The sequence below is a fragment of the Vanellus vanellus genome, assembly GCF_965231255.1.
Source record: "Vanellus vanellus genome assembly, chromosome: 7".
Lineage (NCBI taxonomy): Eukaryota > Metazoa > Chordata > Aves > Charadriiformes > Charadriidae > Vanellus > Vanellus vanellus.
Genome location: NC_138912.1, coordinates 4865267 through 4937355, shown reverse-complemented (window position 1 = coordinate 4937355; position 72089 = coordinate 4865267). Strand labels below are relative to the sequence as shown.

The following is a 72089-nucleotide window of genomic DNA, read 5'->3' as shown; positions in this document are numbered from 1 at the left end:
ATGCACTCAATGAAATTAATAGAATCATAGAATGGTTTGTGTTGGAAGGGACCTTAAAGATCACCCAGTTCCACTGGGTGACATCTCCCCCCAGCCCAGGTTGCTCCCAGCCCCGTCCAACCTGGCCTTGACCACCTCCAGGGATGGGGCAGCCACAGCTTCTCGGGGCACCCTGCGCCAGGGGCTCACCACCCTCACAGCAAAGAATTTCTCCTAATATCTCATCTAAATCTCCCCTCTTCCAGTTTAAAACTGTTCCCCCTCGTCCTATGGCTCCCCTCCCCGATCAAGAGTCCCTCCCCAGCTTTCCTGTAGCCCCTTTAGGTACTGAAAGGGGCTCTAAGGTCTCTCTGGAACCTTCTATTCTCCAGGCTGAATCCCCCCAACTCTCTCAGCCTGTCCTCATAGGAGAATTCTCAGGCTTGCAACATGTTCCCTTTTGTCTCACTACCTGTCCAACCATGGGAGCTCTGCAGAGATGATAATGATGGAGGGGGAGGCCGTGAGCGCTGACATAACTTGTGTTGACTGATGCTTTGACGTGGTTTGGGAGAAAGGCTGTGATCTTGTCGAAACACATGGCATGAAGGTGTGAATATGTGAGGCAACTGCCAGCCTCCATCTCAATTAATGAATAAGTGTTAGGCAAAGTATTTTTCCCCCTCTGCCTCCATTTTCTTCTCTCCCATTCTCTGGTTAATATACTTTAACGATCAGGAGATTTTTCCAGTGGGTAAATTAAGGGGAAAATGGGTAAATCTCAGGTTCAGAAACAATGGAAGAAATCTTTGGGTGAGGATGTTGCAGCTGATTTTTCAGAGTGCTGTGTTTGAACTGCAATCTCCCGCTTTCTCTGGCAATGAAAATCATCTTCTTGGTACGCGATGGCAAAGGCTTAGTGAGACGCCGACTTCAATCTACTTTTATGCAAAGCATTTCTGCAAAAAAAAGCAATGAGCGTGCTTTGAATACAAATTGATGAAAGCAAATCCTTGCCTACTTAGACTTTTTGCCAGGTGAGAAGCTAAGAAACCTTCTCTAATTTTAGTGTCTTCAGTCTGGTAATTTTAGTGTCTTCAGTTCTTTAGCCCGGGCGGCCTGTCATCTCAATTGTTGTTGGTTTGGTTGTTTTTTTTTTTTTCAGAAATATCAAAGTAAAGTTCTTTTTGCCTGTCTGTACCTTATGTTCTAATAACAGTATTTTATTGGAACAATAAACTGGCAGAACTCTGCCTCTGGCCATAGCTCATGCAGCCCACAGGCACACAGTTGCCTTTACAGGCATTGAGCCAATCTTAAAAAAGGAGAGAAAACTGAAAATATTTTAATGGAAACATCCATTTTTAATACAATCACATCTTAATTGAAAAAAAGATTATGCAAGTGATCCTATTTTGAGCTAATCAGAGAGTATCTAAGACATCTTTAAAACTTATAGAATTTTGATAGAATTTTAAAAGGCTGATGTTCACTGGCTTTTTAAATTACTTTTTAAAAAATCTGTTGAAAATTATTATTATGTAATGAGAGGTTTTCTCCTTACTTTATCAAAAGAGTAAGCCAGGGGGTTGTCATGGATTGGCTATCACAGTCACCTTCCCTGAGAAATGTTTATTCAATATTTGGCTGCTTTTCATTCTTTGTCTGACTTTGGTCTCACAAAACCGAAACGCAGAGCTGAGGGATGTTGTCTGGGACCTGGACAAGAAAAATAAATGCAGGAGTGTTTTCTGACCGGCTCCAGTTAGAAATGAAATGGATTGTTCTCTATTTTTTTTTATTAGTGTGTCTGGACAATTTTGACTTTTTGGGAAAATACCAAGCCAGAAGTATTCAAAATGTTCCCAAGATACAACAGGGTAATTGAAGTTGAGTTGTCCTATTTACTGTTCTCTTGGAGGAGTTGGACTTTTCTGGACGATTTGTCTTTTCTCCTTTACCGTCACCCCTAAGTGGTAAAGGATGCTTCTGGAATGTCTACAGCAGGTCCCAAAGAGCATGTGAATTTAAATACTGGGAGGAGGGAGGGTTTAAAGGCAAAAATATCACAGCTCCCCTGGAAAATGTCACCGGCACATTTGTGACAGATACCTAGAGCTGTCAGAAAAGGTAGAAATGTTTTTCGTGCAAATATCACTGAATTCAAACACCGTTGGTGTGGATGCACCAACACAAGGAGTAAATAACGCCCCCAGGACAGACTCAAGAGAAGGACCATTAAAGGAAGCTTTTCTTTCTTTCTTTTCTTAACTCTGTTCATATTTTAGAAGGTAAAACCATGGTGGCTTCGTCACACAGTGTGTCCAAGGAAGGCAGAGATTTCTTAGGTTAGAAAAAGTATTTTGTTTACCCATCTATTCTCAGGGTAAGGATTACCCCAGCTCCCAGCTTATTGCACTTTCTGCTATACAGACCGGTCTCTTGTGACTTACTGGGGAACATGTTTTCTGAAACAAAAAGCTTTTTCTTTAAACAAATTGTGACATGACTTTCATCCAGCTTACAAAACAAAACAGCGAACATTTTCAGTAGTATTTAGGAGTGGGTTTGGGGGCTCCTGTTTACACGCAAGAATTACTCAAGGCAATGAATCAAGTTGCTGGCATCCAGTTTTGCCGGGACCCTACAATCTCTTTTTTGTTGTATAATAATATTTATTCTCAAAGCACTCCCTACTACAGCCTCAAATGTCAGTGCAATAGATAAATTTCCCGTACAAGTAACAACAGATACTTCCTTTTTTCCTGTACCACGAGGCTGTGGTTTCTGCTTCGGATTCCTTTCCTTAGTTCTCCTCCTACACTCATTTTTCTCCGGTGCAACTTCCATAAAGTTATTCTTCATATCTATCAACATGAACAAATGCACGCTTGGGGACAGAAGTATTATTAAACAATTTTTGCAAATCTCAAACCCAGCTTGTTTATTGTATTTAAATAAGAACAGATTTTTCAAAATTTGCAACCATGTCTTGGTAATAACCCGTGGTACATTAATAAAATATGTTTCGTTGCTTGCAAACACTGTATGCTGTCCAGGGATTGTTCCAGTAACAAAAGCACATCCAGATATGTTCTTTAAGTGAAGTAAAGAAAAACAAACAAGGTCAGCCCAGCAGACAGATTTCAGTGGCACTCCTCAATCTGTGCAGCTTTGAATCCTGATCGTTGTTGGTTCCCCTAGTCCAGCTGAGGAAATGCACTTTGTGTCTTCGTGAAGATTTCTTGAGAAGAGGTCAATGCGGTACCCCCAGGGCTCAGGCTTTGTGGAGCCAAGGTGATGACCTACCCCCAAGCCTTCCTCTGCTTGACCCCTGCACTCATCGCCCCGCGGTCCCCAGAAGGTGCCACTGTCTGTGGAGGAACAAGTCCATGGTGTTACTCAGCATCCTTTTCTCCTTGTGCTGGCGATAAGGATGTGGGTCACCGAGGACATGGGACCTGGGCCAGTTTGGTGGCCCACCTCTCAGGTTACCAGCTCCTCATGCCACAATTGTGCTCTGTGGTCCATGACATGGGTAACGTGTACAGAATTTGGTGGTGTTAGTGCTGCAGCCAGTGACACGTGCCCCATTGACTTCTCTTGGATAGGGCTTTCATTTGAAAAGAAGAAAAATTAATCCAATTTTATGATTAATGAAAAAAAAAAAAAGATGATTAACCTTAAATTCTAATCAAAATTTACAGAAACAAATGGTGCATTGAGTCCAGGCAAGCTAAGCAAAGTCATTGTGTTGCAACCAAGAAAATATATTCAATTTTATAAATGGTAGAACCTGTGTTGTTATTATTATTATTGTTATCACTGAAGGAAAGAGGGAACAAAACGAAGAAAAGATCCTATTATATTTCTCAATGTTCTAATGAGTCCTGAGTCACAGCTTTTTTCTTCTCAGGTTAGAGAATTACTAAGAAGGTAATTTTCTAGTTGGCTGTGTGTCAGGAATATAATCCTTATCCTACTTTTTAGAACAATTAACACTTACAAGACTGTGATTATGTTATGAGTTAATCCACAGTAACTATTGCAGGAATTACCAGAGGCAACATCCTCAAAACCCCAGTTTTATTTAACTAACTTAGAGTGATACGGCCAAGAAATCGTATACTCAAAACTCGGGCCACTGTGGGTACATTCCTTCTCCTGAACATTAAAAAACCTCAAGTACTCTATTTGTAGATATTTGCGATTTTGTGGTGATTTAAATAAACAGTTTCTCAGTTAAGCACTAAGTCTATAGCACTATCAGGCATTAAGCAGCATGAGATCAGATATGGAAAGTATTTCTCATTGGAAAAGAGATCTCAATTCAGATTTCAGCTCTGAATTTTCTTTTTTAAAAAAATAAATTATGTCAAACAGTCACTTATTGCTCAAGTAGTATCTATCTACAAAGCCAAAAATAAGTGTAATGTAATTGATTATGGAAACAAAAGATTGGGATAAATAAAGAAGAGTGGGAGGAAAGAAGAGAAGGGCAAGAGCGCAAAGAGCTGTATTATTTTCTGAAGATATGGGAACATCCCAAAGCCTTGATGTCTAGATGACATAAATCTGTGGTTGTACATTGATATCAGCTCAGCAATGTCAACATTGATAACTAAGTATTCCTCTCTCAGACTCTCAACAAGTGTCTCACTATCTCCACCATCCTTGGGGAAATTGTCTTAAGGGCCAGGGAATGGGTCGGTGACAGCAACATGGGGTGATAAAAGTTAAGGTTTGGGTTTTAATGACTTAAAGCTCCTTCATTTTGATAATCTAGGGTGTCGGAGAGTTATTTTAAGAGTCTGAGGAAAATCTAGCCTATCATTTCAGGGTAGCACGCTCCAGTCACCTTTGCAGCCCGGAGAAAACCTCATTGAGAGCCTCAACCACAACACAGGGAATTTTTCCTTAGTGACCTCAGCTGGCGTTGGCAAATATCCTACTCACACTGAGAGGGGTGAAGAGCTTGCATAATCTGGAGTGATATAAAATACAAAGAGACCAGCTGCAGGCTCTGGACCCATCCCGGGCTGCGTGGCAGACTCTGAGCAGCAGTAAAGTCGTTTGATTTGTGTATTTGTTCCACTTTTTCTATCAATGGTGTCCAACACAACATGATGGCAACTGGAATTGTGACAGCGTCTTCCCATACATTTCACTTCACCTCTACAACTAGCACTCAACTACTATTTTACAAAATTTGTACCTGTTTCCTTCTAAACTGTCAAGATTAGCCTCTTTTTGCTTCCATAAGATTAGAAGAAGTGAAAAAGCCCTTGGAATAATGAGCCAAAATAGTAACATTATGTAACTGGGCGATGGCTGGCTTTACAATAGAAACCATAATAAATATATTAAAAGAAAACATGTGGGGCTAATGGCTTCAAGACCTGCTTTATTTTCTTCTGTTGGCAATTCCTCCTTCTTTAGCTCAGCGTAGATTTGGTATTTCCTAAGAGTCTCAGGTGTTAGAGGGGAAAAAAACATTTTTATTTATATAATGTTTGTCACGGTAAAAGCATAGAAAGGCATTGTTTTAAGGTCAAAAATATAAACAGAATCTCCTGTGAAAATAGATGAATGCAAATACTTGACTCCTAAGGAACGCTACCTGTAGAGTAACCAACTCACCTGCAGCAATAATGAGGCAAATCCATGGACTTGTGTTCACTGCGTAGGCTTCCAACCTCTGCCTTGACCCTGGAAGAGGGCTGGAGGTCAACCAGCCACCAGAGACCAACGCACACCAAACACTCGAAGAACACCAAGAACATGAAGCCCACGAAGAGCAACATGACACACACCGTGCCACTGATGAAAGATTTTATTACAAGTCGCCTGGTAATGAATATTTTCTTTAAATGCCTGTCAGCTAAACTTATGTAATGTGTAAAAGTCTCAGCTTTCTTTCAAAAAGTTTATTTCTAGCCCACGTGACTGGGAAGGCAAACATGAAAATGAAATTGGAAACCCGTGGCTAAAGGGGGAAAAGCAAGCTTCAGTAAAAGCCCAAATGTTTTACTTTAATTAATCTCATATTTCGTGGGATTGGACTCATATTTTTTAATACATGGGATTAGCAACAGTGCACATTCAAGATATAATATTTTTCCTTTTAATTAAACCTGAATTAACTGAAAGTATAGGATTTCTTGTGTGGCCGAATGCTTTCTAGAGTTGTTCTCTTTCCTTGCAGCTACACTGCCGTCCAAGAGCGGAGATCTCCAACCTTGTCCAGGACTGCGCAGTAAAACTGACATTGTCAGAGGTCTGAAGCAGTAGTACCCTTACCCAAAGAGATGTCCTACTTATGCCTTGGCTGAAACACATCTTTTATAAAAGTTAAGATGCTTTTCTGGATTTTCACACACAAACCCAGAGGTGGTGTACGACAGTAAAGACCGTTCGGAGCTGACGATTAGTAAGAAACATTAGCCTTGTACTTGATAATGTCAGTAAAATCCAGTATTTTGGATGGATGAATAGAATCAGTCTAGTATTAGCCATCCCAAATCAAATTTCAAAGGCATTTTTTCACTTGGAAAAAATGTGCTGTCCACTGTGTGCTGTCCACTTAGAAGCAGCAAAATAATTCACATTTGCTTCATCTATCACAGAATCACAGAATTTTCAGAGTTGGAAGGGACCTCTAGAGATCATCTAGTCCAACTCCCCTGCCAAAGCAGGATTGCCCAGAGCACATTACTCAGGACTGCATCCAGGCGGGTCTTGAAAATCTCCAGAGAAGGGGACTCCACAACCTCCCTGGGCAGCCTGTTCCAGTGCTGTGAAATTAGTTAAAAATTCTAATTAAATTCTAATTAATTCTAAAAATTCTAATTAAATTAGTTAAAATTCTAGTTGGATTTTCTTCCACAAGCAATGGATTAAACTGGATTTCCTATCTATCACTTAGGACGGAGATACAGTGTGATAAATTGCCCTTGAAAATAAAAGCGCGAGTCTCTTATTAATGGTAATACTACCCCAAAAACATGAACAGGTGCAGAACTTGACTCTTTCTCAGCTGAAAAGGCACAGCATTCAGGAGATGAAAAACTGGATTATTAAAGGGCAAAGTTGAATGGATAAATATCAAGATGCAGAACATGTGAGGTTGTGGTGGAAGGGCTCTCCTCTTTCCCTCTCAGAAGACCCAGAAGTTGGCACGGTGCTTTCAGGTAGGTGGACGCAGGTGATTTGCAGAACTATTGCTGTTGCAGTTTGACATCTGAAAAATACATGTTTGGCATAACAGTATGTACAACTCCTCCTGTTGATGGCTACTACGTCGAGGATGCGAGGCTCAATTATAATGATGAAAATGGTATTTGGAAATAGTATCAAACAGTACCCGATCACGGTTAAGCTGAAAACATGGTGGGTCTCAAACAACCTAAGGAGATTTCAGAGTTGAATAGAAACAAGAGCAAACCTAAATGAGGCAATACTGACCTGGAAAAAGGTGCTTCCTTAGAAATGGAAAATTAAAAGCTGTTTATAATGCTTATGAAGACAGAAACAGTGCTAAATTTCTCCAAACGGTGAGATTTCAATAGAAAATTATCCCTTGGCTTGAAAGTCTTCCCCGTTTCATAAACCAACGGTCCATTTTTAGTTTTAGTACAATAGTTTGTATAGCAGTTAGTTATAGTAGCTAGTTAGTATAACAGTTCGAAGCCAAAAAAAGAACTTCTCACAAACAGACTGAGAAATGTAGTTTAAATTTACTAGACGAAATGCCAGAAATAAGCAGAGAGGAACTGACGGAAAACGAACTTTCAGTGTGACTGAAACAAATATTGGCTTCAAACACTTAACCGGCAAGGCGGCAAATTCAGTGAAATGGTTGGAAAACATTTGGATGCTCATTCTCTCAAACAGACATTTCTGATACCTTAAGAAAGGGAATTTAGTGGTTGAAAACGTAGCTCAGTATTTAAGGCCGTGGTATGAGGTTTAGTAGAGAAGAGGAACCGTTATAATGACCTTGCCATTAAAATTATGCTGTTTAATATTGCCCTTAAATGAAGGAGATACTAGATATGTTGGTATACCATGCTCTATTATCCAGAAGTTTACAAGGGAAGATCTCCCACACAACAGTGCTTCAATTCAATTATTTTTAATCTACCATTCGAAATTGGCATACGGCCCGCTGCCAGGCAAGGTATCCCACCGCCCGTCTTGGATTTCCAGGCTCCTCACAGAGGTGACACAGAAGGGTGCGATGGCTCAGGCTCAAGCGCTGAACCTAGAAGGTTCCACTCACAGAGCCATCGACCCCAGAAGGATCCACGCCGAGCCTGTCAATGCCGTTCATCACAGTTCCCCAAGCGCAGAGGCAAGCAGGACGCGCGCCTTTGGCAGCCTCCCTCCGTTTTAGAGAGGGCTTTTGTAAGGGGGGGGAGGTCAATTTTTAGCAGATGGTTGTATTTATTTACATCTCAGCAGCCAGTTCTTGGCTTGATTGGTATTTATTGCGGGGGTTCTGGTTGTGGTTCAGGGATTGCACCGGAGGTGTGGTGGTGCATTATAATCAGCGCTGACCGTTCGGCTTGTTGAACAAATAACAACTGGCAGCCTTTGCCGTGTTTCCATTTGGTGAGCACTTACTGCTGTGTCTCTCCGTGATGAAACACATGTCGGCTCCCAGCAGCGTAGGACCACCTGGAGCACATTAGCATCAGAGCGATTTAACAACCTGATCAGGACTTTTTCAAACGATGAGTGGCATTTGGAGGAAGCGGGACATGGAAACCTCACCCAGCCTTTCCAAGCAAGCACGCTTCCAGACATTTCTCGGATTTTCAGCACTCCATAACTTCCAGGTTCACTCAGTAGCCGCGTGGAGTGCAGTATATCAGAGCCTCTGAAAATCGCCGGGAATTGCAATATTGCTGCCAGAAGAGCGATTGTACCCGTTAAATACTATGAGAGCTGAGGGGAGCAGCCTCTCACAGGTAGATGCTAGAATTGGGTTAGCCAGAGCAGTCGAGGATCTTGTTTTACAGAAGGAAGACATTGCCTTCCAGAACTTGCAGTGATCTTTTGAGCAGGTTCTTTACAGAACTGCCTGCCAAGGAAAACATGGCTATGTGATACCGGAACCATACTGAAACAGCACTGTGATTAAAAACTCTCAGAAATTAGGAAATGCCAGCATCATTCCATGTGTGTGTTTGTGTGTGTGAGAGCGTGTGTGTAGAGGCTGTGGGACACCCTCTGCTGGGGCTGCCTCCACCACCCCGTGTTAGCACAAGCAGCACTGCGGGGCGTTACTCCTCCCCTGGCTACGAATAATAGCAATACACAACGGAGAAAGCAATTTGAATGATTACAAGGGTATTCGGGAAGGATGGAAAGGATTGCATAGGAATTAACTCAGTGTTTTAAAGACCCTAGAGTACTTCAGCAATACCAGCCCAAAGATCGCTTATTCTTTCCTTAAAGACTCGGAACATATTTTGTAGTTTTGGAAAATGGCTTTTTGTACGGCTGGACAAAATGGCAAAAATAGTAAATTTTGCTTTGTTTTGTTTTTCATGTAAAGGAAAAGCACGTTATTTTCACTCACCCCTCATAGGGAGGTGGATGGTATATACAAAGAAACCAAACCTTCTGTTAGCATAACGGCATTATGACTGATTATAATCTTTTCTTTACTATATGAGAGCTTCCTCGTGGCAATTAAAAACAGCCCTAGAACAACAAATGTTTCTTTCACTGGTTTTCTTTAATGAGAAGCTGGAAGGGACAGCTTGGGTCATCAAGTTCCAGCCCATGTAATGCAAAGTAGCCATATAAATGGATATTTAATTCAGAAGGGTCCCTAAAACCCCATCTGAAGTGACCTACACCCCACAGACCACACCACCTACCCCAGCAACACATCCAGGACCTCTAATCAAAGGTCGTGTTTTAGAGCACTCCAGGGAGAGAGAGGGAACAATGTAGGAAATTCCCAGTTACTCTAGTTCCCTGCAAGACCAACAGTTGGATAAAACTCCCAAACATGTATATAAGTTTCCATATATTTTAAGTAAATTCCTCTGGTTTTCTTTCTTTCTTTACTTTTGTCCCTGGACGAGCGATTTGTGTTATTGCAGTCTTTTCTCATTTATGCATCTGGAAATGCCTTTGTTTATAAAGCACCAAGATCCCAAGGCCATATAAAATTTTGATGAGACATGTTCTCCTGGGGGGTGAGAAGATTCAACGTTTCACCTGAAGGCGCCTCTTCGATTAAAACTAGGCCACTTCAGCCTATCGACTCACATGGCCGAGGCAGCAACCCACGCATTCTGTTTGGATGAGCTGGCTGGTAAAAACAAGTTTCTGCTGTGAGAAATGCCCTTCCAGCAGCAGCCAAGCGCCTTCCCACTCACCAGACGGCTCCCGGCAGATGTGTAGGATGCACATCTGTTTGCTCAGGACCTGCTGAGCTGTGACCTTCCTTTGGCGCGTGGTGGGACCACCGTTGGGGAAACATCTCCCACAGCTGGGACGTTCTGCTCCTGCAAAGCGCCAGGTCCCCGCAGAGCGAGGGAGCGGGCTTCGTGCCATCCCACCCTCGCACATCAGTAGAGAAGAAAGAAAGAAAGTCTCTTTTCACCAAAAGAAATACCCAGAGGAGGCCCAGGTCAGAGCTTTGGAGAGCTTCCCAGGAGCTTCTGTTGTTATCTCCACAGATGACTTTGGCACTGCCCCACCTTCTCCTGCTGTCCCTGTGCAGCCACCCCGCATGCCCCGTGGTGCGCATCTGGGGTTTATCTCCAGGAGGGGTGTCCACGCTGATGAGAAGGAATGCAGCGGCACCATCTCTCACCCAGCACGGGACGGGACTTGTGCGTGTACAACAGCCAGGCCAACAACCACAGAAGGGCACTGCCACTCCTGCTCCTAGTCCTTGGAAACCCGCCCTCTGGTTCCGCCTGCCGGCTTTTACCGACCTGTGCTCAGAAGGGGCAGAGGAGGATTTTATTCCTTTCACTGGATTGCCAGTAAAATTATTTCCTGAGCAATAATTACAGGGCCGAGGAGATACATCGCCACAAAGCCCATCCCATCGCACATAACTGTATCGGGGGCAGAAACCCACCCTGCAGATGCTGGCACGTCACTACCGCTGGTGTCTGTAGGGGTGGCATACAGAGGAATCTTCTTTTTCCTTGTTTCGTTGCGACTGCAGTACATCTTTTCGTTTCTTGGCGCAAAGTCTGCAATATTGTTTTGTGTGGCCTTTATTGTCAGGATGGAACCTCGAGTGGTCGCTGTTGAAATACTGTCTTGTGATTTTGACTGATTTTTTGTTTAATCCTTAGCCAGTAAGAAAACCTCTGAAGCAGCAGAACTATGCTTCTCCACAGGTGATCCGGACACACAATAATTAGAGGCAGACAGCGGCAGGAGGTACCAGAGCAGAAGTCACAGGTTTGCTGTCAGGTCCCTCTCCGCTTCAGACACTCTGCTGTAGTTTTGCTTGCTTCCCCCCTTGCTCCAAACACAGAAGTAACAGGGAGAGGACCTTGCTCCATTAAGTCCCCGCTAATACTGACCTCAGACCAAGCAACACAATCCTTACTACGAGGGATGCCAACCAGCTGAGTCCATGTTTTGTCTGCACAGAGCCCTTCTCCAAAGCATTTCCACAGCTCACCGCTGTGGGAGACCTTCCTGCTACTCTCCTCCTCCCCAGCGGAGCTCCAGGCGGGGACCACCAGAGCAAGAACCGGCTCACATTTAGGCTGGGGAGGTGATGGTTGATGTGGAGCCCCTGTAGGGTCCGTGGGCACCCAACTCAATGTGCCCAGGTCCCATTTCTCTCCCTGTCGGCGGGGGTGGTGGGTGGCAAGCGTTTAACTGGAGCAGCATGTGCAAATGGAGAGGAAAAAAATCAGCTCGAGGTGCTTAACCCTCTGTGGCTGTGGCTGCACAAGGCAGCTAACGAGGTTATCATCCGAGATGGGATCGACCGGTGATGCGCTCTGGGTCTGCTGCCTCTTGTGAGAGTGCCTCGAAAGCCAACCGCCCCTTACACAAGTGCCATAAAGCCTGCAAATGCCAAAGCACGGCAAATAGCCGGCGCTTTGAGGACGTGACGCCAACCAAATGGATTTTCCCTTCGCTGAGGAAAAAAATAACTCGCAGCAACGGGACTGTTTGGATTAGAGGAGCGACCTGAAAGTAATGCCTCTTGTTCCCGTCCCTCGCCGAGGGACGGTGCCCATCGCACGAGAGGGTGCGACGCGGTTTTGGAGAAGGCGAAGATGTGCCGTATGCAAACCGGGTGGCTGCAACACGGAGAGGAGGGCAGAGCTTCAGCTCAGCTGTGCAGGGAGGGGGCTCACCTCCTTGTCATGCTGGCACAACCTGAAAACAATCCTTTTGCCAAATATCTCCAATAAATCACAAAACCAAGGTAGCAGATGCTGGAAATAAGCATTGCTGCCCCTTACGGTCCTGTTCAAATTGACTTTAAGCATGTGAAATGATTTTTAAACTGCAATGAACGTAACTACAGGTACTTTTTAAGCATTGAAGTTTCCTATTGTGACTCACTCAGAGATGTTTTTCTTGGGTACTATCCTCTGGGCTTGCATCTCAACGTAGGCATTTCCCATATCCTAAACATGGAATGACTTTGAAAGACAGTAATTCAGGGAAAAAATATTTGTACTTTCATATTCTTCCTTATGTGTTACGGAGTGCAGGAAAAGGCTTTGGCATCCAAACGTACTGCGAGGTAGCAGCTCCAGGTCTCCATCCAGGCGTCCAGCTTGGCTCTCTTGCAGCCTTGCGGGAACTGTTGGGAGTGTTCACATTCACCTTTGGGCTCAGTAGTCCTGGGTTTGCGTTTCAAGACAATTTACGCTCTTTTTTAAGGGGTATTGATTATACCGAAGATTTCTTCGAGCGACATCTTGAAGAACGGCATGGTGGAAGCATTTGCACCAGCCTAATCTGCAAACCTGAGCCCATGTTATTTGTGTTACGTCTGCTCCTCAAAACTGGGCTAGTGTGAAAACGCTTCAAGGATCACCAGGAACCAGCTCAGCTTATTCTGGGGACTTGTGTAAGCTGCGGAGCAGAAAATCTGCTGCGTGTGTCTAGAAATCAGTCGCTCTGGGGAAAAGTAGGACAAACGCGTCAGGAAAACCAGGCCTGAACGGGGCTAAATAAAAACGTGGTATTTCTTCATGGTAAGACTGGCAATATGCTATAAAATCCTCTAGTAAATCGGGAGTTTTTTCTTCTTAAGCACATGGTAGATATCGCAACATCATGTCAGTCAGAAGGCCTCCCAAAAGACTGCATAAGGTAATGCTGAAAACTCCTTAATCTCTGGTAATGCAAAAATGTCACAGAGGAAACCTGAGGTGCCGCACTGGTACCTGTTGCTGTTAATCACAGCACTAACTATGCTGCCTAAAAGCCTGGAACTTGGTATTGGCGGTGGAAATGGAAACTGTTCCAGAGGTTTGTGTAAGTTACAGATTTCTGGTCTTCTGAACTATTAATACAGAAAATTCCCCTCTTTTTTTTTTTTTTTTTTTTTTTTTTTTTTCCATAGCCACAGCGAGACAGCAGGCACCTATTTTGGAAATGCAGCGAGGATCTACTTTAACTGTTTATCAGGAAAAAGAGGAGAGGGGATGTCTATAGAGTAGAAGCAGCAAGATTACACTTCCTGAACAATGTGTATGTTTCCAAGTATAGAAAACAATAAAAAACCCCAATATTGTTTGGTTCTTGGCTTTAGGGACAACCAGGTTTTGGCTACCTCCACAAAGCTTTGTGAAACGCTCCATGTATTAAAAAATATCGGGATATCGTTCAAGCAACATATCCTAATACCTCATATTCCCTTTTGCCTTGTCCTTTTGAAGCAATCAGCCAAGCAAATACCGGTCCGGCTCCTCGCAGCAGAATTTCTCCCCATGCCCGTACGCAAGCGCTGCCAACCTCTCCAAGACGGTCCTTCAATCTTCCCACCAGTAGCTACGTGTGGTCTCCTGCCCATCCGCAGGCTGGGTTTCCTAAGTAGCCTTCTATTTTTCTTCCAGTGCCAGGTTACCTCATGAGACGAGGAACTTTTGGGGTTCTTTTCCTCTCAGGGGGAATATTAGGTTAGGCGTAACACCAAGCCACCGTGGCTGGTTTGCCTCCTGATGTTTGCCAGGCGAGCTGAGCCCAGGTGTGTCCTGTTAGAGGCTTCCTCAAGGTCCCACGGGGGTGTGGGGATGACTTGCTCTTTAAAACCTTCTGACTGCCAAGGAAGGGCATTAGCTGCAAGATCATCTTCCTTTTCTTTAGGTTTGATGACTACAGCCATGAGCTGGGTGTTCTATTCTCTGGGGCAAATCCTTGATGCAGCATCCTTGAAAGGAAAGAAAATGCAAACCGTGAAGGACATGCAAACTCGGAAGGACATGCAACTCTTCAAAAAGGTAGTCCTAAGAGCAGCAACAGTTTTTTAAACACCCACAGCTGAGGGCTCTTCAAATTTTAAAGATTTACAGTCTAAAATTTCTTAGACACCTGCCAAGGCACCGTGAATAGCGAACACTTCTCGCTGGTTCATTCCTTTTACAATTGGAAGACCAAATTGCTCTGGCAGAAGCCACAGCTTCTCTGAAATACAGCAACTTACCCCCACCCCCCCACCTCGGGCTGTGCTTGGAGCCTTTCATCTCTCTTGCCCCGAGTTCTCCAGTTCTCCAGCACTTCAGTTCCTGAACTTCAGTGTTAAAATTCCCAATTTCCTGGCTCTGCCAGCAGTTAACTTCAGCAGATCCTGCCTCCCGCGGTGCTGGGCACCTACAGCTTCTGCCTCCTGAGGTTTTATCATACTCGTGCCGAGTACACTTACGCTAGTCCAAGTGCTTTGAACCTTCTGGCTTCAGAAGCTCTGGATTTTGATTGCTTGCGGAATTGTTCTGTTTCAAATACCTGTCTTAGCTCCTGCTGTGCTGCCTTCAGCCCCTCAGCCTTTAATTGCACAGCGACGCGTACCTACCGGGACGTTCATTAAGTGATATACACTTCTGTAGCATATATAAAAGAAAGGAAAACTATTGAAAATCAGCTTGATGTAAATGTATAAATTCAGTTCTTCTCAAATACAGTAGTACAAAAGCACAGCCCCAGCTGGAAGGACAGGACTGCTCGGCAGCACCACCTGCTGAAATGAAATAAACTTTGTAATCCAGTTTCAGAAAGCCATATATTAACTGTTGAATCAGGCCAGACATCGTGCACACACGGCTTTGGGTTGGGAACAAGTGTTCCAGGAGTCACCCTGGGCTGTATGACACACTGCAGTCAAGGATTGACTCACATGTGCCTGTTGGGAAGGTGTTATTTAAATGTAGATGGGGTTTTTTTTCAGTCTAAGAAACCTTTTTTGTGTGTATTTTGATAGTACTACTGAAGCAAAAGATGTTTCAACACCACTCAGTTTGGTAATATCACCGTGAGGCAATACAGCACTTAACAAATGCTGTTTAATGATTCGATAAATACTGAACTGACTGCTCAGCGTGCAACTGTCACAGAAGGATTTTTCAGTGGGGATGAATTGTTCATTTGCCCTTTTCCTGACATACCGTGCTACAGGATAACTAAATAATGCACTGAAATAATACACTCATAGAAGCTGAGTTTATGTTTGCCAGTCACAATAAGGAAGTGGGATTTTTATTTGGTACCTTCAAAATCCATATTAGTTGCGTTGAAGTTTGAGAAAGTATTTGTATTCGGCAGCACGAAAGAGTGAGTTGGAAGGTGTGGGGCTTCCCCAGTCCTGGTAGGTTCATGCAGGAGAGAGAAGGGGTATCGTGATGCCAATGTCTCTATAAGAATAGCGCCAGTGCCATACTGTGTGTAAATTGTACTGCTGGGCATGTTTCGGTCCTAATTCTCCCAGTGCTTTTTGTGTTATGTTGAGTTATGTGTGAGTTATGTTGAATTATGTTCAACAGGGGGAATGGCTTCAAACTGGGAGAGGGGAGATTTAGGTGAGATATGAGGAAGAAATTCTCTCCTGTGGGGGCGGTGAGCCCCTGGCGCAGGGTGCCCCGAGAAGCTGTGGCTGCCCCATCCCTGGAGGTGTTCAAGGCCAGGTTGGACGGGGCTGGGAGCAACCTGGGCTGGGGGGAGGTGTCCCTGCCCAGGGCGGGGGGGGTGGAACTGGGTGATCTTTAAGGTCCCTTCCAACCCAAACCATTCCGTGATTCTATGTGGAGTTACATGCGAGTTATATTGAGTTATGTTGAGTTGTGTATGCATTTGTCTTATGTACTGTGAGAACCGCTTTCCCTCCATCACTCGGTGCGATTCTGAGGAAATCTCTGATAAAAGCTTTTTGTGAGCGGACCTCTCGTAGGCTGGGAGCCGGGGTAGCAGGCTCTGCTCACCCTGCTGTAGCCACCATCAGGTCCCCCTTTCCCCCAAGTTTATTTTACCTCCTCCCGGGTGTCCTTTGCTGTGGCTGCGCTGGACCAAGGTCTGGCCATCGCACACCGGCCTTTCCAGCTGCAGCTGAATTTCCAGATATGCCCTGCCCTCTTGTGGTCTCCTGCTGACCTAATCACGCCTTATTTCGTGCTGGTTTTACTTACACCGGTGGAAAATAAATGCCTGGTGACCCCTCAAAGCTGCAGCTGGAGGGGATGGGGTGGCAATGTGCTGCGCCCCACCTCTGCTCCTGCCCCACACGGCCTCCGGCAGCGGCATCACGCCCCACCACCTAAAATCACCAGCGTGTTTTCCCACAGAGCCTAATATAAAAGGCATATTAGATTTTTGCCATCTGTTATACACCCTCTGGACTGGACTCCTGCCCTTGGATGGGTCCTGCCATCCGGAGCCTGCCGGCAGGGATGGAAGATGCCTGAGAAATCTCCAAATGCGCCAGCAGGGATGGAAGATGCCTGAGAAATCTCCAAATGCCGACCCTTTTCTCTTTTTAGCTGTAAATACAGCATTTAGCCACTCTTTCAGACTCTTCATCTAGACAAGTAGCTCCTGATCTTGTTTTAGCCCTTCTGCCTCAATAATTTTCCTATTCCCTTTAACAAAGCTTACTCCTTCCCAAACCTAAATGAAGCGTTGGAGTCTGTTGTATGAGATGGGCAGAGGGAGGTGAGGAACCCTCATTTCTGCGGATCCTGGCCCCGTCCCTCCTGACGCTGAGGTTAGACCTCCCAGTGCAACGCACAACAAAAGTCAAGTCTGTGGTGGGCTCAGCCGATACCTTTCCAGTCAAGCTGACATAGTTTCCCCAGGTTATATCACTATTTTCCTTTCCTAAGCCTTTTCAGATGGTATAAACAAATCCATTTCTTTTTTTTCTTTTCATCTGACAGTGGTACATCTCCTTCTGCTTATTTTTTTGTCTGATTTATTTTTTTTGCTTCAGTACACTTTTGCCCGATCGATTTGCCTCACTGCTCCAGGATTCCATTTGACTTAACTGCAGGATTTCTTTCTTATTTTCCCCCTTCCTCCACCCCTTCCTGTAGCTCCTGTACCTCAGCCTTTCCCTCCTCCCCCTGCTGTAGGGCCATGCTGCCCTGGGTGCCCTGCTTGCATCAAGAGACAGCAGTTTTCATTGTCTTCTATCTCTGATTTCACATACTGGAGGAGGAGTTAACATGGACCTGTTGGAGCGGGGCCAGAGGAGGGTCACAAAGATGGTCAGAGGGCTGGAGCACCTCTGCTATGAGGACAGGCTGAGAGAGTTGGGGTTGTTCGGCCTGGAGAAGAGAAGGCTCCGGGGAGACCTTAGAGCCCCTTCCAGTACATAAAGGGGCTACAGGAAAGCTGGGGAGGGACTTCTTGCAAGGGCATCTAGTGATAGGACGAGGGGGAATGGCTTCAGACTGGAAGAGGGGAGATTTAGATTAGATATCAGGAAGAAATTCTCTCCTGTGAAGGTGGTGAGCCCCCGGCGCAGGTTGACCCGAGAAGCTGTGGCTGCTCCATCCCTGGAGGTGTTCAAGGCCAGGCTGGACGGGGCTGGGACCAACCTGGGCTGGGGGGAGGTGTCCCTGCCCAGGGCAGGGGGTGGAACTGGGTGATCTTTAAGGTCCCTTCCAACCCAAACCATTCTGATTCTATGTGTAGACTCAATTAACCACCCAGGTAATTGGGACCACGTGGGCAGAACAGCACAGAGGACAACCCTGGGCTTCTGCCAGGCTTAGGGTATCTTGGCTGGAGGTATCCAGCCAAGTGTATCCGAGCGTATATCTGCTTTAATGCCTATTTAACGGTAGCGTGACTGTTCCCCAAGTGGGGAGTTGGTAATGGCTCTTCTCATAGAAGACCTGAGAAAGCAACAGTCACATAAATGAAGTCAGTTCAGGCCTGGGGTAATACATATAAATAAATATACACACACCATGTGTCACCACGGGGGCTGAACTGCAAAGACAGAAAAGCTGGGAGTGATCTAAATTATATCGTGCACTTATCTGACTTGCAGATGTGTTCAACAAGTCCATAAACCAAGAAAAATAAACACTGAAGTTTTAAACTTTTTTTTTTTCCACAATCCCTTTTTTCAAAATGTCAAAAACTGGGGAAAAAGACCCAGTTTGGTTGGCTGAACTGTGAGCAGCCACTGATGAATGACATGGTGCTACATGTGTGATGCAGACAGCCCCAAATCTTTGGTCTCTGGGAAACCCAAAATGTTCCACGGTCAGGATGAACTTGTCATCAAAAGCTAGACCCCATGTTATTTGCAAGTCATCTGTGATTTAGGCCTCTGTAGCCTAAAATAAATAAAATTTTGGGAGCTGCTCTGAGTCGGGTTTGTTCTTCGACTGCAATGCTGTGAACACCAACACAACCCTTCCTTTGTTCATCCCCATTCATTAGTAGAGGAAGGGATCGTTCTGTAATGTGCGAGACATATCCAGACTGAGGCAAGAATTATTCTGCCCCCCCCCCCGTTTTGATATTAAATGACAGTGTTTGCCCGTGTTTTCCTTGGGGAAGATGTCCTGTGCAGCAGCTCTGCAGTGCCACTGCTTCCACGCAGTAAGATGCTACCGCAGCAACTGCTACTTCAGTAACTAAACAGCAATTTTAATACTCTTAGAGTTGTATTCTCAGCATTTTTGTATTCAAAATATTGTATTTTTCCTCTAGCTCTCCCATGTATGTGACCCATAGCCGAAAGGAGTGCAAGCGGGTGAGGAGGCAGGGAAAGGGGAATCATAGAATGGTTTGGGTTGGAAAGGACCTTGAAGATCAGCAACTTCCAACCCCCCTGCCATGGCCAGGGACACCTCCCCCCAGCCCAGGTTGCTCCAAGCCCCGTCCAACCTGACTTTGAACACCTCCAGGGATGGGGCACTGCAGTGTGAAGAATCCAGGTTGGGGATTCAGACTGAAGATGAAGGGCATGACTCTTCTGGAGGTAGGGAGGCAGCCACCAGCTGCACTCTGAGGTCACTAGAGGTGATGAACTAGTGACACCATGGGCTTGGGAGTTCTCACCCCTGCAAGCATCAGAGGAGTCAAAACAACAGCCATCGTGATACAGATGTGCACACGAATCTTACCCCCGCTTGCCACAGCCTTAGACATCACTGGAGAAAAAGGCATTTGGTGGGTGATACCAGGAGAAGGAAGATGGACACTGAGGGTGCCCAGCTCCCCCAGTGCCCCCCTGCCCTGGCATGCCGGGGGGTGCAAGCAGCCCCTGCCCCTGCCAGCCCAGCTGTGGAGGCACCAACACACCTGCGCCTGCTCCAAGGGGCGGCTTTTTCACCGAGCAAACGGATGCTCCAAACTGATGAGAGTGAGGGATGGAAAGTGTGTCTTTCCTCTGAAATGTGATGTGTTGATTACTATTTGTGTCTCTCTCAAACCTTATTTTCTGCTAATTGTGGCTTAATACGTACACAGCAGGCCTCTAATTTTCAACGGGAGCGTTCAGCCTGGCAGTCCATTAAGCCCCTGCCACGCTGGCAATCACTTTAAGGGCCTTTCTATTGATTGAGGCAGCGCAGAGAGCCTGCAGAGTTTTCACAGGAGCTGCGACTTAAAAGCAGGGGTCCCCAGCAGGACACAGCTGAAACCGGCGGAGGTGAGCATCTCCCCGGCCTCATCCGCTGATGACATCCTTCCCCTGACACAGACGGAGAGCTGGTACGGACAGAAGTGTGGAAGCCCTTGGCAGCACCTCTGCAAACTGGGATTCCCAGGCCACAGTTTGGCAGCCGCTCTGAGCTGATGACTTATTAATAACTAGAATTACCGCTACAATAACATGACCCAACAAATTCCCTCAGCGCAGAGGGACGTGCTGCACGATGGTCTGCACCGGTGCTGGGAAATCCCCTTGGGGAGGCTGCAGTGCTCGCAGGACCCCATGACAGCTCCCCAGGAGGGACCAGAGGGACGTGGGTGTAGTGAGGTGGAGGGTCGGTCTCTTCTCCCAAGTAACAGGCAATAGTACAAGAGGAAACAGCCTCAAGTTGCGCCAGGGGAGGTTTAGATTGGCTATCGGGAAAAATTTCTTCACCGAAAGAGTTGTCAAGCATTGGCACAGGCTGCCCAGGGCAGTGGTGGAGTCACCATCCCTGGAGGTATTTAAAAGATGGGTAGATGTAGCGCTAAAGGACATGGGTTAGTGGTGGACTTGGCAGTTAATGGTTGCACCGGATGTTCCTAACGGTCTTTTCCAACCTAAACAATTCTATGAGCCAATGATGCTGGGGCTGTGCAGAGCCAGCGCTTCTCCGCAGGGTCCCCAACCCCTGGGCTGCACTGGAAATTATATTCCTGTGAGCATCTGAAAAGAAGTGGAAATTTTTTTTTTTTTTTTTTTTTTTGCACTTGCCTTCTCTTTTTTCAACGTAGAAAAAAAAATACAGGCATGTCCACGGCACAAAGTATTGCCCGTGTTGGCCACAAGATGGTACTGCAACACAGGCGGTTTGGTTGGAAAACTCTCGCTGCTCACGAAATGCCTCATTTAACACGTCTGCGGTAGCGGGATCGAGCAAGAGCAACTGTCCCGCCTTGCCTTTAATAAAAGAGCGTTTGGCTTAGTTGGAGGACGGATTAATTTCTTGGCAGAAAGATATACGGAGAACTGTGACAACTTCACTGTTTATCTTCAGTTTATTAAGCTGAAGCGTACACGCCTGCGCACTGCACTCAACAGATAACAACATACCGTTTCCCGTGTAAACCAGTGCCTTGTTTTTCTTAGCAGGAGACCCTTTGTTTTTACTGTGCTTCTTCCAGCCAGCCAAGATGCTTGGCCCGAACACGCAAGGTCTTACAGAAAACACATTTCACATTCTTCTGCAGTAGCAGCGAGAACATTCGGACACGACCCTTTGCTCGGTGCCTTTGCGCTCAGGGAAGCTGCATCTTTCCCTGATTACTTTTGTTCGGCGGAGATAAGAGGAAACACAGTACGAGACACACATTTTCTGAGGTCTTTGCAGAGAGCCACTGCTATACGCTTTGGCAAACGTGAAAGTATATTGTCTTGATAGTACGTCCAATTTCTTAGCAAATTACTGTTCCGGGGATGTAGGTCAGCTCAGTGCTACGGTGAATAATAACAAGAATATTGAGTTCTTTCACAGCTAGAATTGTCAACAGAAAGGTAAAGGGAACTGGAAGAACTTGGGATGAGCTTTTTATCCTACGCGGAGATTTGCTGTGAGGCTGGAGGGAAGCCACTGCATGGCAGTGGTACACTGTCTGCTCTGGGGCTGAGGAGGAGGGGTCTGACACCCAGCACCATCATGTCACTCAAGAAAATCAAATGCTGTTTTATTTCATTCTGAATCACCAGATCAATGGTACTTTTCCAGTCTGGACTGGAGAGCAACATCTTTACCTCCAAGATGCCCTCTTGACAGCTAAATTGCTACTTTTCAATATTTAGTTGTGCCACCACACAACAGTATACGGTTGTAATGCATTACATCAAGAGATCATATTTTGGAGCTCATGAAAGAGCTAAAAGCAGCCTCATTGCAGACTTCACTTTTGGAAGGACCACCGGCTCCTAACAGATCATCTATAGCTATAGCCCCTTCCCCATGTGCTACGCACAACGTGATGACATTCAGGGCACCACCTGCCCTCTGTTGAGCGTATCCACATTTGGGCACATGTGGTCCCCACTGTCCACCTTTGTATGGGGAACCTTCAACTTTCTCCTACCTCTGAGTCAGAACGAGGCAAGACCTTGATTTAGTGGGGTGATGGGTATGATTCAGTCTAAAGCAGAAATTTTGACCATGAAGCGTGTTTTGATTTAGATTATATACATAGGCAAAGGACAGAGGGAGTCTCCCCCACCACTGGTGGGCTGCGTGAGTCTGCTGGCAGAAATTAGAGTTCAGCACCATACATCAGTGTGGCACAAAATAGTGCGTGTGATTTGTTCATGGAATTAATGCTCACGCGAAAAGATAAGGCAGATACACTCACGAACTTTTAGGGCTGGTAAGATAACATCATCAGATCGTGGTGGTAGCTGACAACTAAATGGAAATATTTGACCACGGCCGATCGGGTTCGCAAACATTCTGTACAGAGTTATCCTGACCACACAGTATTGACTCTAATTCAGAGCACTGCTGGCAGAAATCCTTAGTGTAAATACACTGTTGACTGAAAATTTTATATTTGCAAGCAGTGGTGAATTCTTTCTGATTTTCTGATTCATGCCGCCATGGTACTTTTTTTTTTTTTTGTACTGGTAAAATAGTCCGTTCTCAGTTCTCTGACTATTTTTGGTCTGTAAGTATTTCTGAACTAGAACTAATCTGTTCTGGTTGTCTAGAACTGCTTCCCTAAATTATGTGCTTTAGGCTTCCCAAACACCAGACTGAATCCTTTTTAAACAGCACATTACCAGTTGGCAAAGGACTTAGAAACAGACTTCCATTACAAAAAAAAAAAAATCTCACATTATCAATCATATTCACTTGTGAAATGTTCAGGATTCATGACGTTTTCAGCATTAACTCTCAATTTAGAAGCACAGGAGGTGAATAACATGTCCCTATGGAGGAGAATGGTGAATAGTTACCCTTAATATCCGTAAACGTTTTTGTGAATCTGTCAGCACGCTGTATTGTGGGCTCCAACACAAAAGTCAAAAGGGCACCTGCAGCCAACTAGAGACGATTCTTTGAGCTTTTGATACCTGCTAGCTGAATACGAGCTTCATTTGACCCGCTCAACATGCATTCAGGGAAGAAACAATCAGTTTAGCCCTTGAAAGGAAATGATCAAGAGGAAGCATTTTCATTTGTCTCTTGAAGTCCCTAGCTTAGGTAGACCATGCTGGCCAGTTCCACCTGCAGGAAGACTGCAGACTGTAGCTGACAGTGACCCTAACCAGGTGTGTTTGAAATCAAGTTTGAGTTACTGCACATTTTTATATAAAAACTTGTCCATTTGAGATAGTCTAAAGTTTCTCCATAGCTTTCAAATTGTTTTTTCTCAAGTCTATATCTCACCTTTTTAAACTAGATATAGGTATCTTTCATGAAGACAGAAACTCATAATGTGCAATTAATAAATATTTCTATGTGGATACAAGCTACTGTGCATCCTATCCATTTATGCATTTAATAACAAGATTTCATAATGATTTTAAAATGCCTCTTTGCAATGGAGAAGAGTAATTGTGTAGGACCTAAGAGAAAACTCCATAAAATCTCTCCATGGCCAGCAACGGACTTTACATCAAGCCCATTAGTAGTTTCCTTAGAAAATGTGCGACTGATATGAATGGATGATATGTATCTGTATGTACATGAACGAAATATGGAAGACAATGTATTTGTTATGCTAAACACTGAACGTAGCCTGTTGTTTAGATTCTTACCTGGAATATAAAATTTTCTTTTACAAGAACTGTGGCTAGGAAAGTCCATTTACCTTGAAGATACAGATAAGACTTGAAAATGTATTTAAATGCAATTATCCTTTATCTTTGTTTCAGAATTAAGGAAACAAAAACCTTAGTGTGAGTGAAGACCACTTATGAACATGCTGACAAAAAGAAACAAAATATTAGGTTGAATTCAATTAAAAATTTTAATGACTAAATGACATTGATAGTTTGAAAAAATGAATGAATAACATATACTGAAAATGGGATTATATGCGTAGTTGTAGGAAACTGATGCGAATTCTGTGTTGCAGCATCTTAGAGAAGGTTAAACTTCAACATCCCCGTGGAGAGCGTAAGACATCATCTTTGTACCAATGCTTTTCCACTCTACTCTTTTGCCGGGGTAAAAGAAGTTGCAATAAACTGATAAGCAAGATGCTTTACATTCTCACAAGGAAAATGTGGTATAACTGTGGTGAAGTGTGCTGACTGAAGGTGAGAGTCTCAGCTCATCAATCGGCTTCTCTTTGGAATGGGAAAAATGTAAATATCCACGCACAAAAATAGAATTTAAAAAAATAAAAACTCCTTTAAGCACTGTATTTGTGGCACTAAATTTACATATTATGTCCTCTTCCATAAAAAAGCATCATCAAAAAGAACTTGTGCCAGTTTTGTATTAAAAGGCCTGTAGAAATCTCTTAAAATTGCCTTTGTCGTTGGTAGCATAGGTCCCAGACTTCTGTCTTCAGGCCGTCTAGTGTTAGAAGCAGGACTCTTTGTAATCAAAGCTTCTTGTTTCTCACTTAGAGGTCCTGTGGACAAATAGAATATTATCTTCAAACATTTCACCAAAAACGCCCATGCTAAAGAAGACAAATGACTAAATCGGAAGGTTTGCCAAGGGAAAACAAACGGAATTTGTGTTAGCAGTGATGATTTTTCAGAATATTGAATACAGGCTTAGATTAGTAAAATAAATCAATCACCGTTAGTAAATATGGAAATAATATGTTTTCCTTGCACATTAATTCATCATTTCTACAATAAGCAGCATAAATCATTCATGGGGAAACAAACTGTTTTCAGAAAACAACTATGACATTGAATTCAACTTCCTGTCCTGTTTGGATCTGCAATTATCTTCTACTGTTATTTCATTTTATGACGCGAGTTGTCTAATACCCCATAGAAACTCTACAAGCTTCACTCATGTAAGCCCTTTTTTTTTGGCTTGTTTTGGAGGCTGTCAGGGGATCAGAGTGGTACACAGGTATAGCGATGCCCCTATTCCAGGAATAAATGTAAGCCCTTGACAATGTACTTCAGCAAGACAAAAACCCACAGACTTTTCCAGCGTAAACCATATTCAGGAAGAAGATGCCAAGCTCTTCATCTGTTCAATCTGCCACATTCAAACTTTCTCATCATCTAGACCAGTGTTTGGACCAGCCAGACTATTTTGCAGCCACATTTTCATCCTCTTGCTACTGTCAAATCAACATTGGGCAACATTTTGTCTGCCAGCGTTTCTCCGAGGATTAGCAACAGATGTCTCAATCAACACAGCAAAAACACAGTCTCCCCCTTCTCCCCAGCTAGAAACGCAACCTTTCATCGTGCTCAGATTGAGATGCCGGATTGGTGCACGCTGGCAACAGCATGCACACCACGGTAGCACTTCAAGTTGTTGAAATTACGTGGGATCGCTCTTGCACCTATGTAAGCCCATGACGAGCAAGCCCTGACTGCCTTCAGAAGTTGGACTGGCTTCCGTATGGTGAGATATATCCCTATATTCCAAATGGTTTTGATTTTTTTTTTCTTGCTGTAGTCTTATTAAGGTCTTCTGACACCAGCCTTTCTGTGGGAATTTGGGGATTTTAATTTTGCTTGACTCCAGGCAACAAGATTAATGCATCCTTCAAGACAGATTCCCATGCTTCTGTTTTGTCTCTTTATAAAGGAAAAATGACCTAGAAGGAGGACAATAATGATTTTTTTTTTTTTTTTGCACTAATCTCAAAATAGCCAGAAGACACCTACCCAGATCCAGAAACTGGAACACCATGTGCATGGTGTATTTCACATTTGATGCGTGGTCCTCCAAGCGAAGAACAAGTATCTGATCTTTGTCAAAAACTGTCAGCCAGTCCAAAAGATACACGACATAGAGCCCGACCTGTAACCTCACCTGTAAGCACAAAAAACCCAAATCAGGTAAAAATTAATTCATCTTACAGCCTTCTAGCAATAACAAACTAACACTCACCTCTGTCTTCTCAGCAAAAATCACAAATATGTGCCTTTGAAGAGCCATGAAAAGAAGGTGTCTGAACATTTTTTAATCATAGAATGGTTTAGGTTGGAAAGGACCTTGAAGATCATTGAGTTCCAACCCCCCTGCCATGGGCAGGGAGACCTTTCACTAGACCAGGTTGCTCAAAGTCCCTTCCAACCTGGCCTTGAACACCTCCAGAGGTCTTCGTCTTGTTTTCAGTGCTGCTTAAGGAAACCTTTGCAAGTGGCCTTTCTACTGGTTGGAGATGTCATTTTACTAAGGGTTTGGCCGTGCTCTTGCTGCATCGGCCACAGGTCTGCATAAAAGTGCTGCACAGAGACAACCATACGCAGAAGGATGCTCGGCCACCTCACCTCCACACTCCTCTGTGCTTGGGATGACCCAGCCTTCACGGAGACACTGAGGACTTTCAACCCCTGGATGAACAGCAGCGGAAGGGAAGATGCTAAGTTCGCTGCCTTCTCCAGCCCCTAAGGCTGCTGATGTCACCTGCCCCACGTCAAGCTGCTATGAGTAGTACAAATATTCTGATTTGGTGTCAGGAATGAGGTTTGGGTGTATTTGCTTGTATCCTCTGATTGCAATAATTAGATTTAGATCTAAGCTGCAGTAGCAGTGGCTGCTAGACAGGGTTAATGGTGCGTTGTCTGCGTACGCAGTGAGAGCACCAGCCTACGTTAGACCAGACAGAAAAGAGAGTTTTTCAGCCCGTCCTGACCTAATCTGTTTTCCTTCCCTCCTCAATTTTACATAACAAGTTGAAACATAAAAAGGGCAGTCTGGTGTTCTTAAAAGTCCAACCTCCAACTGTGCTTATAAATATTTTCCTAAATCCCTTCAGGCTCAGAAGAGAGAAACATGAATCCCGAGTCATAAGCGTCTTTCATAAAAGAGACTTAACATCTTCAAGTCGCATTACTGCGGAACCAACGAAGTCAGATAACAATAGACTCTTTCGCTTCTTACACTGACTCGTGTGACCTACATTGATACTTAAATTCCAGTAAAATAAACCATATTTTGAATTATTGCTAGGTCATCATTATCATGATGTACGCTTCTGATGCATGTCTTTGGCTGCTTATAACAATACGCCTCCATATTTAGCAGGCGGCTTTATATACGTGCTACACAAGAATTTGAAACATCTCACTTGATTAAAACATCAGCAGCCTAACGTAATCATACCGGCAGGGCAGCACTCCAGCCCCCAGTCAACGCCCCATTTCACTGAACGCTGGGGCAAACCTGTGGCCCAGCGATGGGGTTTGCTTTTCTTTCTCCTGGGAGATGGAGGTGAGGGAAAGGCAAGCATCGGCTGCACGGTATAGTTTGGGATTGCAGCGCTTGCCTACACGGGCTTAGAATCTTTTTTTAAAATTCCTCTTTCTGGTGAAAAGCTTTAACTAATATCTCCCCAAAATGTTAACTAATATAACCCCATAATTTTCAGTTTTCTTGGGATCAGCAAGAACCTTGATTTTATTCCCTATACAGTGTATTGTACTGACTTCTTTTTCATCGCTCTTCTTCTGAACCAGGTTGTCTCCTTCCATAAAGCTCCAGTGCTTCCCTCTATACGTCAAAGACATCAGTAGAGTTTCCCAAGCCGCCCTCCCCTCCATAATATCCATTTCTGCGTTTTTGGTTTCATCACCCTGGCTCAGCATGTCTTTCTCTGCGTAATATGCTTTTCACTGACCCTAAGTGAGGTTAAGTTGACGAACAGCCCTTTCTTTACAGGTTAGCATCTATCAGCAGCGACCAGGTCTGTGGCACCTCTCTTGTTTCAAGAATACGTTAACAAATAGCAAAACAAAATTCTTCTGGTCTAGTCGCACAATTAGCAATCTAATGAGGGAAAATAAACCCTACTTTTTCAATATAGAGCAAACCAGGCACATAACGCAACTCGGCTGAAGCAGCAGCTAAAAAAGCCCGTGGAGGAGCACAGTCAGCATTTGTGTTTTATTCCGAATACCTGCTTGTGGCTCTATGGAAAGAGGAATCCTCTGTTCTTTTCCAAAAGTATCTTCTTTGGAGGGCTACCTAAGACAAAGCTTTTGTGATGTTCTAATATGAAAGCTAAAAGCGCTCTTTTAATGCGGAGGTAGTAGCAATTTGCCACTCCGGTTGCTGTGGTCTGTCTCAGGGCTTGCGTCAATGTGCCTGTGAGGTGTTTTGCTCATTACTGCTGCGATGGTCCCACTAGTAGAGAGACCTTGTCCTTCACTGGGGCATAAGTTGGGGAAGTGTGGCTGGAAAGCTGCCTGGCAGAAAGAGACCTGGGGGTCCTAATTGATTCAAGCAGCTGAATATGAGCCGGCAGTGTGCCCAGGTGGCCAAGAAAGCCAATGGCATCCTGGCTTGTATTAGAAATAGCGTGGCCAGCAGAAGTAGGGAGGTGATTGTGCCCCTGTACTCAGCACTGGTGAGGCCACACCTCAAGTACTGTGTCCAGTTTTGGGCACCTCAATACAAGAGAGATATCGAGGTGCTGGAGTGAGTGCAGAGGAGGGCAACGAAGCTGGTGAAGGGCCTAGCAGACAAATCATATGAAGGAGCTGGGACTGTTTAGTTTGAGGAGGAGGAGGCTGAGAGGAGACCTCATCACTCTCTACAACTATTTGAAAGAACACTGTGGAGAGGCTGGTGCTGGTCTCTTCTCACAGGTAATTAATGACAGAACAAGAGGGAATGGCTTCAAGCTCCAACAGGGTAGATTTAGACTGAACATTAGGAAAGAATTTTTCACAGAAAGAGTGGTCGGGCATTGGAACAGACTGCCCAGGGAGGTGGTTGAGTCCCCATCCATGGATGTGTTTAAGAGACATTTGGATGTGGTGTTGGGGGATATGGTGTAGGGGAGAACTTTGTAGAGTAGGGTAGATGGTTGGACTCGATGATCCCAAGGGTCTCTTCCAACCTAGACAATGATTCTATGATTCTATGAAATAATGGTTGGACTCGATCTTAAAGGTCCCTTCCAACCTAGAAAATTCTATGATCCTATGAAATAAAGATTAGTTTTGCACCCTGAGGACGAAGATAAGAGGAAAATCTTTCCTTTGGGTTCTCTCTCTGCCTTTCTCTCCCCACACTGGGAGAAATGCATTTGTGCAAGGAACGTGCTGTGACACTTCCCAGCAGCGACTCATGCCTGTGGAGGTCCTGGAGGCTATCAACAAGGACTGGCAGCTCCAGTCTACCTGCCAAGGTAAGTAAGAGGAATGTCCTCTTTGCCCTACTGCTGTGGGGCTCAAGCCTGTGCAATGCACTCTTCTATAGTTCTTTTATGGAGTGGAGGAGGCAGTAACTTCACCCCCGAGACAAAGGAGGGAAGTATTCCCTCTGAGTCCTTTACAACCTGAGCAAATAAAATAGGATGGAACTGGCCAGACGTGATAGTTCAAGTCAATCTCTTCCATATTGTTCTCCCCCTTCAAGCAGAATTTGAAGTCAGTTCTACACTAAAATTGTGAATTTTGGAATACTGAGCCTGTAATACTTACCCATTCCCCTGCCAGCAGTTTCTGTATTTCCTTTTATCATTTTCTGATGTGCACAATTTAAAAAAAAAAAAAAAAAAGAAAACTTTTATCTAGTTATTGGTAGCCTTTTCTTGAGAAAGAATACATAATTTATTCCGATTTTGAGGCAATTTCGTACCACAAAGATCCTTGCCAGAGCTACTTTTTGGAGAGATCTGCAAAAAGCTTACACATTAAACTGTAATCTTCACTAAATGGGCTCTCCATACGCTTGCACAATAGAAAGACTGTATTATTACTGTTGGCATTCATCAGGGAACAGACTGAGGAGACAGCTGAGCCAGTACATCAGCTTTTACGTGCTTACATATATATTTATGTCATCCCCTTTACAAATGAAAAGGGAGAAAGTTTTATTTCTCGATGCTTATTTGCACAGTATTTTGGAATTTTAATAAACTTGACCCAACGTACCATTAAAGAAGCAAGGAATCAAATGTTCTTGGAAATACGTACGGGCATGGCATTGTTCAGGGTGTTGTTGTAGACACAGGCTCTCAGTGAGTAATCCAGCATGCAATTTTCAAACAGCTGCAGTGATTCTGCCACTTTTTCGTGAAAATCTTCCACGGATTTATTAGCACTCGCAAAATACAGATAATCGGAGTACAGTCTGCGAATGAGATACGTATAAGTAAGTGGCGGAGGAAATGAAAGAAGATTTATTTGCATGACAATGGCAAACAATTACATGAATCGAGGGAAAAGGCACATGTGTGTAACATTGCCCCACCGACAGCCTGTTCAGCCAGCGACACTTTTTCTGTTCATTTTGATGAGTTTTGGCTCAGAGTAACATCCACTCCAGGGAGATCCTAAACATCCCCGCTTTCAAGGTCAGCGTCCCTTGAGAACCTGAGCCTAGTAACTGTGTGAGCCAATATTTTCTTCTGAAGGCCAATTTTTCAAATGTGTATACTTTAAATTTGTGTCATCTATGAACAGGAGAACTGGTCTCAGCTGACATTGGTATCCCTCTATATTTGGTGCCCCTCCATATTTGGTGCTCCACACTGCCATGGATAGAAACAGTCCTTATCTCAAAAGTTTAAGTTGACGTCAAAACCAACAAAGGAATGGGATGGGTTAGAAAGAGTGATTTTTATGTGATTACCAAGCCGGCCATCACCAAAAAGAGGAAAAAGCCCAGATTTCCTAGTTTTTGCAGAAAGCTCCACCACCAATCCCGTATCGTTTCTATGTTGACTTTCTGTCAAAACCTCCCAATTTACAGCATTCCACCTCTCGGGTTTTTTAAGCAGCAATATGACGGGTAGGTGAATGGTTCCCATTTGTGCTACCGTCTGCGGTGCTGCATTCCCCAAGCAGTCCCACCTCTGCTCTGGGGACAGCAGGAGGTGGCCCCAGGTGTGCTGGCAGCTTGCAGGCAAACCAAGCGCCCGCCTCAGCTGCTGCTGTGAGCAAGAACCACCAGCAACAGGAATTTCTCCAAAGTTACAGCAGAGGAGTATCCCCCTCGTTGCACATTTTTAGCACAAGTTTTACAATTGCTTAATATCACTTAAATAAAGATTATCTGCTCTCAAGTCCCTTTGGGTGGTGGTGGTGGGGAAACAACCCAAAACCTACAGGCAATACAATATCTATTTTAGCGTTAATCGCCGAAACCTTGATTACACTTTTCCAAGATAAGCATGGTTCAAAGAGAAAAGGAAATGCTCTGACATGGCATAAATATTAGATTGGGAATCAGCCGCTGAACATCATATTTTCGTTTTGCGTAGAAACTATGACCAGAACCCCAACCACGCTGCAGGATTTTGGGGACATCTTTGTAACACTTGAGGAGTCACTTCCCCAAGTGCGTTTGCAGAACAAATATTATGCCTCCATAGCACCCACCTCTTGACACAATTCCAGAAATCCTAGATAACTATCAGCCTCTTCCAAAAAAACACAGGTTTCTAAGAAATTACCCCCCAAAAATCAATTTGTTTAGGTCTTATTTTATTGCTGCAGTAACATTTTATATTGCACTTACTTTATTTATTTTTTTAACTTCCCTAGATTTCCACAGGTGCTTAAAAATTCATCATTTAATTTAGAAAGTTTAGGCCCTAATCCAGCAAAGCACTTAAGTACAGGAATAGCCCCTCTGCACTCATTATTTATGTTAGTGTTTTGCTAGAACAGGATCCTAATTCCCATATGAAACAAAAGAAGACTCTCTGTTCATTTGAAAAGGAAGACATGAGATACATTTGCTACAGGATGCTTTTTAATTCCATTTTTTACTCGCTTTTTAGAAGAAAAATCACAACAAACTATAGAGGATGAGGCAGAGGCACTCAGTACTATCTGTAGGAGTTACCAACTAAGAAAGACAAAGACTCTGAGTTTTGTCCAGTTCTTCCCAGTCTGGTAAATGCAATTGAGACAGTTTCTTTTAACCAAATAAACTCCATCTCGGAGCAGAGGGAGGGTACCAAGCTTGGACCGGACTGATCAGGCAGCCTATTTCAAAGTGATGCCCACCGGTGCTCGAGGACCACAACTGCAGCAACACGTGTCCTCCACGTGATCCAAGGTAGACCTTGGATCCCTCACGCTGCACCCACCGAAGGGCCACCCCAGCAGCTCAGGGTACGAGGAGGAGCTGGGGAGAAGCTGAGGGACAAAGCCAACCGACTTCAACCAAATTAGGCATGCAGCAGTATCCCCTGCATGCAGAAAAGTGCGTACATCAACAAGACCCGTGCTTGCCCGGCTCGTCCCAGGGAAGGCAGGACTGACCACTCCTGGCCGAAGAGGTGAAAGCCTTTGTGCTGGGGGAAAGCAGCCAGCAGGCATCATGCACAGCATAGGCCTGGCCGCAATTTTACTTAAAAAGATTTAATATGACCACATAATATTTCTAATCATCCACTAAAATAAACGCATCATTTTTAAGACTTGCTGACATCTTATGGAAAACTATGTTCTTGAAGACAAGTTTTCTCTCTCCACAGGGCAGTTGGGATTTTTCTATATTTCTTTCCATCTGTTTTTAATTCTGGGGACATCTGCCTGGAAATAAGACCTTTGCTCATTAGGATTTCAGCTGTTCCGGCTACTTGAAGTCATTACCCTCAATCGCCATCCATTATAATGAAATAATGACGCCAGTGACACCCACCATCACAAACCTTGCTGCCTTCCAGATATCTCCCGTTGGGGGATAGACCAGACCCTGTGCAGGTTAGACCAGACCCTGTCCCAGACCTTATGCGGCACCCACGTCCTCCTGGCTACTGCAAGGCAACTGCCCCGCACCGCCGATGGAGCTGCCCAGGCTGCCCCTTCTGCCACGGTTGCTTTTGCTCCTGCAGTTGAGCTGAGCTATCAGCCACAAGGGCATAAGGGGTCGTAAACAAAAAGAAACCAATTTATCATAAATACAGCAAAGGCGATGAAGCTGACTTTTTATCTCACCCTTATTAAAGCTGGCGAAGAGCTACACCCCCGTTACAGAGGGTGGTTAAGGCAATCAGGGAATTTGTGGGTAATTTACATGAGGAAGCCACTTCAGCCAGCTCTCTCGCATAAAATTACCATCTGTTAAATTCTGAGGTCAGGAGATGCCGCTCAAAGTTGAGAACTGCATTTCTTGACATAGGAGATGGGAAGGGCTCGCACATTTCTGCCTCTCACGGGTAGCCGTGCCCTGCCAAGTCCTACCATCGGGGAAGCTCATCAAGGACCACCCGTCCCTTCCCACTGCCAAGTCGCTCTGGGCAGCTGCAGCCCGTGCCTGCCCTTCTCCCAGTGCCCGAGCCCCCGCCAGAGCCTGGTCCCCATCCTCATCATCTGCATCCCCATCTCCTCTTTCCTGGGTGTTTCTTGGCTTTTCCCTTGAGTGCTGACTTAGCTCTAAGTATCCTCAATATCCCTACAGAGCTACGGAGAGAAGGAATTCACAGCCCTTTGGTCTGGTCCTTTTTGATTCTGCCTCCATCCCCTCCATCCTCTTCGTTACCCTCATCGTTATCATCCATCCCCCTTCAGAGGACAGTGGAAAGAAACACCCTAGAGATCTGGAGGAAGACTGGAGAGAAAAAGTGGAACGACGGACATTCGTGGCTAATCCAGTGGAGAAGCATTCACGAGCAGCCCACAGCTCTGCAAAAGTAGAGCCCTTCCGCTGCAGACAAAGTCAGGAAAACCAAGGATGAATTCCTAAGCAGCTGTTAGCTGTGCAAGCTAAAATTGTCTAGGGAAGCTTTATATGAGTGTTGCACCAAACATTTTTAAGGTTAAAAAAAAGTTTGTACCATTTTCTGATTCTGGAGCCATTTTCAATCTTTTAATTATTTTGAACAGTATCACAGTATGCTAGGGATTGGAAGGGACCTCAAAAGATCGTCTAGTCCAATCCCCCTGTCGGAGCAGGAACACCTAGATGAGGTTGCACAGGAAGGCGTCCAGGCGAGTTTTGAATGTCTCCAGAGAAGGAGACTCCACAACCTCCCTGGGCAGCCTGTGCCAGTGCTCTGTCACCCTCACTGAGAAGAAGTTTCTTCTCAAATTTAAGTGGAACCTCTTGTGTTCCAGCTTGAATCCATTACCCCTTGTCCTATCATTGGTCGCTACTGAGAAGAGCCTGGCTCCATCCTCATGACATTCCCCCTTTATATATTTATAAACGCTAATAAGATCACCCCTGAGTCTCCTCTTCTCCAAACTAAAGAGACCCAGCTCCCTCAGTCTTTCCTCATAAGGGAGATGCTCCACTCCCTTAATCATCTTAGTTGCCCTTGAAGGCCCCTTGAAGACATAAACCTTATTATTTAACATGAATTGAAGCGTTTCACAGCACCACTTATGCTGAGACATGTAAATGCAGTGCCATACTCAGTCTAGGGAGTCTTCTGCTGAGAACTCAGTCTAGGGAGTCTTCTGCTGAGAACCAGAGCACATTAGCTCAGGTAATGGAGTTACATTGCATTTGGCAAACAGATAAATTATTTTTTTTCCCCAGAGTAGCTCTGGTCTCCACGCACGGCACTCACTGTGGCCTTTACACTCACATGCCCCTCTTTAAAACACTATCACAATTACCTACGCCAAAATACACAGAACAAAACCCCCCGGCAGCTCTCATCGTAAATCAAGTAACTCTGTCAAACATCACGCGAACGTTTATTTGCACCCAAAAGAGCCAGAGTGACTGCAATGATTATAGTAAGAAATTATTCTTGCGTATTTTAGCAACGTGATCCTTGCTCACCTTTCAACCGGGTCTCTCAGCATGATGATAAGTTTGGCATTCGGTTGGAAGGCATGGATGAAGTCCTGGATTAAGAAGGGAGGTTCTCCTTCAGTACTGTTGTCATAAAAGAAAATCCAAGCGTTGTTGTCCCACATGGTCGAGGCACTGGCCTCCCCTGGAAATTAAAAGCATCTCTGCTAGTAACTCATTTCATTCTTTGTATCGGGGTGGAAATGGGTTGAATTTTTAACTGGTGTAGACTGTTTAAAATCCACGTTATTAATTTCAACACACCTTGCTGTTCCTTGCAAATCGACCCGGCTAACGCTCCCCAGAGCCAGAGCCGTCACACTGCCCTGTACCTTTGCGCAGGCAGTGATGTAGGCAGGTTTTTTTAATTCCACCTGAAATACCACTGTCCACCAACTACACTGCTTCCCGTTAGCGGTCAACACACGCAAATATATTTGATCCGGGCTGGAACGGATGGCTCAAGGTTTTTTGGCCCACCCTCCAGCGAGGGGGCAGGAGCTCATCGCTGCCGAAGACCTGCCGCGCTCCCTGCGGCACCCCAAGGGTTGGCTTTAATGTGCCTCATCTCAGAGAAGCAAGCTGCTAACAAATTACGCAATCTGACACAAACTGAAGAAACAAGCGGAAACCGCCACTCCAGCAGATCAATAGCGTTTAGAACGTAAACAGGAGAGTTGGTGAGCACATGGGAAATATCGAAAAAAAAAATAAAAATTTGCACTAGGTGTCACTGCCCTTTGAAATATTCCTTTTTGAGAATTACCCATTATCAGAGCTTTTTTATATAACAATTATTAATGTAGGTTAAGTCAAACATAACTATTTACCAACTATTAGACAAAAGGTCTGTAGCATAAATACCACATTTAGTTAAACGCCAGGTTCTGCTATCCATAGTTTGTGAAGAAGCTTACTCTGAAAGTAATGCTACAGGGAGAAACACAATCAGTAATGTCTCTGCCAGAACAAAGTATATGATGCTTCAGCTGCTAAATAAATGATCTGATACGATGTTTTGAATTGTGTAATCTTCCCTGTCTTTTTAAGTAATACCGGCTTTTATGTGGCACACTACTGTTTAATAAAACATATACTGAAGCTTTTTGGAAAGTTCCACTCTTTGACAGTCTAATGAGAGCTAATTCTTGTTAATGAGGTTTTTCGATTCAAAAGGAATGAGATTAAAAAAAAAAATAATGTTGTAGGCTTATGGATGTGCACATGATTTCCTTTTTTTTTTTTTTTTTTTCCTTCTTTTCTTCCTCTCTCCTGGGAAAGTCCAATAAAGATTTTAAAAGATGGCCAAAACACAACATGAAAAAGGTACTGGCTCCAAACTTCAGCTTAACATAATGTGATTCATTAATAGAGCCTGGGAGTTGTTAGAAAACACATTAATCTTCTGTCATGTTCGTTTTGCCGCTTTCCAAAAGCAGGAGATCAGGTCCATTGGCTAAAGCCGGGTGTCGGCAACAGCCCTGCTTTTCCATTCTAAATTAATTAGCCAAAGCACTGCCTAATCATCAGCGGGCTTTACTTGTCAATTAAAACTCAATTAGCCCAGCCCCCATGCTGAGAGGAGCAGAAACACAAAAGACTAAACATGGGACAAGAGCTGATATGGCCGTACCACAAAACCACCCTGCAGCTCCTTCTGCACTATCGGAAGATGGTACAACGCAAATGGGTACCAGCACTTGCAGACACGGACTGACAGAGCAGTGCACTCCAGGGATGAGAGCGACCTTGGAAAGTCACTGCTACATCTCTGTGACGGGAACGGCTAGACTTGAACTGCTCCCTCAAAAATGTTCGCCCAAATCGTGCCAAAGATAAAAGCCTATGGCCCCATCAAGCCATCTATTCCTCTCTAGAATAGTTTTTCTGATCTTCCTTCATACTTCTCTGCTCAGGAGACCTCTGATCATATTTGATGCTCTATTGCATTTAGTCCAACTGTCTCAGACATAGCGACCAAACCTGAGCATAAGGACATCTGCTTACACGTGTGCTATCTGACCTAAATAAAAATCAATGCATTTACACATAAACGGCCAGATTCTCTTAACACCACGGACCAGAACACTCCACAGGAATTGTTTCAGCTGGATCAACTGCCACCACCAAAATTCCGCAGGCAGCGCACAAGCCAGGGAAGATCACAGGCACATGACCAAACCCTGCTAAAGCATTAACAGGGACTCAAGGTCCTGCTCTAATGCAGCAGCCCAGGTTCAGGAAGGTAAATCTTCCCAAAACAAGATGCCTGTCAAGAATTAAGGGGGGGGGGGGAGATATTAAAAAAAAAAAAACAACATTATTCTGGTCTCTGATTATAATTTCAATTTCCTGAAGCAGCCAAAAATACTCCTGACAAACTGATCGTGTTCCTTTCTGTTTTATAATACAGATTTAATATCTGCAAAGAGAATGAGCTATGCTAAACATGAGATAAAGTAACCACTGCTATAGTAATTATATCAAATTACTGCAGTGCAACCAAAAATATATTCATTTTCTTAGGGACTTAAAGAACAAGACTTAAAGAACAATGAATTACTGAATTGCCTAAAGAACAGATGTATAACCTCTTTATTCAGTCACTAATGGGTTAAAATCTTACTGTGTTTTCACAAGACATTCCTTTGAATTCATCCTATTAATGATCACAAATAAACAAGTCCTGCTCAGAATGCCTCGGGCTAGATCAGTGTTGTCCTCTTTGGTTCATCTCTAAGCAGATGTTGAGGGTTTTTTTGGGAAAATGCAATTATTACTCACTAAGTATAATACCCAGAGAAGCTTAACTTTTCAAAATAATGTAATATGAGGAACTACTGAAATGTTTATAGTTTTAATTCGATTTTTCTTTCTAGCCATCTGAAATAAGAAAATAGAGGATTCCAAGCAAACCTGATATTCATATAGATTCATTTCAGACTAGCTAGCTTTGTTTTGCTTTTTTTACCAAGGTCATAAAAGACTGACTTAATGAGTATAATAATTCAGGACTTTTCCTGTAAACTTAATAAGAAAAGCGAACAGAACCTTAATGAAACAAGAAATGAGACTACAGGAAAAAGAAACACAAAGTGAACTCTAGAAAAAGCTGTAACAGGAGGTAAGTAATCAAAGATGTACATTGCCAATTAGATTAGTGAATTTAATTAGTATAAGCACTTCACCCATGAAAGGACAGGAGATATTATCGTAAGCAGGAGGAAAATCTGCAGATGTCCTTGATGGCAATGTTTCTTGAGACCCCATCTTGCAAATTTTGCTCAATGTAGAATATTTAATAAAGCAAATGACAGACTTAAATGGAGGCTGAGGACGTACTGAACAACTGTGACTATAGCCAAGTCTTTGGTTTAAACGATGTAAGACATCGTCACCATTTCATCCAGCCAACGATAGGTTAAATTCTTCCGGTTAGAATGAGAACCCAAAAAATTATTCTGAGGGAATTCCCTCTGAGGGCAGGCAGCAAAAATCTTGTCTCTATTTTCTGTAGAATAACGACTTCCACCCTACTCGAAAAGTCTCCTTTCAACAGGGAGCTGTCGTGCACAGCTAGTATTTTCATGGAAAGTGTCTGGTTTCCCTGGGAAATTTTGAGGTGACAGAGTAAGTCTGGTAAAACTCTCTTCCCCTCAGTTTTCTGGTTTTACCAGACAGCAAAAGCAGAATTTCGAAATTTCTGATGACATTCCTCGTGGGCACTGTATACCGATGGCATCATGGACCACAGCGGATGACCATAGTGTATTGACCACTGTGTGTCCTGGAAAGCAGCCCAGGGATCCCTCCCTAGAGCCCAGGCCTAACCACAGACTTCCATAAGGTACAATACAACCATTTTTAGTGCTAATCATGTAATTTAATGTCAACCGAAACTGTAAGATTATCTTCAAATCGTACCCTGTACTGTGCCTCTAGGTTCCACACCTGAAAAGAAATACCACGCAAGATAGCTTCAACTTGACTCTGAGGGTGGTGAGCCCCTGGCGCAGGTTGCCCCGAGAAGCTGTGGCTGCCCCATCCCTGGAGGTGTTCAAGGCCAGGTTGGACGGGGCTGGGAGCAACCTGGGCTGGGGGGAGGTGTCCCTGGCCATGGCAAGGGGGTTGGAACTAGATGATCTTCAAGATCTCTTCCAACCCAAACCATTCTATGACTCTGTATATTCCTACTCTTGAAGCCTGCATTATCTTTGCTGTTAACAAAACAGCTCAGGAGTTTAATCATATTTATTTCAGTCCACCATAGGCTACACAGGGATGATGACACAAAAAATGGTGGTCCTTTTTCCTACATATACTGGAGCTTGAGAAGAGCCGCTTGGGGCTGTGTTGGTATTATGGAAACTGTCTCCGGTCAGCTACAGGATTTCTACAGCACGCACCGAGTGTTGTAACACCACAATTAGTGTGTTATCCCAGACATACTGCTACAGCACTTGAATCTGAAGCTACAATCCCACGGCTACAGGCAAACCCTTTGTAATGAAAACAAAATGAAAGCAATGTTTGAAGGAGTCACCAGGGTCATTCTCACTCTTTTTTTTAAAATAGATTTGATTAAATGCTGACTTTCATCAAACATTTATTGCTTGCTCAGGCATTTTCTAGATAATCACAACTTTTTAACGGAGCAATTAACCACCCTCCAGGAAAAGGTAAGAACTTCTGCACTATCCACGTAGAGCAGAGAAAACCAACATGAGGGGCCCTGTGCTGTGAACCCTTCACACCTGGGAAAATGCCCCTCTCGTGCCTTGGCCACAAACCCAACCTGGAGCTCCACAGACATATTTCAGAGGCCGTAGTTGCCCTACCAATGATGATGTTGTTCATCTTGCCCCGCTCTTTGGCCGCTTCGCTCTGCAGCACACCCTGAATCTGATGTGCTGCTAAGTCAAACAAATCAAGGTAATCTTCCACCGGGTAGCGATCGTGAAATCCATCCCTCAGACGGATGATTCCTAAAAACAGTGAAAAGAGAGAAGTTTATTAAAAAAATAAAATAAAATAGCAGGGCAAGATTAACCGCTGGTGTAAGCTGAGATGGCTTCATTGACATTGCTGGCACTGAACCAGCTAACGGCAGCACAAAATTAGACCGATGAAGTGTAACGCTCAGATAAAAGTGCCAATAATGAAGTAGCTGAGATCTGAGATACTATACGATTAAGCCATAAATTCACAGCGATTGGAAATATCTTAAGTGTTCTGTTTAATAGTTCCTGCATGAATAGCTTGCATTTATTTTCTTCTAAATTTAGCTTTTGGAACAAATATAAAAGACCAGATTCTGCTTTCATTGCACCCATATAAATTGAAGTAATATTGGACTCCCACTAGATTTATTGTATTGAGATTGAGAACAGGCTCTAACGCCAAATATGCAAATCAACATGCACTTATCAAAATCAGAAAGCTGAGAAACCATTCATATTTTTGTCATTCACAAGTATGGAAACAAAGCTCCATGAGAGTGTCTCTTTTTCTCCTCTCCTTCCCTACGCTCCAGGGAGTGTTCAGTATCACCTTCTCCCTGCGTTTCTCAGCATCTCGAGCCACACTTGTGATTTTGACACTCCTTTTCCCACTCTTCTTCCACTCTTCTTCCCAACTCTAGGCTGATTTCTCCACTTTCTGTACATTCTCCCCATGCCTGTCTTTGCATTCTTGCTTCTCACCATACCACAAGAGAGTTTCTCAAGCGAGCAGAGGTCAGGGACAGCAGTGGGAAGGCAACAGAGCGAGAGAAAAGCTAAAAGTATAGGACAGGACTTCTCAGCTCTCCCTTTGCTGTTCTCACAAGGCCAATAATTATCAATTATATGAGAGGAAAGCTCAGCAAGGGAGTTCTTTTGTCCGTTCCCTCTGATTTTCCCCTTTAGGAAAGTGGGATTTAATGAGGGCAGAAGAAAGCTCGGCTGTGTGATTTGACTTGAGGCGGGGGGGGGGGGGGGGGGGGGAAGGAGGTACATGCATGGTGCTACAGACTGCCTTGGTTTGTTGCCACCCCATTCATGGGAATAGAAATTGTGGCTAAGAGTCAGGGAAGAGAGACAGTCGAGCTGAGACAACGTCCTGTAGAGCATCAACCATCCCAGCAGAACAGGAAAGCGGTGACTTGTGAAATGGGGCCTCCCCAGGAGGGCTGTTTAGTTTCAGCTGAAATTAGTCAGTCTCATAAAAATCCACTGAATCAGAGAATACCATGGAACAAAGAGACTCTCTTCTCCAGATAAATGTTACAAACTAAACCAAGTTAATAGCCAGGAGCATAGGAGCCGTACCCACTAGCTGGCTTATAAAGGGGGCTGTCTCAGTTTCATTTGTTAGTCTATTTGTCATATTCTCTTTTTTTTTTTCCTAATAGCAAGCATTAGCTAATACACTGTTCAGGCAGAGAGAAAGGACTGAGCCACCAGGAGCAAAACTTAATCCTCCGTTCTCAATAACAGACCGCCTGAGATGATGATGGGAATGTCATCTCAACCGATCTCCCTCCCATGACATCCCCAACTCTGCAATCTTTCCTCACTCTTCAACTTTACTAAATAACTTCAAAAAAAAATTAATTATGCAAAGAAAGTTCTCTTCAAGGATCTGCGCTTGGTCCCCAGTGGCTGACCACAAGATCATGCAAGTGGAGAGCTTGCGAATGCCCGCACAGCGACAGGAATGCATCCACGTTCTCAAACTATACACACTTCGGCCTGACTTCTAACACTCTTCTGCCTGTCTGGTAGGTCCAGTGCTGAGCTTTAGTGAGCCCGGTCTTGCTTTAGCGTGGTTGGATGCACTGCTTCCTCCAACATTAATTCCAAATATTTATGTTAAGGCTAATGTAGACGTAGAGAACTAATTAGCATAAAGCATTTTAGCCTGACATATGAGTTCGGTTCAGCCTTTCCTGCCAGCGGTCTCATGGAAGACATGATTTTCCGCAGATGGTTTTGCTGAGAGTCTCTGCATCTACACGCCCAGAGACAAGCAGCACGGCATTTGCACTGGAAGGCGTCCAAGTCTCAAATCCCCTTTCTTCGCTGATCTGACTTTTCACCTTCAGGTCAGGAGGTAATCCTTATCATTTGTCTTCAGTCAGCCGCTGACTGTGATGAACGAGTGCCTTCTCGTGTGACTTCAGGGGGCACCACGGTGCTTCTCTCGTTTGACTTTGTAGGTAGCCCAGCTATCCCCTTCACACGTGTACCTCCTAGGAGCTTTCCCGAAACTGGACCAAATTATCTCAAAAGCGAAACTGTTATTTTCATCATATTGCTTTACCTCTGTTTATAACAAACGTTCAGAAAATGTCTACAAACCTATTTTAGCCACTTTCTTATGGCATTTGCAAAGGAAGAAAACACAAACTCTAAGAACACAGCAAAGTTATTTCTCTATGAGAAATATGAAATCCCAGTTCTGTGGCTGAGCCCTCCTCCTCACTGAGCAGTGAGGGTCAAAGCCCCCTTCTGCAGGAGCTCAGAGGTTCTTCTGAGCTCCAGGGTACGGGGAAGGGAGATGGAAACAGCAACACCACACGCAGGAGAAAAAGAATTGAAGGTACAACCCTGAAATTAAGAACAGAAGCAGCAGTGCAGGTGTCCCGGTCCCTCAAAAAGTGTCTTTCCTTGCTGTTAGCCAGGGCAGTTCATTAGAAGAGACAGCTTCCCTTTTCAAGCAAGCTTAGAAAAGCACCGAAGTAGTGATGCAAAGCCCTCATCAAATGACCTACACCACAGCGCTAGGTTTTTCCTTGCTCCAAAGGCAGCGGCTGCTGGAAAGCAACAGCACATCAGAAACAGAAGTGAAGATAACATCACCGTAAAATAACCGGTATCTTCCTCTTGGAAACAGTAATATCACTGAAAAGCCTGTGATCTTTGATACCAAAGTCACACCAAGCAAGGGCGTACCAGCACTTAACAGCTAGACCCAACGGCAGGAAAACCCAGAGCCTGGGTGGAATACAGCAAGCGTTATACGCACCAGCATTTAGAGGAAAGCACTAAGCACACAGCAGAGTCAGAAATTGAAACTGGGTGGTCTTCTGCATCTCATCTAGTCTCTAACCACAAGAATGACCTCCCTTGGCACCCGGGGAAGAGAGAACAAGAAGGACATAAACATTTCAGATGGCCTCAGTCCCACCACCCTCAGACACCCTTTGAAGGTGCAATCACGAGGGGCGGATACGTCTTGCTCCAGCAGGTCATAACCTCAACTATTCCAGTCTGCCTTCTGAGGAGAAGGATCACTTCATGAAATATTGATGTCACCCAGAAAAAGAGCATCAAAAATATGTGCAGGTTCCTCGGTGTGAGAGCTTTCTCATGCAGAGCATCTCTACTGTTCATCTCTACTGCTTGACTAGAGCTGCAACACTAACGAAGCTTCTGCCACAGAGCACAGTCGTATTTATTGAACCATAAGGACTGAAGCCACCCACATTTCAAATACCGACCCATCATTTATTCATGTAAGAAAGACTTTACGGAATTTTGCAACACAAAGCCATCACGGCTGTTCTTTAAATCTCCTGTCACAACCTAATAGCTCCTCTTCCAGCTTTTAAGAATTCACAGGGTTGGTTTTATCTGTTGGTTTTAGTTTTTTCCTAGATTTTCCAAACCACTGCAAATAGATAAAATTAAATGTGCATCATCTCGAAAAGTTTAACCCAAAACACCATTAAACAAAAGCAGGCTGGAACCTATTGAGCATCCATCACCTGGATTTTTCAAAACTATTAACTCCAGTGGTTTCACAGGAAGCCCATATGGAGCAAATCCATAAATGTCATCCCAAATATACACAAGAAATGTCAAAGACATAGAAAAAACCTCGCCTGAATACCAGAGGACGTGCTTACTCACCGAACCGTTTTCTTGTCCACCAGTGCGGCTCTTTGATTGCCGAGAAGCGAACGTCGGGGTGCAGCCTGAGCCGGTCGTACAGGTCCGTCGTCCCACACTTGGGCTGGCCAATGATGTAGAAATGGGGCAGACAGCGCAGGCGGTAGTGTTTGTCCTTATAATGGTACAAGTGGTTCCAAAATACCTTCCTGAGGTAATCAAATATGGTTCGAAAGCGCTTTGAATACAGTGCATAGGAGTTTGTTGCATAAGGATCCGTGGTTGTGTTTCCTCTGTACTCTTCATACCAACAAGGATTCTTGCTATTTGGAAGGAATTTATTAGGAATTACTGAAAACATCTGCAACATAAAGAACAACAATTTCAGTCAAGGCAGCAAAAATTGACAGTTATCATTTTCTAACTTAGCACACTAAGAGAATATAACAGAAATACTATGTGGGCATTTCAACCCTTATTTTCTTAGCTACAAAATTGACCTAACTTACTTCTTCTGATGACACTGGAACCAAATGCTGTACAAAGAGTTGGGCTGGGAAAGGAGTACATTCAGAAATCCTTTGATTTTAAGGCCAGAAAGGACCTCAATAATCCCCCAACTCCCCTGTAACCCCAAGAATTAATTTTTATAGTCAAACACTTAATACTCAAATCAAATTAACTTCCATTTTTTAACTCTGAAATACAAGGTTTGCAATGACTGGATTTTCAGGAAGGCACGCTGGTAACCAGTTATTAGAAAGGCTCCTTCCATATTTATCCTTTAAGGTGACTGGCAATTCAAAGAACGATTTTGCATGAGACAAGGTAAAAATTCAATGCGGTTGTACAGCTATCGGAAGACTGCCTGATTTTTTGTTTCAGGTGTCAAGACCATTTATGTAACTTATCTGTTTCGTCCATGACTCAGAAGGATGTGATCTGTAACACCAACTTTTCAGCTGCTGTAAATCAGGAGACTCTAGATGGTGTAAATCAGCATATGAACATCTGAGCACATCGGTTGCATGTTTTTTAACCTCAGTAAAAGACTGACTCAAAAGTCTTGAAATAAGCAAGTATACGGCAGTTTCAGATACACTTTAATTCATACTTACATGTGGCTCTTGTTTCCTCAGCTCTTCTAAATTGGGGCGCTGCCTTGTTATAAACTCTATCTTTGAAGTAATGGTGTCAATAATTAATTTAATGCTTGGATAATCCTTTACGTATGAAATATTCATTTTCGAAGGCTGGTAATGGTCTTTCATGTCACTAAGGCTTTCATTGTCCATTAAGCTTGGATTGCTAGTAAAAGCTCCGTAATGGAAGGGGGACGGTATTAACAACAGGCCATGCTTGGCTCCCGTCAGTATGTAGGATGCCATCACTAGAGTCATTATAATCAACCCAAATATTAAGCTGCATAACTTCCCCTTCCTCAAGCAGAAAAATCCATTCCAGCTTTCACTGTGATCAGTCCTTACTTCCAGAACGGCAAGCAACTTCATCTGCTTGCTATCGGCGTACAAAGGGACCTTACTCTCTCCTTTGCAAACAGGACACTTCTGGTTATTATGATTAGGCCCACGGCATCTGAAACACTGTCTGTGCAAGTCATTTGGTAATAAATGTATGCAACAATTAATACAATACCTCATATTACTACTGTTAAATTCCTGTATTAATGAGCCGAGCACAGCCATAAAAATGTTTCTGAAGCGTATGAGTCATCTTCTGTACGTCTGAAATTATTTAATTCCTTGAGCGATTCTACGACTACTCAGCAACGCAAAAGAACAGGTTTAAACCAGAATAGTTAAGAGTGCTCAAAAAGTGACATATGTCATATAAAGAAAAAAAAAAAAAAAACAACCAACACACAAAAATAGCTGTACTGTGGACGTGGCTTCCAAGAATTTGGCTCAGTAAGAGGAATGTGGGGAAGTAAGAATGAGCTACACAACTGGCTCAAGTTTTTCCCATTGAACAAAATGAGAGGGAATAAAAATCATTACGTGGCGTGAAAATATGCAAAAAATAAAAATAACTCATTGTCTACAGATTTACGCTGGAAAGGCAAGTATGGGTAGAAATTCCCAGGTATTCTTAAAACAAGCGGGTTCCAAACCGGAGTGTTGCTACTGGAAGCTTCATCTTCCCAGAGGCGGTTTCATAGACTTGCAGTGTACAGCCTAAAGAAACAAAAACATAGATAGATAGATAGATACACGCAGGACAGCAGACATAATATCTACAGTCACCTTCATTCAAAGCCAGAGCCAAGTACAGTCTGCCACAAGTCATCTCACAACTCTATTTGAAAGATGTCTTCTATTTGCCAAGTACGTTAATTACAGCACTCACGATATTAAACCCAGGAAATGTTTGGCTTCAAGTTCTGCCCTTTCTTTTCAATCACCCGTCCGCTCACACCAACGAAGAGTTGCTACCACAGGTAACACTACACAACTTCCCTCAGCTGCTCGCTAACCTATCCAACAGATCTTAATCTGCTCTTTAAATATGGAAGCATTTTTGGACAGTGTCCAGTAACACAAGTGTCTATATTCACCCTCTATCTGTTCACGGGGACCTTAAATTAACTGTCCTGAAGGGGGGTGGGATGCTAGTTAAGAGAACAAGGCAGGGATAACAGTCTCCTTTTAAGTATACGAGATAAAAACCCAAACAAAACCCCCCAAATCCACAAGTAAAACATTCAGCAAATGAACGGATTAAGCAATAGACATTAGCAAAGGCTTGTGACAGGTTCTCTGGTTTCTGGACCAAACGATTCTGGGACGAGAGTAGCACCAGAACGCACCGCAAAGCCACCAAGATACGTTCAGCACTACTAGTCAAACACATTTTGAAAACAGAGCACTCCCTAAACATGGCAAGATGTGCTACTTAAATGAAATGTGCAATCAGTACTGCAACTTCAAGGCAAGACCCTGGATCCAGCAGATCCTTTTGATGGTGGGCGCTTTGCTACGGCAGAGGTCGTGCAGAAACCGCAGCAGTGGGTGTCCCCTTGCTACAAGGCAGCCACCACGGGCAGGCACTTATGGGACCCATGAAGGTCTCCACATCCCCGCAGACCAGAGGCTGTAGCACCCTGCGGCACGGGGTACGTGCCGTCCTCCTTTAAACGCTTCAACCCCATGGCTGCTTACATCCAAAAAGTGGCAGGAGCTGTTGGGAGCATTTCTGTCAGGCTTTGGTCTTGGTTTGAACACGTCCATGCTTGGCTTTCCAGGCAGCATTCAGAGCAGAGACACTTAAAGTCACAAACAAGTCACCAGCTTAAGTATGGTCTTAATTAAAGCATATTTATGCCCAGTTCCTCTAGAATTTCTCTTCTCATGGCTTATTAAATACTTTACTGGAACTACCCGCATTTTAAGTTCAAAATCAACTCTCTCTTTTGAGAAGCCACATCATCAAATACAAAAGTTCACAGGTTCACAGATAATATATCTTCTTCTATATATTTGAAAATATTATTTTCTACAATTACTTTTCTGGGGGAACTAAAGACAGGAAGTATTTTAAAACAATCTCAAAGAGTCAGAAGCAAAACAATAAACTGGCATAGGATGAAAAGGAAAAGAGAAAGATGGGGAAAACCTAAGGGATGGTAGCAATGTATGGCTCTGACAAGAACTTCTCTTTTGGCTTTTTTCACATGATAAAGAGAGAACTTCCCTTTAGTCCCTGGGAACAAAGATACCTTGAGGCTCCAGCGCTGCTCCTTGTCCATCCCCACGTGGAAACCCATGAAAGCAGAGACCCAGCTCGCCCCCGACACCTCCATGTCTCAGCATCACCCAGAACCTGGTCAGCCACAACCCACTTCTCAGCCCTTCTGCAGACAACCCCGGTATTAACCTCAGTAATTACCCCGGAGGTTCAATACAAACAGTTTTAACCGCGTTGTGACTAAGAGGCTCAGTATTGTCTCTGAAGAACAGAAGAAGCATTTCCCCTTCTGTGGAAGGCCAGTGAAGGGCCCCACAGACTCCACACACAAAATATAACACTTTATTGCAGATAAAAGCAGCAGCTGATGGAGTCGGAAGTATCAGAAGCACGACAGCTTTACCTAAACAGAACGACATCTTTTGCACAGAAGACTATGGATGAGGAAGTGCTAATTAATTAAAATTATTTTTCAGATTAAGTTAGTCTGTGTTATAATTAAGTTTACTAAACCAGAGAACCAGCTCATTGCTTTATGGGATATCTAAAGGTCCAACATTCACTTTTACTACTTAAATAAAAATACATTTTCTAAGTCACCTTCATCAAAATATGAAATAGAAGAGATGTTTGACAATTCACACTTATGAAAAAATAGCGTACTATCAGAGTAACACAAAAAACCCAGCACCATTATAATTCTCTTATAGGTACAGTTCTCCCAAGTTTAAACACACCTCAGTAACCATGTAATTTTTTTTTTTTTCTTCTTCATTACTTTTTGCCAGTGGCTCCCTCCTCTGGACCCACAGTAGTTGCTCCTTCTCTAAAAAAAAATCCATCTTTCCTTTTAAGGCTCAGACAGGCTTTTTCTCTGCATTGTTTCCAAACATCTTTCTTTCTTTCTTCCCTGTCCTACATTGCTCTTCATTCCACCCAAAAACATCTAACTGAACTCATCCCTTTGCACACCTCTGTCTTCAGCAGAAATCTTCCTGTCTGACTTTGTCCCTTAGTTCCTGAGAAACAACACAGACAGACGTTTCTGAGGTACACATTTGTGTAATGTCCAAGACACCAATAATGAAAATAATTTCTCATGATGGTACAATGGACACACAAAATCTCCTCTGATTACTCCTACAACACATCAAATCGTAGAAGTATAACCATTACTAATTATGAGTCCCAGAAGGCTATTTGTCTTTAGCTTTTTCAACACAATTTTTTAAATCTTAAGAAACGTTGCTCCAATTCTAGACAATAACTCCTGGGTCATTCCTACAAACGTGACCAAATCAAATGGCGCAGTCACTTCAGATCCTGCATTAATCATCATTCTTCAGCTGCATTTTTGTATGAGACAAAGTGCTTCTGTAAAATTATTTGTATTCTTGAGGTTTCTCCCACCTAACACTGTCACATATCGGAGGATTTCTGCAATCAGAGCAAGCAGACTGTGCCTCAAGGACTCAAGAACAATTATTTAGATAAATACTGAACAAAAGTATTTGCAAAATACCTTCCTAAAAAAAAAAAAAAAGTTCATTTCCTTAATGAGTTTATTCTACAAGTCAGATGAGGCAGACAGAAATTGTAACATTATCATTACTGACTATATTTAAATCAAAAGGAAAGAAATCAGTGTAAGACTTCTCACAGAAAATAGTCTTTAAAAGTTCTGTAAAGAAATGGACTTGTGACGATGTTTACAGAAGTTTGAATGACTAAAGAGACTAAATCAGATTCATATGTGTAATATTAAACCCAGAAAGTTAACGCTTCTTGTACATAAAATATCCCCCCCTTCCTCCAAACAAATGTCCAAAGGAAAAAGAGAAGCTATGGAAAGGATCCAAGACTTAAAGCAGGAAAGAGCTCAACTGTTGTCCAAACACTGCCAATGGTCCTAATGGCTGGGGAGAAGGAGGACGAGAAAGGAAAGGAGGTCCTGACATGAAGTGGAAAGTTTCCACTTTGCAAGTAAATGTTTCAGGCAGCAGTAAGTCACCTGAGCAAAGATTTTCAAAGAGGAAACAAAGGAGGAAGGAGACAGAAGTACTGTCAGGGCAGATTCAGACATCATCCATGGAGGTAATGGAGGAAATCATGAAAACAAACAGCGATAGTTAAAAAAAAAAAAAAAAAAAAAAAAAAGACTATAGAAAAAGAGAGGATGGAGATGAGGGGCCTCATAATAAAAGACAAGAAAAGGGAGGTGAAAAAAACACCTCTTAAAAAAGATGCACAAAAAAGAGACTACAGGTTACAGTGGTGGCTATAAAAAGCTCTGGTAACCAGAAGGTACCCTACAGCATCACTTCAATTAAATTTATCATGTGCTATACATTTGTTTGCATGTAATCTTTCCACCCTGAACTCCTCCACTTTGACACCCAGCGAGTATCTCAATATTCTCCCAGACCTCTGCTCTCCGGCTGCTTGCTGTTTATTTTCAGAGGAACTAGTAATTATGCACTGTTTATTTAGAAAAAAAAAAAAAAAATCCAATTTCTTTTCCAGTCCTCTTCTAACAAAGATCTGAAACTTGCTCAGTGATAATGATTGAACAGATTTGTCCGAGATAGTTTTGCAGAATCAATTGAAGACTTGTATATTTGACATTAATTCTCAATTTTTTTTAAAAGAGCCATCAGAGATACATTAATGAATACAGAGTGTAGGATCTCAGAAAACCTACATATGCTTCTCTCTCCCATCTTACGTCCATTCAGATGGTAATAAAATGGGCTGGAATTTATTGAACCCTTCCCAGGTGCAGACAATTCTCATGAAACTCCGTTACAAATATTACAAACTCAAGGAAAAAAACATGTTAACTACATCTTTGACAGCCAAGGAAAATGCTTTAACGGGAAGCTCATACAAGCAAAAAAAAAAAATAATAATAAAAAAGAAATATGCTTAAACTACAGTAAAACTGAGATCTTAATCACACCAGTCATGAGGGAAAATTTAAAGTTCCACCAGCAACCGTAACTCTGCCAACTTATGCGTACGCACTACAACAGGCTGCTTAATTAGATGATCATTTTAACGACCTACCACAGGGCAATATGACATATTGCTCAGCTAATAGAAAAGAAAATCAACATTTCTATTCTTTTTTTTTTTTTTAATAACTGCTAGTTGCAGACACACCATTTTACATGATTTCCCATTGTCATGTTCATGTAATTAAAAAAACCCACTGTAATAAACACATAAAAACCAGGATATAATTCCCTACTGCCACTTCCTTCTCTTTACCAAGAAGTTTTTAATGAAAGTTCATTCCCCAACTTTTTACCACACAACGAAGGATGCTCACGAGAAGGCGAGGATCCTTCCCCAGAGTCAGCAGCTCTTGTTTTCCTCATTCACCCCACGAAATCAAGACACTGACAGTATCTTTTGTTGTTGTTGTTGTTGTTTTCCATTCAACATTTCCAGTAGTCACAACCACAGATATACTTCACCTTTGCTTCATTTCAATATAGAAAGCAGAAGGATGTGAATTGCAGACAGAAAAAAGGTTATGAGATTTCAGTTGGTAATAAACCATTTATGTCCTTTTATATTTTAGTTGCAAAACTGCTGTCGGTTCACTGGCAGAATATGACTCTCTTTACACAACAAGCTGTGTCTTTGTATATTGTTGAATAATGTAGCATGTAATTTCCTCCCATTGAAAAGAATGGTGAATTATTTATGATCATGTCTATACGGTATTTGTCTGTTGTACATAAGTGTACACCAGCTCTAACCACAAAGCAGACATCAACATAAACCTTTCCAAGCTTCTTGGCCAAAAGCAATCCTCCTCCTAAAAATGAGGATCTTTGGGGATGTCCTAAGCAGGAAACATGGATATAAGAGATGACACACAGTGGAATGGGAAAAAAAAAATGCAGAGCTATCTTAGATTTCAATATACTCCCGTTGAAGCCAAGGGGACCCGCACCACTGTTTCAAATTGCAGCAGACTCAAGCTAGCAAATAAGTTTATATGCAACGGAGAACTTAATAGCAACCAGGTGAGACCTTTTCCTTGCTAGTTTCCCTGTGCAATTCCTTCTGTATCCATCATGTCCTACTCATTGCCATACGGGAAACTAGGTAGCATAAAAAGATAAAATCCAGCAAAAATAAAACATGCAAAATTTTTCATCATTCATGTATTTTTGTTTGCTATATAGAAAATATCTGGAAACCTGTTTTATTTCTTTTAAATAAACATTTCATAAAATTCCTCCCCTTTCTCTTAAAGGATTTTAAGGGAAGACTGTAATCAAAATGGCTATAAAAAGAAATTACTTTCATATGCTCAGCCATATAACTAAAATTTTCCTCCTCTATGAATAAGATAAAACAGATGGAATAGATTTTACATGCACACACATCTTCTGGACATCTCAGTTTATGACCTATTTTTCAGGTCACCGGGCTTAATATTTAACGTGCTTTCCTTTTTTTCCCTAATTCTTTAAAATAAAGATAAAACAAACTTTTGCTAGTACTCTTAAGGCTAAGTTTTACACTAGCCTTGTTACTTTTAATCATATTCAGCTTTTCCTACTACCACATGAAAGAGTGGCATGCTGTTAACCTATAATAAACACGCTCCAAGTACACCAGTAACACATTTCTCAGCTCGATGTATAACTCTTCCTCCGTTTGATGTCGATGGAGCTACAGCACTTTGTTTCCTCTCTTCACGCAATATAATTAAAATGTGGAACTCATTGAGGCCAAAAGTCTGAATGCATTTGAAAGACATTAGACAATTAATGGAGTATAAATCCATCAACGGTTGCTATCCTCAATTCCCAGAAGCTAGAAAGAGATGGGGATCGGAAAAATCTGTGAATACCTGTTCTTACGTGCTTTCACTGAGCATTTCTTACTGGCCACGGCCAGAGGCAGGAGAGACGGACCGAAGAATCTGTGCCAGATGAAGATTGTCCTGTCGGGCAGGTCACAGCCTGAAATATGGATGTCTAAGGCAAGTGAGAAAATAATACATCAGCTCTCAGGGTGGATGGGACGCAGCACAGCCAAAGCGTGCCCCTCAGCTACAGCTCCCACAGACAGGCTCGGTAGTCTTATAAAACACATCTTTTTTCTTTCTGTCTGTTTTCCTACTGCTGCTCATGTCGGGCATCACGTCAAGGATTTGTATGTTGATCTGCTTATTAGAGCAGAGAAAAACTGCCTCTTTTTCCCGAGGAATCTTATTACTTCTAAGCAAAAGTAAAAAACTACAATTATTAATATGTGGAAACCCAAGAGCACTTCATGTTCTTGCTCTGCTGCTTCTTTGTGATGGGAAAACCTTCAGCTTCTGTGATGTCTGTAACTTCTCCGTGTGATGAGGAGCAGTTGCACCATGAGAAGGTACTTCAGCTGAAGCATTACCCAAAGCAAACATATGGAACATGTCCTCTGCAGCAGGTAACCTTTGCCCCCCGTCTTCTTGTTCAAATGAAAGCTACGGATGCTATAAAAATAAGTATAAGCACCTTTAGCAAAAATAAAAAACTAAAAAAAAAGGATTAGTCAAAAGATAATACTGCTGGATCTCATCTGGTCACTAACTTCTGAAGGAGCACATGGCTCCTAATTTAATAATATCTAATGCCATTCTTCCAGTAACAGCTATGTTGTTTTATCCACGTACCCTAATTGTTTTCACTAATCTGGATAAATATTTTTACCGCCTAAGTGTCTTCCCTGTCAAATCAGGGAGATCTGTTTAATTCAAATTCTGTTTCAACTGGTAACGTTTTTGGAAATCGGAGAGCAAAGCTGATCCCACACCCTCCACAAACACTCCAGAAATGAACTTCCCTTTGGTAATATTTCACTCTCAAGAGCTCCTGCGAAGACAGGGCTGTCATTAGTCACAAAAAGATGTAGATCTCTAAGTGAAACGCTGCCCACAGCCGTACCACGATAAACTTCCCATGACTCACATGAAGAGGAATGGAAACATGAAAGGGCAGAGTGAGGCTGGTAGAGTAAAAACTTCATAAAATTTTCATATGAAGAAAAAAAAAAAAAAAGCAATATTTTGTAGCAGTACAGCACAACCACGTAATTCCTCTTCCATTCCTCCATCACCCATTGCAACACTGCTGAGGGCAGCGGGGACCGGCTTTCTCCCTGTACAACAGCAGTTCTTCAGCCTGTGCAAGATATGTTTACGATCTCTGGATGTAAAAAAAAACCAACAAAAAAAAAACCAACAAACAAACAAACTGCAAAACTTTACCATTATGGATAGTTTTTAGCTATTGAGCTTACTGGAAAGGTTAAGGATTGAACCAGACTACAGGCTGCACAAGGGTTTCGCTCTCAGACACGGTCTCGTCAGAACAAGCTGAAGTATTTCATAGAATCACAGAATGGTTTAGGTTGGAAAGGACCTTGAAGATCATCGAGTTCCAACCCCCCTGCCATAGGCAGGGACACCTCCCACTAGACCAGGTTGCCCGAGGCCACGTCCAGCCTGGCCTTGAACACCTCCAGGGATGGGGCCCCAACAACCTCTCTGGGCAACCTGCGCCAGTGCCTCACCACCCTCACAGTAAAAAAAACTTCTTCCTAATGTTTAATCTGAACCTGCCATCTTCCAGTTTAAAGCCATTCCCCCTCGTCCTATCGCTACACGCCCCAGTAAAAAGTCCTTCCCCAGCTCTCCTGTAGGCCCCCTTTAGGGACTGGAAGGCTGCAATAAGGTCTCCCCGGAGCCTTCTCTTCTCCAGGCTGAACAGCCCCAACTCTCTCAGTGTCTCCTCATAGGAGAGGTGCTCCAGCCCTCGGATCATCCTCGTGGCTCTCCTCTGGACACGCTCCAGCAGGTCCATGTCCTTCTTATGTTGGGGACTCCAGAGCTGGACGCAGTACTCCAGGTGGGATGTCACCAGAGTGGAGTAGAGGGGCAGAATCACCTCCTTTGACCTGCTGGCCATACTTCTTCTGATGCAGCCCAGGATACGGTTGGCCTTCTGGGCTGCGATCGCACACTGCTGGCTCATGTTGAGCTTCTCGTCAATCAGCACCCCCAGGTCCTTCTCCTCAGGGCTGCTCTCCAGCCATTCCCCGCCGAGCCTGGATTTGTGCGTGGGATTGCCCCATTTGTACAAATGTAGTGAAGTATTTGTACAGCATGAGGAAGTTCATCCTGTTAGTGGGCAGGTTGTACCGTTTTAATAAATAAACAGTACAAGTAATAGAAAGCTGGCCTAAAAAAGAAAAAGAAAAACGAGCTCGGGAAAGGAGAGGAATAATCGTAGATTTTCTCTGTCCTGCTTATTGCACACATTTGGCTCCTCGAGTTAACATTTTTTGAAATAAACTTTGCCTGAACTCACATCTATTTACCTCAGAGAAATCAACAAGCTGCCAGAAAGAAGATACGTCAATAAAATGAGAATCATGAATCAGTGACCTCTGCAACAACCTTGCAAAAAAAAAAAAAAAAAAAAAAAAGGGAGGAGGGGAGGGGGGGAAGGCAAAAAGGCAGAACCAAAAAGGCAAAAACAAAAATGCTATTGCAGTGGTTTAGAAAAGCAGCGGGACTCATTACAAAGCTCAGCAACCTCCTGCAGGCTGAAGTTATGTAAAGCTCCACTATTTGCTTAAAAAAAAAAAAAAAAAAAAAAAAGTAATCAATAAATGCAACTACCAAGAAATTATATAAACCCACTACAAACATTTTTAAGGCGATCACTTGAAATGCAGTCACATTTTAAAAGCTAGAATATCTGGTCGCAACCTGTGATTATACATTCAACTTGCCGCACAACTGCTGAACACTTATTCAAGTGTAAATTATTCTTTAAAGGACCCGGTTCTGAAGCCTTTCAAAGCCAAAGAAAACCTCCCGAACCACCACTGAATCAGCAATCTCGCCTAAATAACAATTGTGGCTTATTCCATAACCCAGCTGGTTTCTTTCTCAAGATCTAATCCAAACACCCTCTGCTCCTTCCCCGTCGATATACTTCCAAAGAAAATGTGAGAATGAAACAAATGACACCCTGCATTGGAAAAAGTAAAATAATCATCAAACTTCCCTAAAATCAGCATAAAATCAGCCATTTCAATCAAATAAGGACCCACTCATATTATTTGTGCTGCAATGCTCAAGAAATAGTTACTGAGCTCAATTAGGGCATGAACGCTGCCTGAATAAACAGGTTATTGGAAGAAAAAAAAAAGGGGGGGGGGAGAAGGGGAGCAGGAGGCTGTCCTGGGTCAGCTCCAGCATGGCCATGCCTTCCCCCAGAAACCTGTTATTACATCTGAAGTCTTGTGCAGGTTCCTAGGAATTACCAAGGTCCAGGTTCTTGCGCTCCTAACATGCCACATCCGCACGTTCTGATGTCTTCTTGTTTGATCTTCCTTGAAAACGTGAAAATAATAATTGAGCTTGATATTACCCATTTTTAATTGAAGATATTTTTCAGTGGAAAAAATATCAGTAAAAAATTTAATGGCTTCTGTGTTGTTTTTTCTTTCTATTTCAACCGATTTAAACCCCTCTAGAATCAGACCCATCACTTACGTTTGGGTTAATTGCAGAATAAAAAGTGCAGACAGGAAAATAAAAGCGAACCGACGCCAGCCAACCTCTGGCCTACTGATAAACTCCAAACTATATTATGGTCCACCATTCAGATCTAAACTAGCATACAGGTTTAGAAAGTAACGGAGTGGTTCCTCCACGTTTAAGGCAGGGGTGAGATCTCGCCAACAATTCCTCCCCAGTAACACCTGCCTCAGATCCACACAAGGTCATTTTCCAAAAGCTATTCCCACGCAAGATTTATGCTGAAGGTTTTATGAGAGCTGAAGAGAAGTGTGGGGATTTGGGTCATCAGCACTGTAAGGACTTCTCCAGAAACACAGGCCCAAAAGTCCTAGGAGAAATAAAGCACCACTGCCAAGGCCCAAGCTGTGGGACCACGTGTCCCCGGCACCGTGAATCCATCACCCTGCATGTGTACGTCCCTCCTCTTGTACACATATGGAGCAAAATTCTGTTCTCATGTATTTGTAAGGATGCTCAGAGCAGAATTTTGCCTACGGTACACACTGGCTTCTCAACTCTTGATCAAAACTTGCTGCCTATGATGTGCAACATCTCCACCAATTCATCTTTTCACTTCACTTAGTTTCCATTCATCTCACATCGTGCCTTGCTACGGAAACACTGATAGATTTATACTGAATATGAAAAATTGCACGCTGTAGAAAAACTTTGTCTTTACACAAATTACTCCAGTGCATGTCTTCTCACGGAAAAGCCATTTTAAGCCAGTTTCAAAAATCATTGTGTGTGGTCAAAGTTTAGTTTGTTTTTTTTTTATTATTCTTACAGTAACTGCAAGCAACCTCCCAATATATCCTATGCGGTCCTTGAGGCCATTCCATGGAAACAGAGATAAACCAATGCATCCATCCTGTGGGGCTCACAGATTCCTCTCCCCAAAACCTGGAACCAGATTAAAAAGTTCTGGTATTCAGAAAACAACCAGAATTCACATCTACTTAAAAAAAAAAAAAAGTCAGTCCCTCATTAAATTGATCAAATCACTGAGAGTCAGAACAGATATGAAATACTGATGTTAATGGGAGTTAACTTTTACACCTTGCTAAGAACAAGCGTCTTTTCTTAAATCTCCAGAAAGACACCCAATGTCAAAAATAAGATGAAGACAGACAGAGAAGGTTAAATCAATTATTCAGTGATTTAATATCAGTGAGAATTCTTCAGGCCGAATTTGCTGTATTTATTTTCTTCTGTTATGTAGAACAAAGGCAAATAACCAAAGAGCTCCCAGTAAAGGTAAAGGGATAACCCGAAATACAACTTCAGGTGCAGAGAGCAGACGTGATAAGGCTGGTCTTGCCACCAATGTTTTTATTACATTTTTAATAATATCAAACAACCGTTTCAGTCCCAACACAGTACTTTACAATAATAGAAATTCTTACCTACATGCTCTTTCAAGGAATAAATCACGCTATCATCCCACAAATCGGCCAAATTCCTGTTATAAGTACTAATGCAACAGGGGAAGACGAAGCATGAAGGCTGAATCTGCTATGAAGCTCTTCCACTCCAGATATTTTTAACAAATAAATCCAGGAGGTTTGGGGGGTGGCGGGTGGGAAAAAAAAATATCATATCTAAATACAGCTCCTCTTGCGGCCTGCAGTCAGGCTGTAATCAAAAATAAACAAGCACTTGTCTTCAGAAAACTCCAGAGGCAAAGAATCGGTCTAGTATTGACAGGGTTCACTTATCAAATGCGGCTATTTTTTGTTACGCGGTTCTTTCTGACAGCTGCCCGTCCTGCTTTATTTTCAAGCTTCCAAGTCTGCTTCAGTGTTTGAGTCCCTGGACAGATATTGCTGTAATTTACTCAAACAGCTCTTCTGGAGCAACTTGCTCAATAGAGAGACGGGGTTTCCCTTCCCGCAAAGCGCAGTTTGGTGAGGACAGCCCGCTCGTTTTCATCACCACCTCTGACCACGGGGAAATTGCTCTGGACGGCCAATTTCCCTGCGTAGGCTACAACGCGGGGTTCGAGTGACTGCCTCCGATTCGGGCATCTGCCATCCACACCTTTAAGGTTAGGCGGGATGAACACCAAAGCCTCCTTGTGCTAAATTAAAACGAACCTTCACGTTCCGAGCGGCAGAGGACTCGCGTTCAAGGCGGAGACGGAGAGCCAGTGTGGCACAGTTGGATGCGCAGGGAGAGATCTTTCAGTGCTGAAGGTTTATTTTAAGCTCAGGTCTTTGTCTCTTGCATCCATTACTGGTCCAGAACCAGCACGTGGGAGAAAAATGCTCTGAGAATATTTCCAACGGTCCTGCCAAGCATTTTCAGCCTCGGCATGCTGCAAAATAGTGGGCATTCACAGTTGTGTTACTCTGATTACCATCTTGTTCTTTTTACACTTTTGATTTTACTTGATTTTAGCAGCTGCTACCTCAAGTCGATTTAAAGTGAGAAACATATTCTTTCCACCATCTGAAATCCAATACTTACTGCCACTTTGCAAGTGGTATACAGTCTGAATCGCTAAATCTTGTGGGTTGTGGGAGATCAGCTGCTAATTTAAGGCTGGTTTTGAGGGATGAATAACATTATATGGCATAAATAGAATATGCATAACGTAATGCTTTCAGCGCCCGTTTATCTCATGGTGTGGTAAAATGTTTTTTGCATGCAATAATGCAACCAAATGGCATCTAGTAGAATTCGTTTGATATACCTTCACGCTTCATAAATAAGCAGTCTTTCTGAAGGGGATCAGTCTATGTGATACTTAACATCGCTTTAAACACAATATTGTTGTGACAATTCGAGAGCAACATATAAGCTAACAGCTGCTCATTTGATTTTTAGTGACTGAGAAGGGATTTTCCTCCACCTCCAAACTGAATTTTCTCCATAAACTTTACTATCTTAGCACAGTCATCTGAAATTTTTTGTTATGACTCATATATGGTACCTTCTCCATGAGACATATATTAAAGTGGATGGAAAAACATATCTCATCTGTACATAAGTACCGTGTAAGTACTTTTTCATGAATAGGGCATTTCATCTTTCATCTAGTGCTGAGTGGGTGAAAGGAAACATACACAGCTGCATCCTGAAAAGACAAACTCAGTATTAGAGTCTGTCATTAAAAGTTTCTTGCAAATTCAAACAAAAATTAGTCAACAAAAAAATATTCATTGATGCCAAATCACAACTGTGGCTTTGTTTCAATACTGAAAAAAAAACCCAAAACCAGCCTGTGTTCGAAGTTTACTACTAACTTTTATAAATGTTCAACAACTTTAATTCTTTAAGCAACATCACAGCAGATAAATCTCAGCCCATTAAAGTACCAAGAAACTACGCACTTGTTCCAAAGTGAAGTAGATTCAAAGTCCAAGTGGAGATACCCCAAAAGGTCTAAGTATTCTCAAGAAATTGTTAACTAGTTATCTCTGTAAGAGTAACACAGTATCATCACCAGATAAGATTCCCGCAGGTAACTTCTGGCTACAGCTAATTAGGCAAAACCTTTCTGTTATAATATACTATATTGCTTTCAGCATCTTAGAAAAGTGTTTATTCTGCATGAGCCAAACAATATTTACTCCCAAAGTCTCCTACTGCTATTCATAGGGTTTCATCGAAAGTTTAGACTCCATCACTCGTCCGTATCATGTGCTCTTTAACTACACAAAAGTGCAATAAATACTTATGAACCAGCTTACAAGATACCATCATTCTGAAGATATCTCTGCATGGCTATACTCTGTTTTCTGTTGCTAATAACTTACATCTTTAGAGGCAGAGCACATCCTTGATGTGGAACCTAATGGATTAAACACTCGATATTGTCCTCTCTTCTATCTTTAGATCATCCCAGCTAAAGAAGACCACTTCTATCACACACTTCAAAAAAATTCAAATATCTTCATTTACTGATTTCCTCTATTATAAGAAAGAGAACACATTTCATTCCTTCATCAGCCTCTCAAAAAGAAAAAAAAAAATAAATCACAGCTCTCAATACAATTTTCACAACATTGCAAATTCTAGCACAGTGACCTTGCACCTGCACAAAGACCCCCGTTTACAAGAGTAATAACAAAAAGAAAAACAAAAGCCATGCGATGTATGGGACCCAATAAGTAAATACTGTAATATCCCTAATAATAATAATAAGATACATCTTTTCCTCAGCCACTGAGTCGCTGACTCCCTTGACTTGACTGTGTGTTCCTGCAGGTTTCGCCCGCGTTTGGCTTCAGTATTCTTGTTTTCCACTCGGAAAGAACACAACCACAAATACCCTTTCATGCTTCACGTTGCACTTAGCTGGACTGCAGATTGTAAACAAACAAGATAAAAATCTGAGAACTTTCTTTACTGAATGTCCAGGGAAAGCAACTCGGAAAAAAAAAAAAAAAAAAAACATCAACAAACAAGCAAGCAAAAATCCCAAAACCAACCCAACCCACTCTGCATATTGATGAATGCACCGAGAAAAATTTGGCATGTACTCCCTGACACCCTGCCTCTTCTGCAACATTTTCTGCAGCATAAAGGCAACATTTAGCCTAGCAAACTAGATGGTCTTTATTTGTGGCACAGAGGCAATCCAAGGCAAGCTCTCTAAAGGGACCTTTTTTTCCAATGGAGATGTTAAGTAATTAACTTCTGTTGTAGGGAGACTGTCTCAAACTCTTCTACTCTTCGTCTGCTTAAACTGCAGAGGGGTCAAAATTCACTTTTTAAGGCCTTGCATTGAGAAACTGAAAAAAAATCCCACCCTTGATAGAGCTTCCAGATGGCACAAGTGCCTAATTCACACGGTGGTCCTTACCGATCCCTACCTGAACACCACTTGGGTGCTACGCAGGGATGCCTGGATGCTCCTCTCGCTTGCTCTGTAGCGCAGACCATCTCCTGAGGTGGCCCAACAGGACGCAGTTTTAAGGAGAAAGGGAAAACAACTGTTCTTAAATGCTCTGCTCCAGCCAGAAAGCTCTCACTCCAATGAAAAATCCCTGTGTCCCTCGGGGCAGCAGGGCAAAAAAGCTCAAAGCGGGAGGTAAAACGAGGATTTATTTTTAAGCAGCGGTGCTTGTTGATCTAATCGGTTCCAGACAAATAGAGGAGGACATAGAGTCGCTCTAGGATGTTGCAGCTGAAATCGGATCAATACCAGTTCTGGAGCTCAGGTTCCACTTCTTGAAATAAACCATTTACTAAATCAATTCACAGAAGAAATCCAAAGTGATACAAATTCCACCAACTGCAGTTGGCAGCCAGCTTTTCAAGAACAGATGCACAACTTTTAATGACAACCCAAAAAGCTTAGTTTCTAATCAAGAAAAATTGAGATAGAGCATTAACATTATAAAACTCTGCAGAGAATGAGAAGCATCTCCAGAATATACCCCACAAAATACTTTGCAAGGTCCTATAAACTCCAACTTTAGCAGAATTAACATATCTAACCAAAAAACATCTCCAGCAAAAATACGTTCCAAGTTTTGAACTGCGTTTCCATCTGTTAAATTTCTCTGTTGCCAACAGTGTTCACTCTACCTTGAGTCAAAGACATGAATCTTTGATTTCACGAGATTAATGTAATAACTTGGTTTAGGCTGTTAATGCATTCAAAGCTTTCAGACACGCAGGAGACTAAGATGGCATCAAGAGTGTACAGATGCATTTGGAGGGGATATTTTTTATGTGAAATAAACTAGAAATTCCTTAATATACATCTGCAGCGGGGACTATGTGGAAATAAAAGCTTACTAGGGTGCCTTGGGGCTGGGAGAGATGGCTTCCGAGCCCATTTATGGTTTCTAAGCACTACAGATAATATAAATAATACCACCAAGGTAAAACCCTAAAACCCTATCAAATAAGTGAAAACACAAGCATTCCAGGAACGCAGTGTTCATTTCTCAAAAGTGAGACCCAACCACTACAAAACAGTGATCAATAAAACAGGTACATTACATGCAGATAATGGTATAGAAATATACTGTATTTGTCAGAAGAGCTCAGTCCAACTGACGCATCAAACTGTAGCTCCAGAGACGATAGTTCTTTTAGTGCCTCAAATCCAGAGAAATGTAAAAAATTAGTCTATATTGACCTGTTCTATCAATAATGCTATTGAGTTGCACCTGTTTTTTAAGTGGTCACCAAAAGGAGCTGTATGGTTTCAGAAATGAGGCACTGTAGAAGTTGGCCTTTGCTGTTTCCTTTAGCGCTTTCCGCCCGCAAGAACGCTGTTAACAAAACACAACAGTTGCCATATCAATCATTGTCTTCTACAAAGATCACTCCACATCTAACAACAGCAACATGCAATAAAGTGCCACATAATGCCACGTCTTCCATCAAAGCCTCAGGAATGTGAATCAGAATCCGGCAGGAGCAGTTTTGGATACTGCAACCCCTCGACCCCGCATTATGTCCTCTACGGTGGAGGTCCCAGAGGAACGAAGCTGCCCCCCACCCCACCAGCTCCGGCTTGCCCTGGCTTCAGAAGCAGCTCCAACACTGATTCAGCAGCCTTCTCACCCAGATGCGAGAGCCTCCATGAGTCTGGGCAATGAGGTTGTCAGCCACATTGGTTATTTTGGTTGGTTTTTTAATCATGAATTCCTATGGTGCTCTCCCTCTGAAAACCATCCACCCTTTGGCAACATAATTGTTCTATGAGTTTGTCTCTCTGCTTATGCTTTCCAAGGGGAGTTGGCATCTCGACTGTGACAATCCCCTTCTGCATCTCCAACGTGCTTCAGTAGAGCAGGTCCCACCTTGCACAGTTGGAGCTGAGCTTCGAACCAGACAGAGCCAACAAGGGAAGGCGCTCAGGAATCGGCTCTTTGGCCCCGATGGACAAAGTCTTTCTAGTGGACAAACCTGAAACCTACTATGTGAACCAGTCCTGCTGGTTTTACAGCAGTTATTTCACCAGTATGTGGAGAAATTAGGCATGCTAGAAAACCAGTCACCCTAGGCGTGTAAGAGAAATTAAAGTCTCACCACTGCTCGTTTGATTTAATTTACAACTTTCTTGCATGTTTAAATCCTGAAAAACGCCTTCAGTATCCAAAAGAGTTATAATCAAAGTGACTTCAGAAGCTCAGAATAATCTATAAACAGGAAATTTCACAGTTCTCATCAAGTGAAAAAATAAATTCTATGCTGATAATATACCTCAGTTTCTTTATTTCCTGGCTCAATGTTATAAATTAGACTTTGATAATAAAAGCAAATCGAAATAAAACATTACAATTATATGCTTTTTCTTCCTTTACACATGAATCCTTGACTTTGAAGTTATTCTTACTTTTCCTCCTAAAGGTTACTTGTACAGGGCTAAACTATGCCAGCAAAACTGACCTGGAACAGACAAAATGTATTTTCCAAACATGAACATTTAAATACAACATATGTATTACTTCATTAACCTCTTTATATAGAAGCTTCTGTCCAACCTGAAAAACTAATTAAATGAATAAAGGCAGTAGTTTCCTTGCAAACATTCGTGCCACAAACAGCAGACTCGGGGGGATGCTAGAGTGCACTCCAGCGTAACTCAAGAGTTCGCTCAACGTCTGTGTGTATCAGAGCCTTGGGGCACGGACAGTACTCACTTTCATGGAGTAACTCCCAACGGCAGATGTCAGAGCGTTTTTCAATTCGTGGATGACAAAATGACAGAGTACTGACGTGTGTTACCTACACTAGCATACGACATAAAAAAGTAGAAGTCCAAGAAAAATCTACATCTCCCAACTCACCACTCAGAATCCCATTACACACGGATCGAGTGACTTTAAACAAAATTCAGATATGTATTGTACAAGATAGAAAGTCACCGGCAGCCCAGTTTGAAATCAACCATCTAAGGCAGACAGCAACGGATCTGAATTTCCCCCAATGACCGTATTAAACTGAGCGAATTCCAGTCTTTCCATAAGCTCAAAAGACAGAGAAGGTAATTTTTCCAACTTTCCCAAGCTGCCATCGCACTCCCCATCCCGGAGCCGTGCCATCCCAGGACCCCGCTGCACGACAGCGGCAGTGAGCACTTTGCGGGGCCGAAGCTGGCAGGTGGGATTTTCGGGAGCAACGGTGCAAGACCGGTGGCTAGGAAATGAAACCCCCGGTCTCATCAACAACTCGCGGTTAAGAACACTGGAGCCCTCATTAATATAATTGGTTTCATACTAGCTGCTAAAACACTAATTCACTCCATTGCTATTAGTTAAGGAATGCTTTGCTCGCCTCTATTTTTGCTGAAGCATAAAAGAAAAGGGGGGGGCGAGGGAGGGGGGGTCTGTGTCACATACTCTGTGCGAAGTGAGTGAATGCCACACTACAGTACATTTGTTACCACAAATGAAAAACGAAGGTAGGTAGTCTTTCTTTCAAAAAAGCCGTTCCTGAGGACCCGAAAGGAAAAGCATTTGGAGAGCAACCCTCACATCACTCACTCACAGCGATGGATTTACCTCCTCCAACCTGCATGAGACCCACAGAGCGACTCTGACTCCATCTCAAACTGAAATTCAAGGTAGAAGACACATTTAAAACATAAAAGCATACTACAGTACTACTACTGGGGGGGGGACCAACCAAAAAACCCAACAAAACAACACACTAATCATTACCCTTCAGGAAATCACTCGATTTTCAATCTTTCTGCTTCAAGTCCAGAAAATTAAATTTCCCCTTTCTAACGGTGCTGCCTTTGGGTACAGACCGAAAAATAAATGAGCACGAGGCTTATGTGACCATGGAGCAGGAAGAGGGTCTGAGCCTATCAATTGAGCATCTCTGGCAATGGGAGGAAGACACCACCATTGAACACCACCACCCACATCACAAGCCCTTTGCTCGCTCTCACTGGTGAGCCATTCGTCATCTCATCCTACTCAACGATACTGCTCGTGCTCATCGGGGTCGGGAAAACAGCTTTGCGTTGGGTACCAAGTGCTCCTTTTCTACTTTAGAGACATATCCCTCCCTCCCTCCCAATCTATCTATCTTTATTTATACTTTTCTTTGAAGACTTAAAGACCTGAGGATGGATTGCATCATTCTATTAGTGGATACTGTTTTCTAATTTCAGAAGTGGTCCTTCCCCTGTCTACACGTACTTCCACCTTGCTTTTGGTCCTGCAAGACTCATCTCGCAGCTTTTAACTTGGCTGAAGATGAATATATATTTAAGCCACTGGTTAAAGTGTCTCTAATGATAGCGCAGTTCATAATACCGTCCTTTCCATAAAATGTACTTTCATCCTTTTGCAAATTTAGTCAGCCTATTAATTATTTTCTTAAAGACTGAATTTCAAAATGTCACTGCTGACATTTAGGGCTCATAAAAAATGCAAGTCTATCTTATCTGTGAGAAACAAGTCTATACAATCTATTTTAAGATGAAAATATTTATCAAGGAAGATAGTTGCCAATTATGAACACAAACAGAAACAAAACCACTTATAGCACGCTGCTACTTTTTTTGTCTTTTAAGTACCAAGGGTGTATGTCTCCCCAGCACAGTGGCACACAAAATAAGTGACATCTGGTGGCTATATGCTGTAGTATAACAAGGTAACTCATTTCAGTGCTGTTAACCAATTTGATTTTTAAGTTTGCTGCTTCTTAGTAAAGCTTCTTAGATGTTTTATTTATTTATTTTGACACAGATACTTCTGAGACTCCTCGGCATCACAGTCCCCATGCACGGTGACAACTGCTGTTATCTAATTAAAGTGGGATTGCCGTATTCACATCAGGAAAAAAACAGGACTCCAAAATGGAATGAGCAAGGCATAGCAAAACAGCGCTAAGATTTAGCTGGGCAACACCAGTGAGAATCGCACAGAGCCAGGCTGTACAAAAAGGCTACACAGAATTTCGCAAAGGAAATCCTTCAAGTGCTCGAAGTAATTAATATCAACTCAGCTTTCTCTGAACTGTTTTTCATTAGATTTTAATTAAACAAAAAAAAAAAAAAAAAAGAGAGAGAAATGGCTGTGATTTCCATTCTGAGCTTAGCAGCGTCCTTTCACAAACGTGAAACAGCCTTTCCGCTCTCCATACCTTATTGATCCGTGGCGATGGTCACATCTGATCCATCCAAGCCCTCTGCACCCAAACCTGCACTCCAGGCATAAAGCAATTACTGCTCCCCTTCTAACTCCTCCAGCCAAGAATTAAAGTTCTCTTTCAGAAAGCTATAAGCCTCCCTTGGATAATTAATAAATATACTGTCAGTCAGCTACAGTTAAAATCACAAAATTGCTAGCACTGCAATTTCAAGGCTTGTAACACCAATTTCTTCAGTAATAAGTATTTATGGAAAGAAAAATCTGTAAGCACTATCTAACAGAAATCAGATGAAATATAAACAGACTCTAAATATTTATCAGCAGAGGAAGTTCAAAAATATCCCTGCAAAAATAAAGCGGATGGCAGGCTAAATCCAGAGCCATTGAGCGTTCTTCGAAGGATGTGCTAGGAGGAACTTCATCTTCAGTTTGACATCGCTAAATCAAATTAATTCCTTCCTCCTATTCAACTGCTACATAAGAATCCTTGATGCCAAAAGGACAAAGCTAAAAATGCCCCTAAAACCATGCCTGAATGCTGCACTTGATGCAAAAGACCGCCCAAACTCCTACCCACGCAATGCAGTAACGCAATATTCTAAATAAGAGTGAAACTTTGGGGCTCTCGGTCACTTTTAAGGCCTAAATGTCCTTAACAGGAATGTGCACCTGCACGGTCAGCTTCCCTGAGCACTGAAATGGACACACGTCTGCTGTACCCCAAGAAAAGGGGACCTCTGGGATAACACAACTACTGATACATTATTTCAAAGAGAACTATTATTTCCTTTTCACATACCCTCATCCCCACCAGACATGATCTTCACCTTAAGACTTCCTGGCTGAACTAAAGAACGTCTGCACAGAACTGTACAGCCGAATGACTTTGGCTCCAGTCACTCATCAAGAAGAAAACTTTTTAAGATCCCATTTCAATTTTTTTTTTTTTTTTTTTTTTAAATCCTGGCATGCTGAAGTCAGCAGGAAGACATTTCATTGACTTTAATGAAGCCAGAGGTTCATCCTGAGAACTGCTGTTTGGAATGAACGCAGCATTTATATTACCTCATTTGAAACCCTCCGTTTTTTTGTTAAATGCAACTTAATGATATTTGCTATTTCGGAATCCTTTGTTATCTCTAAAAATACACAAAGAAGTTTATTAAAATACTGCAGTGTAAAATTTTTAGTGATTATGGTTGGGGTACTCTTGTTTCATAACAGGCAAGTATTTGTAATGCACAGATATACCTTGTCGTAAAGTTTCAGTTCATTTTCTAATACTGAAAAGCCTGAGAATCTAGGAATTGTAACAGTCCAACAAAAATCACCACCGATATTTACATGCTTACCTGTATTTTCACGGTACATTTTTAGTGGCTTTTTTTCATTTATTATCCAATGTACTAGGATAGCAAGATAAAAAAAAACTGGAAAACTAAGTAGATTACTACACTACACCCACTTAATGGGTAGCATTAAAAGAAAAAGCTATCAAAACTCAGCAAAAGCTTTTTATGCCTTTCTTTTTTTAATCCCCTGTTTTACACCCAAATGAGCTATTGCAACATTGCAGCTCTGATATCAAACAAGAACACTCAATTTTTAAAGCTGTATGCAGAAATAAGCAGCAGGTGATTTGAAGCCATCAAGCAGGGTATTTGACCCAAAGAGTTATTGATATTTGTTTTTAAAAAGAAAAAAAAAAATAGTAGTGTAGACTTAGGCTAAAAGCTGCTCACTGTGAAGTGCCAGAGTGTCACAGCAGACCGCTGCTGAGGTGTACCCGCCTTACCACCGCAGCCACACACTTGGTCGAGCAGAGGACTCTGAGCTTCTCTGAATCCCAGACTGGTGGGGGCTGGAAGGGCCCTCTGGAGCTCCCCCAGTGCCACCCCCCGCCAGAGCAGGGGCACCTCCAGCAGTGGCACAGGAGGCATCCAGGCAGGTTTGGAATGGCTCCACAGTGGGAGACTCCCCCCCCTCTCTGGGCAGCTGTGCCAGTGCTCTGCCGCCCCCACAGGAGAGAAGTCCCTCCTCAGGTTGAGATGGAACTTCCTATGTTTGAGCTTGTGCCCATTACCTCTTGTTCTATCACTGGGCACCACTGAACAAAGACTGTTCCCATCCCCCCGGCACCCGCCCTTGAAGGATTTATAAGCATTGATAAGATCCACCCTCACTCTTCTTTTCTCCAGACTGAAAAGCCCCAAGTCCTTCAGCCTTTCCTCATAAGAAAGATGCTCCAGTCCCCTAACCTTCTTTGTAGCCCTTTGCTGCACCCTCTCCAGCAGTTCCCTGTCCTTCTTGACCTGGGGAGCCCAGAACTGGACACAGTGCTCCAGATGTGGCCTCCCCAGGGCAGAGCAGAAGGGGGAGGATGACCTCCCTCGCCCTGCTGGCCACACTCTGCTTGATGCCTAGCCAGGATGCCATTGGCCTTCCTGGCCACCAGGGCACATTGCTGGCTCATGGGCATCCTGTTGTCCCCCAGGACTCCCAGGTCCCTTTCCACAGAGCTGCTCTCCAGCAGGTCAGCCCCCAACCTGTACTGATGCACGGGGTTATTCCTCCCCAGGTGCAGCACCCTACACTTGCCCTTATTGAATTTCATAAGGTTCCTCTCCACCCAACTCTCCAGCCTGTCCAGGTCACACTACATGGTGGCACAGCCTTCCGGCGTGTCAGCACTCCTCCCAGTTTTGTGTCATCAGCAAACTTGCTGATGGTACACTCTATGCCCAACAACTGGAAATTTTTTTCAGTGCCCTCAATTTGGAGGAGCCAGATTCTGGTCCCCCTTATACCAGTGAAAACCAAGAGCTGAATTACTCTTGATCTATCCTAATGCAAGAGAAATCCACGTGGGATTTCCATGGATACCAATATGTTTTCCTTTTTACTATGCTGTGTATTTTTAATTTTGCTGATCTCCTTAGGAATGTTCAAAAATCTTCTCTGAAGAGTTAAACACTTCAGTACTTAAAATAGCCTGATGTTAGACAAATGAATTTTTCCTCTTTCCTGTAATGAAAGGGATGAGCTTAGGTTCCACCGTTCCCTTCTGTTCACCTCTCACATCTCATTTCTTGTTGAAACTGTTTTAAAGCTGGTATAAATAGCTTTGCAAAGTAATTCTAATACTAAATGTCAAGAGCGATAGTGGTTTCATTCTGATTTATCCTTATCTGTTCCTCAGGCAAGTTAATCCTCAACCTGAGATACTGTTTTCAGAGCTCTATAATTTATGAAATTTTTCATCTAAATTATTTACTTTATGAATGGCTCCGATGAGTTGCTCAGGGCGTAAAGCTGTAATACTCGACGCTGAAGTGCTCAAGAACAAGGTTTTGTCTTTTTAAATGAAGAGACCACCGCTGTATCTCCTGTTGTAATTTCTGTTGGTATCCTTTAATGCACAGCAGTCTTTCTACCCAGTCTTTTTGTCTGACCTCTGCACTTGCAATAGCTGCAGTTACAACCCAGATATCACCGGGTTATCCCAGGCTAGGGCTCCAGGGACAAGACAAGCGGAGAGTCCCTAATCCTGAAGCACAACCTCACAACCCGTGAACCCGTCTTCCTTCAGGGAGCTGAACGGGCATCGGCTCCGCATGGGCCCAGAACCTCATGTACACGTGCAACCTGCTCCTCTTCCACTTCAACAAGGCATCGCGTCCAAAATCCCTTCCAGAAATGGCCCCAGGAAATCTCCTCAGGCTTCCGCAGTCAAGCCGGAAGGATGAACCCCGCAGCAGCAGCCCGGCAAACGCGCTAACCGGTGACTGAAGACAGCAGAGGAGCACGACCGCTGGCCTAGCATGGCGAAATAGACCTATGAAAAGCTGAGCTTTCAGGCTGTTCCTTGAAAATCCTCGAAATTTCAGATTCGTTATCCATTTAACTTATTTAGCCTTAACAACATCTATTTAACATTATTTATTTAGTATCTACACAGCTCAGGCGGAAGACAAATTTTTCAACTAACGAGTAGCCAAAATCAAAGAGGCTGGGAAGGAATATTAGATGAGGCATTTGATGGACTTGCAAAGAAGTGTTTTTAAGACCTGTTAGAGGATTTTCAGGAGATCAAGCTCCCCTGTGTAGAGCTGGCCCTGCAGGCAAACCCATCTCATTACCTGATATACACTCCTAATAATCTATTAAAATATCCTTCTCCATTTCCTCCCATTTCTAGCTTTACACAGTCAAACCTCCCGGACGCACCAGTCAAACCGAGTCCTTCTCCTTCTCAGGATTAATAAATTCTGGCACTCGTAGGCCATTATACGCTACCTTAGGCACAGCAAGGTTAACATTGGGCTCTTACGTTTTCTTCAAATCATCTGCAAAACTTTCTAGAATCCTGATTTCTATTGTTTTTTTTTTTTCCTGAGGTCTCTCCTGGTTTTTGCTATCTCACCACTAATTTGATGCCAGATCTAAAGCACTTTAATTAAAAAGTGCTTTTTTTTCCCCATACTGCTCCAAGACCTGAACTTTAACTGGGCATGTAGAGCATATAAGGACATTACTACCTTCAATCATCTGAAGCCATCCAATATTGCAAACTCACATCTAATGTGCTGCCCACTGTCACAGCACTCTCTCAACACTACCATCTACCGGGCTTCTTCCATCCCCTAAGTACACGTGTTGCAGAGAAATCTTTATTATTTGCCTTATGTATCTTACACAAGTTTGCGTTTTTTCAAAGCAGTCTTGTTTTCTCCCCGCATCTCTGAACCTTACATTTTATCTTCGCTTTTTTTGTTTGATCTCCCAGTTCTTCCCAGTTAAAACTCACCAGTAACACAATGACTGCTGTTATTTGAAAGAAACGTCCTTCCCTATATTCCATGCAACCCTGAGAAGTTACCAGGTCTAACTTAAACTTGGCAGATTTAAGCCAGGCATCAATATACGCAAAAGAAAAATAATAATACAAAAGTCTTTTTCAGTCTCATCGGTTTTTCTAATTTTATGGTAAGATAGCAGGGTACATTCACCCACACTGAACATCAAGTTTTTGCACAGGAAAAATATCTCCTTCTGAAACATATTTTTCCCTGCTGGAAGGCGTGAAGCAAATGAAAAATGTCAGTTTTAGTATTTTGCTATTTAGGTACAGATCTGCACCTCGCACAGTGAGGAACGACCTACCTTAGGTACAGAGTTGGCATGAAAAATCCCACACTTATTTATAAAACGGTGTGATTTTTAACGGTGAAATTTGACGAGTCCAAATGACGGCACATGAAGTTTTAGAATAAAAAGTGTGTATTTGGTAGTGCCCGGTATATAAAAGAATAAAGGCCTGTGTCACTTCCCTACCGCTCCATCATTACGTTTCTTCACATGACTCTGTTCATTCCAAAGGAACCCCACTACGCAGAAGAGCACCGCCTTGCCAGCCAAGCGCCTTTCACCGTTCCTCACGCTGCCGGGGGCTTTGGCTGCTCTCTGCAAACCAAGGGAGGAAGGTTTCCTGCACCAGGACCTCCAAAAATGCTTCTGGAGCTGGATTAGCTCACGCGTACTACTTCATTTCTGGCAAGTTCCTAAGGAAACCAGGCAGCTTGCTGCTTCAGAGGTTTGGAACACATGCATTTCAGCCAGGTGAAGAGAAGGCTGAGAGGGGATCTCATAACGCTTATCAATATCTAAAGGGCGGGTGTCAAGAGGATGGGGCCAGACTCTTTCCAGTGGCGCCCAGGGACAGGACGAGGGGCAATGGGCACAAACTGGAACACGGGAAATTCCATCTCAACACGAGGAAAAACTTCTATACTTTGAGGGCGGCAGAGCACTGGCACAGGCTGCCCAGAGAGGCTGTGGATTCTCCTCTGGAGATATTCCACAC

General features: G+C 43.0%; 1 protein-coding gene across 1 annotated transcript; it reads right to left on the bottom strand.

The window, feature by feature from the left end:
- Positions 1-24065: 24065 nt before the first annotated feature.
- On the bottom strand, positions 24066-45522 carry CHST15 (carbohydrate sulfotransferase 15). Its single transcript, XM_082486604.1, has 7 exons — positions 44965-45522; positions 43868-44207; positions 39812-39958; positions 34962-35118; positions 30191-30347; positions 25928-26075; positions 24066-24696 (listed from the first exon to the last, which is right to left on the bottom strand). Exons 1-7 carry the CDS (start codon positions 45505-45507, stop codon positions 24506-24508), a joined length of 1683 nt encoding a protein of 560 aa, XP_082342730.1. The 5' UTR covers positions 45508-45522; the 3' UTR covers positions 24066-24505.
- Positions 45523-72089: the final 26567 nt, after the last annotated feature.

Bases quoted from the DNA above. Each gene is read 5' to 3' on its own strand.
- CHST15 (XM_082486604.1), bottom strand. From the start codon at position 45,507: ATGAGGTATTGTATTAATTGTTGCATACATTTATTACCAAATGACTTG. The intron at 26,076-30,190 runs GTACGTATTTCC...TTGTGCTTACAG, and splicing joins CCCTGAACAATGCCATGCCC to GTGAGGTTACAGGTCGGGCT. The intron at 24,697-25,927 runs GTAGGTGTCTTC...ATTTGTCCACAG, and splicing joins GTTCCAGTTTCTGGATCTGG to GACCTCTAAGTGAGAAACAA.